Raw genomic sequence first — 72,089 nt, 5'->3', positions numbered from 1 at the left:
AATTCTCCATCTATAACTGGAGCGGCTGGTCCTCATCTATCTCTGCTCTGTGGTGGGTCCTTTTATCGACCCAATGCAGTTTGCATATCAACCTGGCATCGGCGTGGACGACACCATCATCTTCCTCCTTGATAGGTCACTGTCTCCCCTGGAAAAGCCTGGAAGCACTGTGAGGATGCAGTTGCTGGGTCCGGTATGGTTGGGACTGATCCTTTATGAGGGTCAGTGTCGAGGCAAAGCCAGCTTTGTACTGACCCTCGTTACTGAAGCAGTCCGATGTGAAGCAATTAGCACACACACACACAAGCTAACAGGAAGCGTAGCCGGCATGTTGTCGTAAAATATGAAACGCAACCACTGTCTCTTCTGCTGTTCTGTAGCTGGGACAGAATATAGGCAATGATGTTGATTTTTACAACCAACAACAGAGCTGTTTGTGTATCTAACTCTGAGCGACGACATTGCAAAACACTGCTATCTTACCGCTCTACACATTGAGCTTCACCTTGGGGATGAACGCCCCCCTCTCTGAAATCTCACCGCGCAGAGGAGGAGTCGGCCTATGAAAATAGATAGATTATAAAATATACATGAGGAGTTTGGATCCAGAAGGAGCACTGGGCAGGTTGAGGCATTGTCATCTAAAATGTCAGAGAGCTCCAAGGAGCTTTTGTTCCTCAACTGTGTGTGTGTGTTTGTTTGTTTGTTTGTTTGTTTGTTTGTCAGCTGGTTTGAATTTAATGTTTTCATAGAGGGTAGTCTTTTTTCAGCAGTTATATGATAACATATAGGATACTGGATGAGGCTAGATTGAATCAAAGGGAAATTTTGGAACTTGTTGGCGGTATACGTACAATGCCATTGTTCTGTGTTGAGCTAGTTAATAGGGTCCTCTAAAGGATGTATACACGCAAACAGCAACAATGATGATCTTGCCGTCAAAAACTGTCTGCGGTAGCAAATCAAACTCTGAGAAGGAAATGAGATAGATGAACATGTGGGCCAAGACTATAAATGTTTTCATACAACATGAATCTGCAAATTGTTTATTGGTAAATATCAAAATCAGAAAGAAGCTATTTGTTCACATTTTTCATAATTTTTCAAAATTCTGAGACCCCATTGAAAAGCTCTCTGAATATTGTCACCCTAACCTGGAAAAAATCAGGGAATGAAAGGATTCAGGAAGTGAGTGAACTTTTCAGAATTCAGATTGTGTCCAAAGAAAAGGGGCTTTCTCAGCATTAAATCATGGATGCACTAAATGCTCCTAATGGGGCAGTGCGTGGAACCATGATTGGCTTTTTCAGGAACTGGATCAGTTCTATAAAAAGCACGGTCAAGCAGAGACAAAGTGACCACACCATCAGGAGTGGAATACATAAAGCTGAGGGAAAAGTAACTTCATCAACAGAATGTACTAAATAAACAAGGCAAAGACTTGAATTACAAAAAGTTCTTTCAGAAGAAGCCTGTCTTGTAGTGTCAATTCTTCAGAGACGTGCTCCAGCCTCTGGTTTGATCTTTGAGGAGAAGGATTCATACTGCAGCAGGATAATGAGCCCAAACACCTCAAAGCTTTTGACACATGCACAAATGCAGGTGAGCAACCACCGCCTGCTGGTGCTGAATGGGGGCAGCACTGGATGTGTGCCACATCAAACTCAGGGTGCTGGTTTGTAGTCCATTTGAGGGATCAACCACACACGCATTTTTGCTTTTTGGTTGTGGCCGCCGGTCAAACTTCATCAGTGTTGAACTCCATGCGGGATCAAAATGCAAGTTTGCTTCACCAAGAGAATGTTTTATTTGCTTTTTCAATTGTGAAGAATGACTGGAAGGAAATGTTGCAAATGTGCGACTTTAGCCGACTGCTCCACTAACCACCATGTTTTACAATTTGCAGCTGAGAGTGAGAAAGTGAGTGTTTTAACTCCTAGTTTAATATTTGGTGTGATTTCTGGGAGCAATTCTAAGAGGCTAAGTAAAAATGGGCCCTGGATTCAGAGTCCCATGTACATTCAGTTCAGTAGCATTTCATTTTCCTTCACTATTTTCTTTAATTCTGTTGAGGACTTTTTTGAGCGGCACTCAGTACAAAATATAGAAATTTCAAGTCATAAAGTTTGCCTTTGTCAGCGGCAAAATATGCCTGTGGTGACTTAAGAGCTCATTTCAGCAACCTATTCTCCTACTTAGCCCAACCACATTGTTTGTCTCCATATCACATTTGACAGGCTTGTTTTTGACCCCCTCCTTCTTGTTAATAACAATATGACGTGTGTCAGTGGTGCAGCGGGTGCCACGCAGGAAGTCAGTCCACTGTTATTTCCTGAGCAGCAAGCAGGACTGATAAACGGCAGTGGTTTGCTGAGCGTTTGACAGTTTGCTTATTTCCCTTTTGCTCAGAGGGCCCCTCATCAGCTAATTTCAACATGGCAGCCTCAGAAGCACAAGTCTTTGGGGAAATGTCATTTTTAATTAAATCCCAAGTCCTTTAAGATAAGCAGTTATGCATTAATTTCACCTAGGGCGTGACGTTGTGAGGAGCCCAGGAGCATGACGTATGTCTGTCAAGATTAATCATTGCGCAAAAACTGCCCTGTTTTTTTCTCTGCTCCTTTCCCCTTGCATACAGAGGGAGTCCCTCACTGCCCAACTAACAAAAAAAGTCATGTAAATAGACCATTAACAGTCCCTGGGGGTCTGGCATCTTGGCCATCTGACTCTTATTATGAAGCAAGGAATCTTTTATTTTTTTGTTTGTTTTTTTTGTTTTTTTCAGTGGTTTGCATATCTCCCACGAATGCCGGTCCTACAGTGATCGATGGTATCCACAAATGTGTTTTAAACTGGTGCACAAAGTCAAAGTGAGTGAATAAACATTATGTATCACTCCACAGTGGCTTCAAAGCTGGATCCAATGTGAGTCCAGCATAAACAAGGACCTCAACACTGTGCAGTAGTGGGAGAGGGGTTTAAGCAAGGTTCAAGCATATTGCGCGCTGCGAGTTTTGTCTGAATGCACCAAAAGACAGCTTCTTAACTGAAAGTGAACATGAGTTACCAACTACAGGTACTAGTTATCCCTACCAATGCGTCAGCTAATTTCGGTTTTAATGTTAACATTGTGATAACCCTGTGTTGAGTGTGAATTGGTTTGGATAAGCTTCTTTTTTTTTTTTTATTTAAAGTTTTTTTTATTATTATTTTTCATAATTATAAACATAAAACAACCAACCATACATAAACAAGTAAAACAGACATAATGGAGGTAATGAAAACAAAAATAAGAAACAAACAAAAAGAACAAGACATAGGCAGGTAGGTAGGCAATTCAATAAATAACAACATACATTCGGATGTGAGCAACAGTCCATTATTCAGGTAGTGTGTATGGCCTTAATGTAATACATATCAATACTCCAGTCCAGATGCTCAGCTTTGTACTGCAGTGAACGGAGTCCAGAGAAAAAGCGAAATAAAACACCTACAACAAGACTCACCTTAAAAAATCTATAACAGTTCAGGTCTACGTTGTATAGAGACAATTCACACCGCTTCACTTTTTCTCTGGACCCCGTTCACTGCATGATTACGGTAGGGAACATATTGACTATAGATATGCACTTTATATGACCCCACTTCAAAAAACACGAACTATCCCTTTAAATCTTATATATGAAAGAAAATTACCATTTTCAAATAAATCATCTTATTCTGATATCTTAACCATTGAGCCCAATAGGTAGTCTGTCTATCTATCTTTATTTTTGGATTCTTCCATTTGGGTGCATATTTTTGAATATACTGAGAAATTTTAAATCTCTTATGTACCTATTGCCAAACCTTTTTTGAATGTTCTAAAATAGGGTTGATCATTTTATTTTTCTCATGTTTGACTATTTGTGCAAGAAGCTCAATGTGTTTAAAGGGGGAGATGATTTCCCGCTCAATCTGGACCCAGTACAGACCAGCACCGGTCTCATCTCAGTGTTTTGTAAGCTTGGACATCTCAAAGGCAAAGGCATCTCAAATGACAGACCAGACCCCCCCTCTTCTTTGACTCACATAATTTATCTATATGAATTTGAGGTTTTTTCCCATCCCAGGGAAATTGTTTTATCATTTTGTCATATCTTATTAATTGCTGTTTTGGAATGCATGTGGGTATCATGCCGTAAATGTTCTGTGGTGCTACAACCATTTTTATTGTATTTACTTTACCCCATAAAGTCAGATGTAGTTCACTCCAGTTGTCCAAACTAACTTAGATTTTATCTAATACTTTTTCTATGTTAGTTGTCATTTCACGTATGTCTAGATCTAATTGTATACCCAAATATTTCATCCCTTTTGGTAACCACTTCAAATTAAAGGCAGAGAGCTGACTGCATGAACATGACTGAGACTCTGGCATGGCTTCTGATTTGTGCCAATTGATACAATAACCAGAGACTTTAGAATATGCTTCAATAATTTCTAGTAAAACTGACACAGAACTGGTTGGATCCCAACTCAGTACCAGAATATTGTCAGCATAAAGAAATAATTTGTGTTCCCTGCCACCACCAATGACTCCCTTAATTCTTGACTCTGCTCTAATCAGTGCAGCTAATGGTTCTAAGTTTGCGAACAATAATACGCTGCACCCCTATCTAGTTGACCTGGTTATACCAGTGGCAAATGTCACTGGCCCAGGAGGCGCTGCAGTCCAGGAAAGTAAGTCCGCCGCTGACAGGAACCACTACAAATGCTATCCATGGAGAAGGGGCAAAGGCAGCTGACATGGAGGAGAGAGTGCCCCCGAAGGAGAGTAGCTAATGCAGCGCAGGCGCGCTGACCCTGGAAGACAGCTTTATCCGCCATACTTTGGAGGTGGGGGTGACGAGAACCAGGGAGGTCCAGACCAGGGCAACAGACCAGCGAGGCAGGACTACTACAGAGGCTTCCAACTAAGGGGTCTAATAAACTGTTTATTTCTGACAATTTATTGTAAGTTATAGCCATCATTCTGTGTCCCCCAAAATGTCACAAAGTTTGTATGTACCTTGTTTTTGCAGCTCAAGTCTTCCAGACTCTAAGTCATTGTAAATTGAACCAGCCATACCATTTGCGTTTGTATTTCAGAGGAGGCAATTATGGTTAAGGTTCTCCTACAGCTTGTTCCCTACAGAGGAGTATTAGGGTTAAGTTTTTTGTTTGTTTTTTTTCTTCAAAATTTCAAGAGTAAAGCTGAAACACAATTTGTGAACAAAGTCGAAATGTTGAGGATAAAGTCAGCTCCTCTGATTCATCAAATCCAGTTAGGGGACCTACTGACAGATATGCAAGCTGTCCAAGCCTATCGTCTCTGCGATGACTACATCAATGGAGTATGATGATAAACATACATTTTTTGAAGTGATGTGTGACAAAGTGGGTGAGACCACACCATTTGTCCCTTCACATTTCATTTCTATTCATGTCGTGTCATTGTCCATAGCCACTTATCCCTTTCCAAGGGGTGGCGGGGTGCTGCTTCTGGACCCAATCCCAGCCTTGTCTCAGGGCGAGGGCAGGGTACTCCCTGGACAAGTCGCCAGCTCATCGCAGGGCCCTCACTGATGAGCAATGTGGGATTCAGTATCTTGCTCAAGGACACTTCGACATGCAGCTCAGCCCTGCCTGGAGCCGGGATTTGACCATCCGATCAGTAGTCGACCTGCTCTACCCGCTGAGCTACAGATCATACATCATCAATATAGGAGGCAGGGAAGAATATGTCAAGTAGAGGAAGAGGAAGAGGAAGGAAATTTGAAGCAGCTCAGTGTCCACCAGTGTCCACCATGTCCCAGGACATCCAAGACCAGCAGGGAGCAACAGGTGGTCGACCTCAGCAACGAGAGAGCATGGTTGAGCTCTCGAGTCTTCTGCCATACCTAATGCAATGGCAGACAGATCTTGATGCCAAGGCAGAGCAGGAAAGCAGACAACAAGAGGACAGGTGGCAGATTCCAACATCAGCTTGCCAAGCTCCAACAGGAAGTACATCAGGATCATGTGGATCGTCAGTTGCCCAGGGACAAGGCTGTTGGTGGTCACAAGATCCAAGAGCAGCCAAGAGCAGGCCAGCTCAACAGGAGGGTGGGAGGAGTTACCATTTGCAAATGAGGAAGTGCCTGGTGTTCAGCACAAACAGCTTAAAGGCAGGAACACACCGGCCCAACTGTTGGACGTCTGAAGCATTTGGAGAGACTCAGACGAGGTCGGGAACAAATATGTTCGGTGTGTTCAGCTGCGTTTGAAGCTTTTGGAGCTGTTCGGACGTTGTCTGCTCAGACTCAGCATGCGAAGTCTGAGGAGGTGGGCCGTCGGACGTATGAGCCATTGGATTCTCTGATTGGCGATGTGCTAGCGAATCAGTGCGATGTGTGGGAGGGTTGGAATACTGTGTGCGCATTGAAGATGATGACTTTGACTACCAAAATCCGAGACCCTACCTGTTCAGAGTGGGATAAAATACTGCCGTCGATGGTGAGCAACGCTCCCGAAGAGGAGCGTGACCGCACTTGTGTCACTGCTACCGACGACTTCTCAGCAATGATCCATCCTGCAGTCCTCAGTTTTTTTTTTCGGCGCGATAAAGTGAACTGGAAAAGAAACAACACACCGAGTGGACCCAATGGACAACTGTCCACAGAGTAAGTACAAAAAAATGCATTATTATTTTTATGTGAAGCTCTACATACATTAGACCGATAGCTACTTATAGAGATGTTGTTTTCACAGGCAATACAGATTGGTGTCCTATCGTGTTGTGTTGGAGTGGGCCCTAAAGGGAGAGACACTGGGCAAAGGGAATCGAACGCCATTGCCATCATGTGTGATTGCATCAATCCGATAGAACTTTCCATCAGAGTCTGGTATTCACGTTGGATTTCAAGAGGTGCAGGAGGCAATGGATATAGCCTAATTATTAGCCTATTATGGCTTCGTAAAATCTTACTCTACAAATCTGTACAAATAATAAGCCGGAATATCTATACTGTTTTGTTGGTGTTTTGTTAGTGTTACTGTTATGTAGGCCCTATCTGTATCTGTAAGTAGATAAAACTGCTTTTACTGCAAAACTATAGCCTACCTGAGTCTCTACACATACCAATACAACCAAACATGAAGAGAACACAGACAATTATTTATTTTCTTACAAACATATAAAAAAGTGAGCATGTATATAACATTGAGATACAAAATAAACATTTGCCTTCATGGAAAGTCTTTGTAAATGTGTGTATCTTTTCTTGATACTGTACATCCTCTATTCTTTGAATATGTAAGTTTACTTTTGGTGTAATCCAGTATTGCCTCTACAACATGTGATACAACTGCTTATGCAGAACTGCTAGACCAATGACTACACACATGCTTATCAATAATGCTAACAAAGCATGTAAGTGAGTTTCACATGTAGGAAAAGAAAAAAAATTGTTGAAGACTAGGATGACACTTTGAAGCGTGAAGAGTGGCCTTTCATGACGTCCTCCTTGCTGGGTTTTGGCAGACCGATGCCAGGCGAGGAACTTGAATGTGTGATGATGGGTCTCTGTATTTTATGGAGGGGTCCAGCCTTCTTCGGATGACTCCTTCCATAAGTTCATTTCTGAACTTACGTAAACAGGCTTGGCAATCCATTGTTTTGATTGTTTTTGATAGACAATGTTGTGTCTCTTGCGGCCTGTAATTAGAACATTAGTGAATGATTTCTGGTGATTTCATCAGGTGGATAGCAATTATTATTGTCCTTTTATAACAGATCCAGCACTTCTTTTTCTGAGTAAAACATCTATTTGGACAGATACAATTACTTTAGCATTTACAATCGGTCTTGTTGGCCAAGTGTATTTACACACACACAAGGAATTTGGTCTCTGCATTTGACCCATTCATGAATTAGTGAAACACACAGTGAGGGTGAAGAACACCAACCCAGGGCAGTGGGCTGCCTACTTCAGCGGTGCCAAGGGAGCAGTAAGAGGTTAGGTGCCAGCTGTGGTCCACTGGAAGGGGATTGAATCAGCAACCTTTTGGCTCCAAGTGACAAGCCCTAACCAGTAGGCCACAGCTGCCCCTGCATTACTTGTATATCAGTACTGGTATTGCTATGGCTACAAAGTACAAGATATCTCCACAAGGTCATAGGCTAATTTTGGTCCTTACCAGTCTCTGTTGTTGCCTGTTGACGTGGTTGGTCATGGTTTTCATTGTGGTCCATGACGGCCAACATTGTCCGTGCCTGCATGGATGGATAGGCAAAGTGAAGACGCTTCGGGCAGTACTTCAGTAAAGAGTTGTGGAACACCTCTAGTTGTCCTGGTAAAGCCGAATCAAAGTAGACAGAAATTAGAAAACATTGCAAAATGTAATTGATGAGCACATGATCTTTTCAAGACTGCCATGGTTTCATGATTGAAAATCACTCCAATATGCGTTTCATACCTGTGTGCTTGAAGAGAGTCATTTGATTCAGATCATTCAGTAGACGTGTGTCCATAACTACTTCGTACAGGGCTTTGTAGGCAGGTGAATCATGTGGCAACCACTTTTTTATCCGTTGTTCATCTGCTGAGAGGTCATCGTGGTAGCATCTGTGTTCATTTCCATCGTCCTCCCATCGATGAACACCACGGATATGATGGAGGACGGACGTCCATCGTCTCCGTAACTCCTGATTTATTGTAGCACAAGTAGAAAACATTTTTGTATTCTGTTACATTCCTTGCACATTATTTTTCTAAAAAAAAATCCTGAATGCCATAATTTAATTGATGCCAGTTGTCTGTGGTGATTGTTAGCCAGCAGTTTCACTGTGCATTACACCGTACGCTGTATGTGTTCAATAATAATTTCAGAAATGCATCTTTCACTTTCCACTGTGCATGCTTGTACCTTTGCATCTCCTTTACATGAGCTGCAGCTCCACCACATGTGGTTGCTCACACTTTTTGTCCATGGTGCAAGGTCCTTGCAACTTCTCCTGTTTGCTGCCACAACCATTTTCTTTTTTATCCCTAAATTAATATGGAAAAGAATGAAAATTCTGATTAGAGCATCCACATGCAAAATGATGTTGGGCTCCTTTGCATAATGTAACCCTTGTAAACTAACCTTTTGTCACATGCCAAGGGTCAAACTGGTGTGTTACATCTGGATAGTCCTCTCTCATCATCTTCCTAATGGAGGGATGTCTATCAGTGGTTACCACTTTTACAGCAATCCCTTCATCCAACAGCTTATCCAGCCCTTTCTTGAAACCCATCGGCTCCATGGCGACTGAATTTTTGGCTTGGGTCACCTAGAGGGCACAAGTTTACAAATAAGTTTGGTCTGGCCTTCAGTGGAGGCGGTCACATTCCTTCCTCATCTTGCCTGCTTTGCTCTCTGTGTCTCGAGAGACTCTCTCCACCCTGCTCTCCAAACAGAAAAATCATGTCATAATGATCATGTCATCAGACCCCAGTATGGACAAAGAGAGCTTTGAAAAATGGAAGGCTTCTCGCCCTAAACCTGAACAACCCCAATCTTATCTGCTTTCGGCCTCCCTAAATAGCACTGGTCTTGGCCAAGGAAAAACAACTCCCCCGGAGAACTTGGGAGTGAGACACTCTCGCTTTCCTTCCCCCAACTCCCAAAGACACCGGCAAATTGTTGTCTCTTCCTGGGTCCTGATCAAGGTTGTCTCCATGGCTACTGGCTATGTTATCGCTATGTCATCCTGTGGACTGAGACACAAAGATTGGGTTGCCAGGTGAAGCAACTCTCAGGCCTACACACAAACTCTACCATAACACTGGACTACACACATATACTGACATGCATTCATTTGTAGTTTTATTTTATTTACCTGAATTAAATCCAAACCAACGATCTGTTTGGTGGCGTCATCCATAAAAGAATAGGTTGTGTACTTAGATGAATGACCTGGGCTGTCGCTCCTCCCATCCCCGCAGATGTGCACTTCTTCTCCATCCAGAGTCTGGCAGATGAGTTTGGCTTTGATTGCATTTTCCTATTTCTTGTAGGTTTCATCAATAGTTGGAATGAGATAACTTGACTGTATATTGTAATACGTTGTTTTCTGAGGTAGCTGAAGATTCAATAGCCCAGCCCAGTCAGCAATGTCTGTGTATGTCGCACCTGTAAAGAGTGTGGCTGCTGCTGTGAGGACATTATTCTCAGGCATTCCTCGTGTATTGGGACAGGATTGCCATTCCCCAGTGTGTCTATTATTGCACTCCCATTTTATTGTTAGTTGGCTGCCAATTGTTTTTTTGGTTTGGTTCAGATCGCACATTGAAGCTCCGCAACTTGGACATCTCTGAAATAGTTCCATCAGTTTGGACTCGTTTACAATCCACTTTCTCTCATGCCAGCCTCCTGGCTGTCCAGAAAGGCTTGTTGAACTTCCTGTGGTAGAGGAGGAGGGGGTTGAGTAGGGGACAAAACTTGTGTCTGCTGGATCAGCAGCTGGCTCTGAGGTCATGCTGATGTCGAAGGCAGATGTTGCGCTGATATCCATCTCCGCCTGTGCTGTGTCGTGTGGTTCCTGTTGTTGACAAATCAACATAGTTCATCAAATTTTCAGTATAAGATTAGAATTTGTATTTTTTAATCAATCTTGCTGGGCAAGCCCGCAGAGCAGTGAGGGGTTGGGTGCCTTGCTCAAGGCCACTTCAGCCGTGGTCCACTGGTTAGGGACCAGCAACCCTTTGGCTCTAAACTTGAACCAGTAGGTCACGGCTGCCACCCGTTAGTCACCTCACAAAAAACTGTAACTAACATACACAATCTTCAGCTCCTTAACTACATTTGTGCTTTACTGTAATTGTAATCTAGACATAATGGATCCTTGATACTGGACATCCAAGTTTGCCACTCACATCGAATGTTAGACCTCTTCTTGGGCTGCACACAGTGGTCAGCATGGACACAGATGCAGTGCCCTACACAAGGAATAGATGCATGTAATAATGACTTTCTGGTGACATGGCACAGTACCTGTAAAAACAGCATGAGAAAAAGTTCTTTAGCCTACCGGTTGTGTCCATGTGGGTGCAAGGCCAGACGGTGACTTGGTGCATGTTGCCTGTGCACAAGTTGTATATATATATATATATATATATATATATATATATATATATATATATATATATATATATATATATATATATATATAGTTGTAGTATACTGTTGCAATTTACTTTTATTTCATTGTATTTTTTATATTATATATTTATTTTTTTATTTTTTTATTTCTATTTGATTTGATTTATACTGTTTCCTTGTACTGCAACCCTGGCACAGCAATTTCCTTTGGGATTAATAAAGTCCTTATCTTATCTTATCTTATCTTATCTTATCTATTGTTTATGTGACGTTAGCCTACACAAAGATCAAACACTCATTTTGACATGGGACGTTATGGGAAGGTTATGTCAGCTCTTCTTATCAAACTTTGCAGTACACTCAAATCAAAAGAGCGATTGTATGCTAAGTGTAACCAAGCCCCACAATTATTTCATGCCACAGTAACGGTAAAAGGTATGATAAACTCATCGTATTGTCAGGTGAAAAGGTAATTAATAACGTTACAATAAAACTGAAAACGACAATGCGAGTCGGACTAACGTGAAGTTTCAGTGATAACGTTAGCAATGTATAAACCAAGGAAGGGTAAAAATTATAACGTTACTTACAGGCATGGATGATGAACTCTGTTCTGCCTCTGTACTGAATATGGATGGGACGGCCGTATCCTTCAGATGTAGCAGCATCTTTCTCGTAGCATACTGCATTTTCTCTTCGTAGTCCTCCGGTTTAAAATGCTCATCGCAAACACGATATTGATTTATTTTATCCACTGGTGTTGTTGCAGGAGTGCCGAGGACAGCAAGCCAAAGATTTCTTCGTTCCACTGGTTTTGGGATTCTGTGAAACATTATGTTCGTGTATGCCCTCTGCTTGTTATCGCAGCCCTTCACACAGCAAATAACCATTTTAACACTAACACTGGTAGTTGTGGTGCTGCGTGCTGTCGGTGTATTGACGGAAGTTGAGGGTTTTCGGGTGCTGGTCTCAGGTTTCATGTCTTTGCGCGTGGTAGCGGTGCTTTGCCTGTGCTGTGGCCGCAAATAGTTCCAGATATAAATTGGTCTAGTAAATCCCTTCGTGTTAATTTGCATTTATATGTGTACTCGATATGAATGTAGGTCACGAGAAATAATTACAAAAAATCTTGAGTTATTTGATTCGCTTTTGCAACGACATGCTAGCTGGACACTCCGGATTACAGCGACTATGCTAAACTAAAGCTAACCGCGGCGTTTCTAGATTAGGACAATGGCTGGGTCGGCTAAAAAACGCTTTGGCTCAATCATCCAACTCTAGGGACTGCGGGGAGTGACTCAATTTCACCTAGGGGTGGCGTACTCCTTTAAGGAGCGGAAAAGCAGGAGACAGAGGCGACAGGAGAAATTGAGGGGAACCAAGGTAGCTGAGCATGTAGTCAAGCCTGTGGACTCTGACTTTTTTTTTCATTCCAGGGGACATTGCTAAGCTACAGAGAGAAGACCCCACACTCAAAACCTTGTTTTCTAAATGTGTGCCTGAGTCAACCCAAGTAACAGAGAAAGGAAAGGATGTGTTTGTGGTTAAGGGAGACAAGCTGTATTGCCGTAGTCAGATCAGTGATCAGCTGGCCATTCCCCAGAGTTTGAGGCCCGCAATCCTTAATCTGAGTCATTCTATCCCTTGGGCCAGACATTTAGGGCAGGCAAAAACATTTGCAAGAATGATTCCCTGTTTCTATTGGCCCCAGCAGTATTCTGACACAGTTAAATACTGTCAGTCCTGTCCACAGTGCTAGCTAACAGCCCGAGGCAGGAAGGGAGAAATGGCCCCTCTGATTAACATGCCCATCAGTGATACACCTTTTTCCCGCATTGCCATGGACATCGTAGGCCCACTAGAAAGGAGCAGTGGAGGCAATAAGTATATACTAGTAGTCTGTGACTATGCAACAAGATATCCTGAGGCCTTCCCCCTGAAGAAGATCAAGGCCCGCCAGATTGTCAGCTGCCTCATTCAGCTGTTTTCCAGAGTTGGCATCCCAAAGAAGATCATTACAGACCAAGGTACAAACTTCACATCAAGTTCTAAAAGAGGTGTACAGTCTGCTGGGAATTCAAGGTGTGAGGACCAGCCCCTACCATCCACAGACTGACGGCCTCATTGAGCGCTTTAACTCAAGTCCATGCTGAGGTAGTTTGTTAACTCTGGGTCTGATGGGGACCAATGGCTTTCATTTTTGTTGTTTGCATACAGGGAAGTCCCGCAAGCATCAACCAGCCTCTCATCTTTCAGCTTTTGTATGGTCATCCAGTGAGGGGGCCAATGGACGTCATGAAGGAGGCTTGGGAGTGTCCGAGGCCACAACTGCAATGCAGTGAGCTATCATATGTGCTGAAGATGAGAGACAAATTAGAGATGTTCCAAGAGCTTGCAATTAATAATCTGGTTCAAGCACAGGAGAGACAAAAGAAGAGTTACGACAAGGTGTCAAGTAGGAGAGTGTTCCAGGAGGGCCAAAAATTTCTCCCTCTGCTGCAAACATCTGACAGTGGTCTCTTGGCCAAGTGGCAGGGGCCATACATTGTCAACAAGAAGACAGGTCCAGTCACGTATGAACTCTTGTTGCCGGACCGCTGGAAAAAGCATCAGGTGTTCCATGTAAACCTGTTGAAAGAGTGGGTAGACCAACCAGAGCACTCTTCCACCTTGTGGGCACGCACAGTAGCTGATGAGGAACAGCTGCAGGAGCAGTATTTTCCATCTGCATCAGAGACTGCTGTTTTTCTAATGTAAGTCATCTCACACCAGATAAACACCAGGAACTGCAAGCCCTCATGACAAAAGAACTCTTCAGCCTTAAACCAGGTTGTACTCACCTCATTGAACATCAGATCCATCTGCGGTCACCTGAACAGCAGCCTATCAGGGACACAACCTGCCGCATTCTAGCCAGGCTGGTTCCTGAATTGAAGCTGGAAGTGGAGGAGATGCTGGCTACAGGGATCATCGAGCCGTCTCACAGTGAGTGGTGCAGCCCTGTAGTGTTGATCTCAAAGAAGGATGACACTAAATTGACAAGTGTCAATTTTTCAAAGCTTAACCCTTTAGGCGCCGGGGTTTATTTTAAAAAATACTAGATTTTGACATCTAAATTTCAGAAGGCTCTGGCTTGAAAATGGTTTGAGATAGAGACAAAGTGTAAATGAGACAAATATTGAGAATGACCTAAAGTTTATCTTGGGAGTAAATTTCCCCATCTAATTAGCATATTATGACGTCATATGGTGGCGGCCATATTGGATTATGTCATTTCCATGAAATACCTGATATTTTGAAAGAGAGTTGAACTTATTTCATCATATTCATCCCCTCCATCCATTTGTTATGTTGTCCACACATCAAGTGAACAGGGAAAAAGTAAATTCTAAGCCAACAGTTGTAAACTAGAACTATTACTACACCACAAAACTCATGTAAACAGTATGCGTTTTCTTTTTTTTACCCACCACAACCCCCCCAGGACACTTTTTCTTTTTCTTGTCTTTTTTTCTTTCCCTTTTCTTGTTTTCTCTTCTCTTCATTATTATTATTATCATTATTATTATTATTATTATTATTATTATTATTATTATTATTATATAACAGTAGGCATCTTTTAGCTGCAGAGGCCTTATCTGTGCCCATCTACCAGATAAAAGTTTGCAGTATTTGTAGAATGTGGAGCCTGTCATGGCAAGGCACAGAGAGAATAAGAACTATAGCTCTGTCACCACAATATCCAATTTGCTTATCAGAGAGCTTTATCCATTCCTGATATACTTCCTCATCTCTAAAGTAAGCCCATCCACCATTACCATCATCATCATCATCATCATGTCCAGCCCTGTTCTGCCTTCCCCTGTTTCCCCTACGAAACCCATCAGCCCTTCTATGGACACTTCGCCCACGTCTCCCCCTGCCATCCCCTCTAGTGTTGTGAGAAGAGTTGGACTCGTGTGTGCTCGGTGCTTCGTGAACACTGCTGCCTCGCACAGCTGCACCACTGCCGCGGATGGATGCTACGTGACCGTCGCGGTAGAGAGAGTGAACACTAACGCTGGTCCCAGCGCTGTTCTCACCACCACCGCTACTTTTACCACATCCATTCACTCCCCTACTGATACGAGTTCGTGTATCATTTCCATTCCCACCTATGTTGGGCAAAGGGTCGTATGTTTGTGCTTGTGCATGTTCCTCGCTCTGCGCGGCAGCGCCATTGCTATACAAAGACGCACCGCGACTAGCAAGCTTACTAATTGCCCGACCGTCATCTCCCAAAGTTAGATTTTCCATTTCAGAATCAGAATCAGCGAATGGGAGCTCAATCACTTCCCTGCGTGTCAACTATTTGCTTGCTATTGTCGTTTATTTCGTCTCAATAACTTCTAAATCCACCATTGCCGCTTCAGCAGAATAGCTCCGTTGCGCGCTGTCTCCGGTCTCTCACCCAACAGTTTGCATGGGACTTCCTTGAACATTTTGCATTGAAGCATGACGTATTGACGTATGAGCTAAGGTCTAAGTAAGAGATGTCTGCTAGCTAGTGGTGAGGAGTATGAACGACATGTAACCCCCCGTTAGGAGAAAACAGCTGTTTTGTTGAGTACAGTGCTGTGTCGCAAATTTGCGACTTTGGCGCTTAAATGCTGTATCTGCCTTTGGTCCGTATCCTATGCCAAGGGTGGATGAACTGATTGAGCACTTGGGAAATGCCAGCTTCCTGATGACCCTTGACCTCTGCAAGGGGTACTGGCAAGTGCCCTTAACAGACTCATCAAAGGACTTCACAACATTCAGGGTCCCAAGTGGCCTGTTTAGATTCAGAATGATGCCCTTCGGTTTGCATGGAGCTCCAGCAACGTTTCAGAGGTTAGTGGATCAGATGTTGAGAGGAGCAGAGGAATATGCAGCGGCCTACATTGATTACATTGTTATCTTCATTCGAACCTGGGAGGAGCACATGCAACATCTTAACGAGGTGTTCCAACACATCAGGAGTGCGGGCCTGGTTATCAACGCCAATGTCACATTGCCAAGCCTGAGGTTCAGTATCTTGGCTATGTGATTGGAGGTGGTGGTATCCGTCCTCAGGTAGGAAAGGTGGAGACGATTGCAGCATCTCTGTTGCCAAACACCAAGAGCTATGGTCATTCTAGGGGTTGGTTGGATGGTATCGTTGTCTCATTCCTGACTTTTCATCAAGGGCTGAGGTATTGACTGATATGACTCATAAATCCAGCCCAGTTAAGGTTAAGTGGACTCAAGAAAGTGAAAATGCTTTCAATGACTTAAGAGACTGTTTGTGTCAAGAAAATGTTTTGCAATGTCTGGATTTCACTCTTCCCTTTGCTGTGCAAACAGATGCATCAGACTTTGGTCTTTGGTTGCCTGTGCAGTACATCAGTCGTAAGTTTTTTCCAAGAGAAATTAGGTATTCCACAGTTGAAAAGGAAGCTCTAGCTATTAAGTGGGCTTTAGACACTCTGAAATATTATCTTATTGGCAACGAGTTTGTTCTTGAGTCTGACCATCAAGCATTGCAGTGGATCCACAAGATGAAAGACACTAATGCTAGAATCACAAGATGGTACTTGTCTCTCCAACGTTATCGTTTTCAGGTCCAGTATCGACCAGGCTGTGAGAATGTCATTGCTGACTTCCTGTCCCGTGACTCGGAGGAGTAACATTTTTAAAGCGGGGGGGGGGGTTGAGACCACACCATTTGTCCATTTACATTTCATTTCCATTTGAGTTAGTATGCTTGTGTAGTTTGTTTAACCAGTATTCCATCTTTGTTCAATATTATGCAGACACATCCTATCCCGGGTTTGGTTTGATTTTGCAGTATATATTTAAGTACAGATCATTTACATCAACATGTCCGGATAAATCAAACACTTATGTGCAATTAAGTAACTTTTACAGATGCATTGTTTTGTTGCTTCTGTTTCATTCTCACCATGTGGTCCAGTGGCAAAAGGAGAAAAGGTTAATTACTTCCTGCTTTTATAACCTGGATGACATTATCAGTGAGGTCATCAGGCGGTATCATCTCTGGGGGGATGTAGATTGTGTGGGAGTGTGAAATGTGTATAGTTTGATATTATGTGGTGTATTTTGACCACAGATGGGTGTGAAGCTTATGTGAATTCCCATTGTGTGATGACATGAGGATTAATAATATGGATGCTTACTGGTTTTTTGAAGAAAAAGGAGGCTTCCCTGCCGCTTGGGTGAGTCCAGGTGGATTCCTGTCTTTGGCTCTCAGCATGCAGGGGAAGTCAGACGAGTAGTGATGGGAACAGCAATTCTTTTTACTGTACTGAATCTCTAGAATCCGTTCATTAAAATGATTCGTTCAAAAGATTCGTTCACCAAATCGTTCAGTGCTCTCCAACTCCCTGAAGTGATAAGCAGCCAAACAATCTGTCATTCAGTTAATAATTCAGCCCTGAGGTTCACGTTCACTTACTGAGGGATGGTGCATTCAGGGACTATAGTACAGTATCATTCGCAGGAGACGCAGTGCTGCTCTGAGTGGTATACATGTAGTAAAATTATTACATGGTGAAAGTGTCCTCTGTGCACAGTAAAATCATTTAACATGATGTTACACGGATGTTAGCAACACAGCGTTAATTTTAGCAGTATGGTATGGAACGTGAATCATGTCCTCTGCCCTGGCTGAGTGAGAGACACAGTGCCACTTGCAACACAGTACATGAACGAGAATCACGTCCTCAGCGTCAGTTCTCTGCCTGCAGTAGGTTCGCGAATCATGAACGAATCACAGGGCGAACGTGATTTACGTCCTGGCGTCCCTCGTTCGCGAACAACCTGCTGAGGACATGAATCATGTTCACGCTGTCACTGAATCAGCGTGAACGTGAATCACACTCGGGAACGTGAGTGGCGGCAGCTGCTGAGAATCACGTTCGCAAACATGAGTGACTTTTACTGTGCAGTAAAATCACTTAAGATGATGCTACAGATGTTAGCAACACAGCGCTAATTTTCGCTGTACGGTTACTGAATGTGAATCATCTCCTCTGCCCTGGGTTAGTGACACAGCACCATTTTCAGCACAGTATGTGTACGAGAATCACGTCCTCAGTGTCTGTTCTCTGTGTGCAGTAGGTTCGTGAAGCGAGAACGAATCACAGTGCGAACGAGAATCACGTCCTCACAGTTCTCTGTGTGACTCACGGCAGTTCCAGTCCCGGCTGGCATGCTCGCGGCTGAGTTCAACTGAACTGAGAAAGGAACGAATCAGTCCATGAAATGATCCCGTTCACTTTGTTCACTGAAAAGATTTGTTCGTTCGAATGACACATTCGCAACCATCACAACACTACAGACAAGTGTGTGGTGTCAGAGAGAGAGGACACCAGGTATGCAGGAGAGTGCACAGTGTGTCTCACTGTAACATTGAGTTGAGTTTTTTTTTTTCAGTAAAGCTGAGTTAACTGTTATTTCTTTGATACCTTTTGCAAACATCTCTTTTTGTTTGGTTCACTGTGCATTTTGGTGGCACTCTTTGAAAAAAAAATAAAATAATGATACTTGAACCCTGCTTTGCGAGTCTGCCTCCTGCACTCCATTCACTCAGGCCAGCCCCACAACATGATGCAACAGCATTAATTGATATAGTATCATATCAGTATAGTAAAGTTCTTACCAACCTAACATAATTCAAGATATATATATATATATATATATATATATATATATATATATATATATATATATATATATATATATATATATATATATAAAAATATACATTTCGACTTTTTTCTTTTTGTGCATAATAATAATAATTAAAAAAAAAAAAACCTCCTTCCTCTGATTTTTTTTTCTCACCCTGACCTTAATACTCCATATTCCATACGGTCCCTGAATGTAAACGGAGATCACCTCGTAAGACGTCCTGATATTGCAGCAAACAACGCCGTTTCTTACTTACGCAGCAGGCATCTGTCCTGGTAACACTTAGGCTCCTAAATATTTCCTCTGGAAGTCACAATAACCTATGTGATTTTGGCCAGTGGCAGGCAGTGCGCTCGATAGCTTCGGAAATTTCCGCCCATTTCCGACATTGCATCGTATTGCAACTTCACCCTGCCTCCATTTTGCTCTCGTGTGTATGTGTGCGTGCACAGTGTCGGTGCAGACTGGAGAGACAACTGGACCGAAAGCGACGGCACGGTGAAATTTCTACAGAAATGGACGGGTAATACTTGCTCAGCGATGCTAACTATGGCTCATTTGACTTCTATTGAGGTTTTAGAAAGCACGGGGTATGTTAATGCGTCATTTTATGGAGAAACCGAAGAGGGGTCGTATGATTGTGTTAGCGGGTTTCCATAGCCACGCGCTCTCTTCCATCAAGGAAGTACATAATGTTAGCATGGTAGCGTAACTTAGCTAACGCCCGCTGTTTATTACATTATCTGCATTGTTACTTAGCTTTGATAAAATGCTTCCTAGGGAAACGTTTTAATAATGCCCCGTAATGCACTTGCTCACCATAATAGTGTTTTGCAGCAGTGTGCTAACAAAGCAGCTGGTGAAGCTTACCGTTATGCTAACTGGCGTACAGTAACGTTATCCTTTGTGTTGTAGCCAACAAGCTAGATTTTAGTTAACGTTCCAGTAAATCTACTGAGTATCATGATAAGCATGAGATGGGTCCTGGTTTTTGATCAGTGTGGGCCAGAAAACAACAAACACTTTTAATAACGTGGAGAGTTGGACTGTGTTAAAAGGCAACTAACGTTACCATTGCTAGCACTGTTGCACTTACTTGGCTGTGTATGATATCGAATGGTACATTAAGTATTCTTGGGACTTTTGGGTGACCGCCCTTTAAACGAAGCATGACCTAAGTGTTACTCAAATATGTGAGGAATCATAAATGAGCCCCCTGGTAAACGGGCTGATGGAAGAGCATAACATCAGGAAGTCGTTGGAGGATGTTGATGTGGTAAACAGATGGGATACACAGACACAGTTGTACATTAAAGATGAACACCCCAAAATCAAAATAAGGACAGGTTCAATATCCACATTGTAGGAGATGCACATTTAAAGGCAAGGTAAAATGTTTCACAATAACGTTATACTATTTTAAATGAGGCCAAAGAGATGCCAGCCTAGAAATCCTATTGTCTAGCGAAGGGACAGACTGCAGCAAAAATCACATCACCATTTCTTAGAAGACGATTAAATGCAATAAATTCCATTCCAACTAAAACCACAACTGAAATTGCAATCAAAATATCTATCCAGTATGATTTATATCGTCTCTCATATCCTTCAGCCCTTATACAAGTGGTTGGTAGATTAAAAACCAGCTTGCCTTTCTGTATTCTTTCACTTGTAACAAAAATATCTAAAAGCCGTAAGTGTCTTGCAGATCGTTCAATACGTGATACGTCAGAACTCAAAAGAGGCTACTTGGATGACAGACTCATTAGGCATAGAGAGTATGTCACAAATTACTTAGTCCTCCAACAAAGGGTGACCAACATCTGATGCATGTCTATCATACTGAAGCTTTTCCCTTTTGTATTTTTTGGATTATTTTCCCCATTTTAAACCGCCTTATTTTAACCATATGATTTTCTCTTTCAGCATCAGTGATGTTGCAGTTGGTGTGAAGGTGAGTTTTTTGCTTAGTGTTCACTACAAAATATAAATCAAAATAAATCAAATACCCAAATACCATTTTTGAAAGTGGCAGGCCTGCAGGCCTGTCATCATGATAATCATTTTGATCAATAATCACTCAAGTTTTCAACGTAAGTTAGTGAAATTTATTGTTATTCATGTGTAATGGTAATAGATGTTTTGATGATCTGCGATGGGTGTCCAGGTGTAGGTTGTATGAGCTATTATGCTAGCCATGATGATGGACATTTTTGTCCTAGGTAGGAGTAGTTTGGTCTGTTTATGAAATAACATTGCAGCAGTGACTACTGCCAATCAGGACAGACAATTAACAATAGATGCAGGTGCATGTAGTATCATATCCATGTGAAAATTGTGACAGAAAACCACCCACATTTACTAAATTACCTTTGCCTTACATTTTTCCACAACAGTCTCTCACAGACCAGATTTTCTTGGCTTTCAAAGGGGTACTAAACACGTTCACTTCATTCAGTCATTTGAGCCAGGGCACAAGTGCACCTTGTCACCACCATGGCTCTGTACTGACACGTCGTACTCAAACAATAATACACTTCCGGGGTATCAACTTCTACAAGCACCTTTTCCTGCATTTTGTCCTATTAGAAGAACAAATAAGAAAACAAACTTTTTTTTACAATTATTTACAGGTATCAGGTGTGTCTAAATTCTTACATTTGGCATGATCTGTGATATTTCTTGACTTACCTTAAGCCTAAAGAAGTCAACACTGCATTAACTAATGACAGTCCTTGCAACACTGTTGTGTGTACTGTGTACAGAGATAACGCTGTTTTGCTTTTGGGTATGGATAGACTGATTTTTGTGTCTCACTTGAAAGTTCTGAAAACACTGCATTCCTCTTGTAATATCCTGGCCTCTCCAAATTAGCGACATGTATAGCAAAGCTCCTCTTGACAAAGTTAAATGATCCAATCCATAAAAGTACAATTTGAATTTCTTATCAGAGGCCCCAAATACTTATTAATTTTCCAGAGTTACTTTGTTTAGAACCCTCTGGTTTTAAATAAGACTGTTCTGCACTGACAACCAGGGGCTACACTGTCACGTTATAGTGTGACAGCAAGCTAATGCAAACAGACCTTTCTATTACCGTCTGTACCTGTGAATTGTACCAGTGAGACATTAGTGCGTAGAGTTTTTGGGGCTGATGCAGATTGGGAAGTAAAAAAATTCCGATATCGATATTGGCAGATATAGACATTTGTGTCTGTCAAACACTTGCATATGAAATGTAAGTAGGATTTCTTACAATTTACAATGGGAGTTTAACAATCCTAAGCTTCTTTTTCTGCATTAAAATCACAAAAAAAGTTTCCATTTCAGCATATATTGCACAACATAGCAGTGATTTTGATATATCTGGGATAGGCTGATATCGGCCAACCAACATATTAGCCAGGGTCTTGTATAAATGTAACACTCTTCCATATCAGGGTGTCTATTTATTTTGACTTTTTAATAGGGTTGCACCAATACCATTTTTTTCAAACACAGTACAAGTATTTTTCCTTTGTGGCATCACTTGCCGATACTGAGTACTGATACCGATATTTCTACCACAAAAATGACCTTTAGGTTACAGATGCATTGAATTGGAACACAGATTTATTTTCTTCTCTGCTTGCTACAACAAATGATAATAAATTAAATGAAAATAGATGTGAATAATCATCATTTCCTTTGTCAACAAAAAAAGCTCCACATTGGCACCACCTCCTCTATTAACAAAGTGAAACTTGACAAATATCAATGAAACTTGACAAATTAAACAATGAACATTATTACACAGTTAACAGTCAACTTAATATGGCAGTTAAACTATTGCACAGTCTCCACATTTGAATCAGTGGGATATAAATTGAAGTAGCTTAGATCTGTCACATCAAATAAAGAAAAATAATTCAAAAACATTTATTTATTGTCACTTAACATTTAATTATACGTATATATAATACTGTAGATATGTATTATCTTCTCTCTTCAAGGAAAAGAAGGGCTGCATTTAAATTAAAATAGTGAAAATGAGTAAAATAGCTTTTTAATGATTGTGCATCTTAAAATAAAGAGCTTCAAATAACACTTCTGTTTCTGTTTCCCCTCAAGTAAGGTTATACTCTTTCACTCCTGGACAGCGTCTCCATCAGTAAATGGCTTTTTGTATTGACCAAAAATACATCGACTCCGGGGGAACATTCATCAGCTCTTAGAGACAAGATGTGGAGTTATTTTTCTCTGTTGTCTCTGGGTCACTCGTCTCTCTGTCTCCTCTGCCTGTATCGCTCACTCGTCTTTCCGTCTGTCACTCGCTTTTCAACTCTTTTGTCGGTCTGTATTCAGAGTCGTAGTGTTTATCGCTTTGAATGCATATGGGGTGCCTGAACTCCCATGCAATTGGTCAGTGGATTTCCTAATCCACTTAACCGGCAGCGCCAGTCAAAACTGCAAATACTTCAATAATTTATTGACCATAGGTCCAGGTCCGTATAGGATGCTGTCTGGATCCGGACCCTGACCAAGGTCCGCCTGACACAAAAATTGGAAATGACAACAAGACATGTGAAGCCTCCCTCTTATTGCGGTCATCAGTTTCATGCAATCTAAGGTCTAATGCAAGAAAGTGGTATCGGTGCCTGGCATGGGTGAATTTTTGCATGTATGAGTATATGAGTGCAGTATCGGCCTGGTACCCGATGCCAATATCAGTGCATCCCTACTTTTTAGAGAAAAATAAATAAATAATAGAGGGTGTGTTAAAGTCCGAGGCACTAAAGCATCATGGTATGCATTTATGGGTTTACTTAATTATTGGAATATTAATGAAAGCCGTGAGGAGGATGGCAGTGAGTGGTCACATAGCTATTTCTCCTCTAACTTAAATAAAAAGCAGTGTTGCATTGACATTCTTGTTCTTGTGACATGTTCTAACAATCTGTTCTTGAAAAGCCAATGTTAACAGCCAAGAACTACTGTACGGCTTGCCTATAGTTTCCGAATTTTCATCAAAGGGGTCAGTATTAACATCTGCTGGGGCACTAAATTACAATCATCTTGATAACCAATTAGTTTTCTTGATTAATCTGTTAATCATTTTCAAAAGTGAAATGCCTCTAACCGAACCATGGAGCCCAGTGGTGGTGTCATATTTTGTCTGATCAGAACACAAATATTAAATTGGTTTACTATGATTCAAGAAAATCGGCAAATATTCGTATTTAAGACAGCAGATTTTTTAAAATTGTTGACCTGATGGTTATAATGGATGTACATTAGATTCCACTCAACAAAAATATGAAAAATCACACATGGAGAACTGTCTTATCCTGAGGAGAAAAACACATGCCAAAAAGACTAAACTGTATTTCATTTTAAAGTCCTTACTTCCATGTTGTACTTCGGTGGTAACGCCAGAACAATGAGATTTCTTTAAGGAATTTGTTTTTGCACTTTTACAGCATGAGAATGATTTAATCAAATGGGTAGAGCTTGTGTCCCTGCTGATCATCAGTCAAACCTGTTTCTTTGTGTAAGCGTATTGTTGTTCTGGCTTGCTAACCTGATTTGTTGAGTGCCAGCTGCATTTTTGTCTGCACAAAACAAAGTTAAAGTCGTCTCAAAGGGAAATGGAACAGTCATAAAATGTTGATTCCTCTTATATATTCCTCTTATATGGTGGGTCCTGCCATGGTGTTTAATTCATCAATATTTCAGTGTCATATAGAACAGAGATAGTTGCCAGCTGTTGCAAGAGAAATCTTTTATTCGACTCTTGCAGCTTATGCACCGTGTGCCCACATTTTGGCCCAAGCCCGACAACTTTATTGCCCTTTCAATTTATTTGTGCCATGTCGCTGTGGCGGGGCCTGCAACATCTAGTTTATCGTAACCATAAAGAATGTTGGTAACAAAAGAACAAATTGTTCAAATTCAGTCAGACAGAAACAAGGAAGGGTGCATGAAGCTATTATAAAGTTTTGTGTGTAGTGGGTCTCTAGCCAGGTTCCTTTTCATCCCATCAGTCAGGTTTAAGAGCACAGGGCGCCCATCAGCTCTGGCAAGCCTTCCGGGACCTAGTATAGCTCAGGATGAAATGACACTTGTTGACATCTTAAATTCAGCAAGATTAAACCCACACCAGAGAAGGAGGAGCCAGCCTAGTCTTCTGCTGTTTTATGTCTCTTCCCACCTACTCCTCTACCCTGCTTTTGTTACCTTAAGCTGTCTTTGGAGACCTCTGTTTTATTTTCTTTGAGGGCCTGTCTGGAAAATGGAAATAGTTTTCCCCATTATTTCACAACTATGGCTGACCATCTTGTCTGTCTTCTTTTTTTGTCAACAGAGAGGATCAGATGAGCTGAGTATGTACAACAGTCCCAACTCTGGCATGAGCAGTATCAGTGGTGAGTTCGTTCCGACCACCCCTGAAGGGGGGGGCTGGACAGAATTTGCATGTAGCCATTTGATTGGAAGTGACAGAAGGCATTGAAAGGAAGGATTAATAGGTGTTTGAAAAGTCTGAAACAGGCTGCGTGAGTTGAACCGTTCTCTCGTGGGAGCTATTTAGTGTCTGAATAACATCACGCTCCTCAGTAGGTGGGCACCCACACACCACAGTGTGTGACTGGAACAGACATAGTGGATACCACTGCATTTTAATGCCTCCTCACTCTTCAGTTGATATCAGAAGCATCTCAAAAACATTGCAGAATTGTGGAAGACTGAAAGAGCTTTTCATTTTGCCAGGAAAAGAAGATGGACAAAGTTAGGCTGCAAAAACATTGCCAGCCAAACGCCTTAACCCCATTCACCACGGTTTTGTCAGATCTTTTATCAAAGTTCCAGTCTACTAATGCTACATAGCACCCCCATCCAAGCCAGTGTTACCCAAGGGACCTTTCTGATATTGTGCGATAAAGAAGCTCAGGCTGTTTTTGTTAAGGTACCTTTACAATAACAACCTCTCGTGATCTTGAGTAACCAGACCCCTGCAGACATGGATGAACAATTCTCAAAATAAACATTTTTTTTTTTTATGGTGCAAGCGTCTTTTTTTCAATTGCCCTCAGTGACTGTCTGCAGCAGCAGAGAAAAAGGCACAGTCCATAGTGTCCTTCTCTGAGCGCTTCAAGTTGAAAATTTGTCAACTTTTCAGAAAGAACCTGATGACGTCAATGTGGCTCTGTTCCTTGTTCCTGGCCTAGGTGATAATATTCACCATGTTTTTTTCTCCTGTGGATCATGTCTTGTACCCACATTCTCCTTGCTTTTATGTCCCAATGTCAAATAAAAAGCAAACCGTAGGTAAACTGCAATGGAGGCAGTGTCGATCATACAGCAACGGTTGTCAAGATATTGTTGTCATAGAGACAAGATGCACATGCAGCATTTTTTTTCTGCAAGCACACAAGCACATCATCCCAGTGCACTGCCAATTTTTTTATTTTTAACAATACGAAATGGGTATGATACAAACTCAGAAATATTTGTTTTTCCCATGATTGTATACAAGCTGTTCCGGGAGAAAACAAACAGTTCCCCAGAACACTGTTTGAAGCCAGTATAAACAACAACAAAAAAACAGTATAAATTTGCATTTTCCTGTAAGGTCAGTTTGTTTATTCAGTCATGAACACAAAGCAAATTTATTTATTTAGTCTATGGTTAAAAAAAAGACTGTGGCCCTGCTTTAGACATAGCATTGTTACTGTGTTGTGTCATGCGACAGCCTTTGACCACTTTCATATCAGTATGCAAGGGACAAATTGGTTAGCGTTTGATATCGTGGACAGGGCATTGTGCCCTGGACTGTGTCAGATTGGTTAAAAATTGAAAATGAATTCAATAATTTAATGGCTTGGAGTGACATCCTGTACCAGCTATTTAAGATGTAATTGGCAACCTATTCCTTTATCCAGTAAGGGAAATTTGTATTTCTCAGCTTAATTGACTTGAGATTTGAGGGGGTAGTATTCTTTTTCCCAAATGAAACAGTAGTATCAATTGCGCATAAACATACGCTGCCATTGTCAGTCCTACCTGTATGAGCAGTCAGCATCTGCCATTAGGCATTTACATGGAAATTAGGTCCAAACAAGCAAAAATGACAAATGATTGCTGTAGAATTGTGTGCTTAAACAGATTAAGAAGAATTTATCCTCCAGTTTAAGGCTAGGTGAACTGGCCTTTAAGTAATATTCTGATATTTTTAGGCTATATTGCGGTACACCATATGTGTCGTGATGTTTTGAAATCCCCTCTAAATCACTGTATAAATGTTAAAGGTCCCAATAACATACAAAACACATTTTCTCTGGTCTCTACATATATAAGCTGGTCCTCCCTGAGCCTGGAATGAGGAAAACAAGCGATTCCTGCATGGTCTCTGCAGCCTACCCACTGGTAACACGGTGCTCCTACAGGCTGTTCAGAATCTACTTCTTTCGTTGCGTAACAGAAGGAGTCATTATCATAGGCCGACCTCCTCTGCGTGGTGATAGGAGATATCCGAGAGGGGGGCGTTCATCCCTGAGGTGAAGTTCGGTGTGTCCAGCACTGAGACAGCAGTGTTTCACAGTGTCGTCGCTCAAAGCTAGACACACAAGTAGCTCTGTTGTTGGTTGTAATAATCAACATAAGTGCCTATATTCTGTCCCAGCTACAGAACAACAGAAGAGACAGTGGTTGCGTTTCATATTTTAAGACAACAAGCTGGCTACGGTTCGTGTTAGCTTGTGTGTGTGCTAATCGCTTCACATCAGACTGCTTCAATAACAAGGGTCAGTACAAAGCTGGCTTTGCCTCGACACTGACCCTCGTAAAAGGATCAGTCCCAACCATAGCGGACCCAGCAACTGCACCCGAGCCACCGAAAAGTGTTGCCGCGGTTGAATAGTATTTATACTTGCCTACGAGTATGGTGAAGTCAGCTGGAAATCGGCTAACTAGTTAGCTCTGCTTCGGTCCGCTATGCAATGGTGTTTGAAGCGAGTTTAATGTTAATGATATTATGATGGAGCTTGGTTGTCACAGTAAAAAGTCTGGAAACATGCAGACTGGAGACAGAGTTGATGCTAACAGTGTCCAAGAGTTTGGAGACTGAGTTGGAGACAAACACGGCTTTTGCTAGCTGTTAGCCGTTAGCTTCATGGTAGTAAATGTAACAACACATACGAACAAGCTAACATTATACAGACACACTAACAATTCTGAAACATCCTGCTGCAGCCACAGAGTCTGTACTTCTTCAGGAGCCTCTCCTTCTGGGTCCGATTCTGCTCTGAATAGAGCTCTGTAGAGCGACTTTTAGACAGCTGAAATTTTGGGGCAATGCATATCAAATACAGAGCTGTTGGACCTCTGACAGCTGTGTGAAATTGAAGAAAAAGTATAATATGGGACCTTTAAATTCAACCCTTTGATACATTGATACCAGTATGATTATTCAAGTAGGATTAGTCAAGTAGGGATTTTTTTCATTTGCATGCAAAAATAGGCACACAAATACTCACCAATCACAAGGTGCAGCAGATCGCCAAAGCACTGCAGTCTTGTCCACTCATTCGGGCTCACAGCTTTGATTATACTTTACTGTTTTCTATGGGGATGCACACACAATGAGTTTCCGACAAGTTCCATGAGAGCATCTTGCAGGTCTAGTGCTATTAGCTTTCCTGTATGATCATCAGGAAAGAAGCTTGTTTAGAGGCACAAACTTTTCAACGTCCAGCTGTTGATGTAATGTAACGTTGCGCAGAGAAAAGGCTCACAGGTTCTGCTGGACCACAGATCTGTGGTTGTGGAGAATTGGCTCACATTTGATAGCTGGTAGGTTAGCTTTTCTCCCATTGAATTGTACAACTGTGGCAGCCCTTTTTTTGCAAACTAATTGGCAGCCAGGCAAATAGTACTTTGGTTGTTACTTTTAAGTGTCTTAATGAGATTTTAAATGCTGGCTTTTCAACAACACCGAGTCCATGTCTTCGGCAGTGTGTTTTGTTAGTGCAGCTGTGATGTATTTTCATTTTGGACTTTTTGCGTCTTATGGGTTTGACATGGCAAATGAAGAAGCCATTTGCTTCGGGACTGGTTCCTTTGACACTTTATTTGGTGTGGGTTTTAGATGCGGACATGCAAACAATTGTGTTTCATCCAACCTACAACGAGTTGATTAGAGAGTGCAGTAGAGTTACGCAGCTCAAGGATGAAAATGTATGATTATTGCTCCATGGAAATGCAATCAAAGTTCATATGTGTCTACACATAACTATATGAACTCTACCGCACTCGGTAATCGACTCGTTGGGCTTCTCAAGAGGAAGCTGCTGGAGTGGTGAGTTGTATTCACTTTACAACAGAATTTTAGCTAAGCTAGCAGATGTTTGATGCCTTGAACTATGAATATCCCTTTAAGTAACTAAGCATGTTTTTTTACGGTATGCAGCATCAGTGGGTCTGTCATGAAACTGCACAAGGATGGCCTTAACATTTGGCTATACCCTGTTTTTCTCAATTGAAATGCAAGGAGTTGTTGTTGTTTTTATTATTATTATTATTATTATTATTATTATTATTATTATTACACAAATAAGTCACATTTTTGAGGTCCTTAAAATGCTCTAAAACCCATAAAAACTTTGCATATGTCACAAGGTGGGAAAATTTGCATGAAAATGACACACTAACCTCTGCTGAGAGCTGTGGGTCTGTGTCTGTTTCATGATCTCTGGGTGTGGCTGAACTATGCTCACCCACTGTAACACAATCAGAAAATATTTTTTTTATGACACTGCCACATATTGGACACAAGAAATCATAGTCATCTCCTTCGAGCAGTGTAAAAAAAAACATCTAACTTTGCTTGTAGCTTTAATCTTAATTTGGATCTCCACGATTTTACAGAAAGATCTTCACCTTTATGATTTGTAGCTTTGTAACAACTAGCCACAACAAGATTTCAGATTTTAAACCTTATTTTGGGCCATGGTGAGGCTTAATCTTTACACAATTTCTCTCAACTGCCCTTCAATTCTAAATACTCCCTCACTGTTCCAGCGTGCTACAATAGATGGAAAATGGCAGAAATTACAATTCCATGTTTGAACTTGGTAGCAGTCAAACTTGCTTCTTAGAGAAGGTCTTTGGTTGAGAAAGCAATCTGTAAAATTGTTAGCGCACACATATGAGAGTTACCAGTTGTTGTGGGGACATTGCCATGACAAGCGAAGTCAATCCACTGGACTGTCACTTTCTGTGATGTTGGGAGTAGAAGAAAGTAATTGTGTTTGCTCTTGTAGACAACAATGGAGAGACTATGGTGTAGGGCTGCACAATATTGGAAAAAAACTGAGATTGCGTTTTTTTTTTTAACCCTGCAATATATATTGCAATATGAAAAATTACAGGAATTTACATCAGATGACCTGAATAGCACTTTATGTTATGCTGCACTGCTGCTATCATGTGGACAATTAACCTGCACTGATCTTACCTCTTTTTGTCATACTGAGCTTTGTGGTACCTGCGTAAATGGTCAAACAAATTAGTTGTGTTACCTCTTGTTGTGACAATTGATGCAAGACACTGTCGACACAGAACACGTGTTTGGTCAATATCATCCTTCTTGTAGCCGAAATAATTCCAGACAACTGACGTTGCTTTTCTGTTCGGCACCAAGTCTTTGTTTTCGGGGATTTTCTCTTCTTCAGTGCTCATTTTTCAATCTTGTTACTAAGGACTCACTCCATGTGCAGGGGCGTGGTCTGCTTTGGCACACTGAATTAGAACTAATGTGATTGGTGGATTGCTGTGCATGCAGCGTCTGCATGCAGTGTGTGAAATTAGATGAGTTCATTTGCCTCCTACATTGCAAGCCCTGCGATGTGACTATTGCGCACACGTACATTGCAATGCTCAAACGATATATCGTGCAGCTCTACTATGGTGCTTTGTTCACCTACATTTGTGATTCATAAGTCAACATTAGCTAGGAAAACAGCACTTACTTGAGGTAACTTTAGTTCTAGGAGAATGTTTTTTGCCCCTCTAGCTACATATTACAGCCTTAGTGAAGCACATTTTTTGACACACTAAAAACTGTATGCAGTATACTGCCTGCTCCAATTCAATTCACTGGCAGCTCTGTTTCCAGCATTCAGTACATCAAATGCACGCTCCCTCAAATCTTAAACTTGTGACATTGTGCTGTGTGATTTAACAAATGATTTTAGAGTGTCAATTTAATGCGACCAGTCCAAGACACACCTGTGCACTAATAATGCTGTTTAATCAACATCTGACAGGTGTGTAGTCTAAGATCTTTTACCCCAACTGTTGAAAAGTGGGAGTGAAAGCAAAGTGTTGCATTTATATTTTTGTGTATGATCATGACTGTTGGAAATGTTGAGGTTTTGGGAAGCCATTGGTTAAAGGATACACCTGGTGACATTATACATTTGCTTTTGTGTGTGTGTGTGGCCATACCAGAGGCGTGAAGCTTCACTGACCTCGCGATTCAAATGCAAACGAATCTTGATGCCTCACAGTGTGTGGTGTCCTCAATGATGTATATTATTGCTCGTTGCTACTTATTCATCATTTAAATTCTCCTTTTTATTCAGAAAGTCCTTCAAATAATCTGAGTACAAAATACACAAAATAAATCAATATTTTCAATATCAATCTTTAATCAAAATAAATCCATTTTTTCTGTTATCCAAAAACTAGACAAAAAACATCCATGAGTAACAATGATGAACTGGGTGACATGTTACCATGAAGACTGCACACTTGCTGTGTCTCAGTTCAGGGTCTGCATCCCTTGAAGGACCCAGCCTTTGAGGTTTTCGAAGGCGAGTCCTTCAGAGAGACCTTGTTAACCACATCAGCGGTTGTTAAATGGGACGGTCTAGCCTTCAGAGCATTTCCTGGTTGCGTGCCCAGATGTTTTACCCTTAAGTCCCGATTTCTACCGCCCACGCCCGCGAAGGTGATGATCTATGCTACGTGATGTCACCATTTTCTCTCTTTCGGCCACAAAGGCTACATTTGTGGGGTGTATTTGGAGGAGCCTTCGGATTGGGACAGCCTTCGCGTGCCGTAATGACGTAATTGGCGTTCAAATACGGCTTCTGAAGGATGCAGACCCTGAATTGAGGCACAGCAACAGTAGTATATTTTGACTTGCACACCATCCTTCTGCCCCAAATTCCCAATTGAGGTCTAAGTGTGGATTACTTTGTATTTGTTGGGATCTGAAAATGGGTTCTTACAAATGCATTGTTTCCTCTGGTTTGAATAAGGCTTGCTAAAACTACAGTGCATGTTTATTTAAGGACATTGACTTTTTTTCACAATGGAAATGTATAATCACGACTCGGATTTGAAGAATTCTCACTTGGTAGAAACCAGTAGGCCTGGGGTTGAGTGCTGCAGACTGGGTAAAGAAATAGGCAGGTTTGACAGACAGACTCGTGTTTGTTGGCTTTGGACTCTCGTGCAGAATGTAGAATACTGTAAGTCTAATCTTATCCTTAAGAACAAGAGTTTCAGAGATGGGCTGACAATGATGAATCTACAGAACATCTAACATCTCCAGCCTTATTCTTTGATTCAAAGGGCTGTCATTGCTGTCATTAGTGAAGTTAATCAGTGTTTATGCTACGATTTTAGATGGGGCTTCCAATGGCAGTGACAGTAAAAAGCTGAGGGTTGAGGAGGCCCCACCATCCCGTGTGCTTCACATCAGGAAACTCCCCAATGAGGCATCAGAGACAGAAGTCATCGCCCTTGGCTTGCCTTTTGGCAAAGTCACCAATATTCTCACACTGAAGGGAAAGAACCAGGTGAGTGGAGGATGAACACGATGTATTGGTAAGAACCACTGAACAATTGTTAGGCTTCAGTTTAGACCACAGATTAATTGATTTGGGACACAAGAGGTGTGTTGAATGGCGGTAACAGTTTGGGTTTTTTCAGTATGGCCAAAGTGAAAAACACTATTGTGGAGAATATAGGAAGTCAAACGTGTTTGTCACCAAATCAGTGAAGCTCCTATAGTGACTATTCTTCAGTAATACCGCTGGAAGACGTAAGAAGGAGTATTTAAAGCTGCTCTTTTGACCAATACACGCATGTTGTCAGTTAATGAACCACCTTCAAGCAGAGGCATGTTGTAATATAGCCTAAATGCAAATTCCTGCCAGACCAGTAAATGTTGTATATTTTCTGGGGGACTGTGGTGAAATCTTGTTTGATTTTCTATCTTAACCTGCCAAGGACCAAGTGGTCACCCAAGTACTTGGAATAATTCAGTCTTGCTATCTTAAAATGCATCTGAAAAATGTTCCTACAAAAGCCTATTGTCTGACTGCTGAGGGCTGTAGGAGGTACTTGGCATTTGTCCTCTAGATTCCTGTGGAGTACAGCTGCTTTGTTCTCCTCACTGCACCAGTGTCGTTGTGTCCACTAGTCTTTATCGATCGGTGGTTGCCAACACTCAGTTGACTTCATCTTAACTGCTCTGTGGTGAAATTATCTGTAACTTGCAAGATATCTAAATACATTCTCTCCTACTTAATTGAATGAATATGGGTAGGAGGTTTGTCTTAATATATTGGAAAGTAAGTACAGATGATTAGATATTCTCTTTTTGAATAATAACAGTGGAAATATATCAGTGCTTTGTTTTTTCCTTTTTCTCTACTTCAAGGCGTTCCTGGAGATGGGAACAGAAGAGGCGGCCATCACTATGGTGAACTACTACACCACTGTGACTCCTCATGTCCGCAATGTCCCCGTCTTTATTCAGTACTCCAATCACAAAGAACTCAAAACTGATGCTGGCAATCAGGTTAGTAGTGTCTGACTAATGAACCACCATGTTTTTGAATGCTAAGACTATCCATGTTTTAATTTTATTAAACACTCCAACAGTTCATTTTATTAATTAGTATGCTCTCAGTTGCATGAAAAAAACATGGCTACTACTCATGTAGTGTAGTCATGTGCCTGTAGTCATGTGTCTGTTCTCAAGTGCTCAAGCTCTAAACCTTGAAAAGATCATGATGTTGAGGAACTGTATGTGAATACGTTTATTGTTTTCTTGACATCAGTTAGTTAGCTGTCTGCAGCATGGGTCACCATCTTGTCAGTTGGCCTCCATTGTTAAAGATCATGACTAACATCTTGTGTTTGGCCGTAGCGGACCCAGGCCGTGCTTCAGGCAGTGTCGGCAGTCCAGTCTGGTGGGTCACCAAGCTCAGATGTACAGGAGGCCCTCGCTGCAGCTTCCAGTCCTGTGCTGAGGATCATCATTGACAACATGTTCTACCCTGTAACGCTGGATGTCCTGCAACAGGCACGCAGCATTTGTTGTGACTCCATACCAAAGCAAATGGTTCAGTTATGATGCAACTTATGTACCGTTTGTATTTGACTATTGAAGTTTGTATTTTCTTTGTTTTGTTGTCAGATTTTCTCCAAGTTTGGCACAGTCATGAAGATAATCACATTCACTAAGAACAATCAGTTCCAGGCTCTTCTGCAGTTCAGCGATCCTGTCAATGCACAGCAGGCCAAACTGGTAAGAGGTTTCTTACCTGGAACACTCACTAATCATGTTAAGCATCTTTACTACTTATCAACTACCGTGTAGTAAAGTGTTTTTAATCTTGTCATACTGAATGTAATTGTTGAACATGGATGAACATGATTATTTTTCTTTCACTGACAGGCCCTGGATGGCCAGAACATCTACAATTCATGTTGCACGCTGCGCATCGACTTCTCGAAGCTGGTCAACCTAAATGTCAAGTACAACAACGATAAGAGTCGTGACTACACACGGCCTGAGCTACCTGCTGGTGACGGGCAACCCAGCCTTGACCCCACTGTGGCCGCTGCCTTCAGCAAAGACTCCAACTCCCTCCTCGGTAAGATCCCAGGTAGATCACGTTTTTATTTCTCTTCCTTTCACCATTTTTTTCGTCGGTTGTACCCAATTGCATCGCTGCTCATTGTTGTAATGCCTTGGTGTAGTGGAAGTGCTGCTCTCCATTCCATGATTGTCTTGTCTACTTCCTGTCAGGAGCCTTGAACCCTCTGAGCGCGGCAGCAGCGGCTGCTGCTGCTGCAGGGAGGGTTGCCCTGGCTGGACAGGCAGGGTCCAGTGGGGTCCTGCTGGTCAGCAACCTCAATGAGGAGGTCAGTAACACATGTACACACACACACACACACACACACACACACACACACACCAGTCAAATGGACCATCTAAGGCTTATATCCACCACTCCTATCCACCACCTTCATCCCTCTGTTGTTTTTGTTTTTTTATTTGCTGTTGATGGCCAGTTGTCTTCCTTTTTCGTTGTCTTGTGTCTGTCACAGACAGTACATAGGGATGTCCATGATGGGATTTTTTTGTTCATATTTGACCTGAGAACTCAACGTTAATCACTTAAACTAAACCACTTCATTTGTCTTATTAAACTGTAACAATTCTGTGGTCTTTCACGATTGAGTTTCAGAAACTCTCTAATAAGCAGAGAGAAACAGTGCTTCTGTGACATTTTGTGATGAATAGGGGGTGGTTTTGTGCACCCATAGATTTGAGATTGTCATTCTACAAAATGTCTGTCTGTAGTGATAATATCTTAGCCAGCAATGTCATTCTTTTTAGATATTTACAGCTCTGTAATTTAATTTATGGTTTCTGTTCAAATTGGCACTGATAAAAAAACATTTTGTCTAACCTTTTTCTTTGCTGTATTTTCTAGTGTCCTTTACATGCCCAGGGTCTTGCAGTTGTTTTCATTTTTTCCCCCATTTTGGTCAAGACTTATTATGTCCCTGTAAAGGGAGGGGATTTGCTGTTTATGTCATAGCACCAATACTTCCCTCTTTCCTCCTCCAATGTTCTGCCCTTACCTCTCTTGTCAAACTGTATCTAACTCGGCTAACTGTCTCTCTTCTGTTTTTCTCTCTAAGTTCTCCTCACCTCTCCTCAGCTCATATGAAAGCTCATATGAAATCATTCTGTGGTCTCCTAACCTGTGTCTTAGTTCTGGGAACAAATCTGTGCCTCTCTGAAACAACCTTCCTCTCTCTCTTCCTCTGCGTTTTTTTTTTTTTTTTTTTTTTTTTTTATTTATTTATTTATTTTTACTGATTTAAATAGCATCTAATTTGTTTCACTTAATGTTCTCTGTCTCTTTCCTCATCAGTTTGTTCTCTCTGACTGTGAATGAATGTGTCATAGCAGAGCCTTCGACAGTATCTGAACCATTCAAACATGAACCCCTAATGTTAAGATACTGTGCTTAAGCTTTCTTTCAGCCTCTCAGACTTGTGTGAACACCACGTTTTACTCAAGTGGCCTTCACATCAACTCTTGCATGTAAAATTGTAAACTGCTAAACAAATCTAACTGCATGGTCTCCTAACTGTCTTCCCCCTCAGCTCCTCACACTTTTGTAGTACCATTCTCCCTTGCTGAAAGATTGTAGATCTTCAGATTTGCGACGTGCTGCATGTTGTTTTTATCCCATGGTTATGACTTTATATTGCTGATTTTATTATGATTTTGACATGAATGTACCTTTACCCCATGCTTGTCCAGGGTGAAAGACATTTTGGCGCAAGTTAATTGCTGTATTTTGACGAAAGAAAACATTGATCCAAGCCATTATCTCTGACCAAACTACCTGCATTATTCCAGTGTACTGACCTATATTTTATTTTTTGTCCCTCCCCCTCCTCACTTTTTATTTTTTTTATTTTTCTCCCAATTTGCATTTGCCTCCCTATTCATCTCCCCCTCTCACCCCTTTCTCTGCTCCCATCCCTCTTTTTCTCCTTCATTCATCCTACCTCGGCATCCACTTCATGTGCTGACGGGGGGACTTTTAACCCCTCTTTCCTCCTCCTCCCACATTAACCAACCCACCCCTCCCCTCCAAACCCCCTTCCATGACTCCTCTTCTGCCGCCTGCTCCCCTCCATGACCCACCACCTCCATCACTCTCCGGGGGGAAAAACAAAAACCACCATTCCTCCTACCTACCTCCGTTCTGGATCGATCTGTCCATCTCTACCTCCGCTCCACTCCGACTCTTCTACCTCTCTACCTGTCTCACGCTGCTTGTTGCTCTTCTCTCCCTCTAAAGATGGTTACGCCCCAAAGTCTGTTTACCCTCTTCGGTATGTTATCGTTAGCTCTCTCTCTCTCTCTCCTCTCTCTCTCTCTCTCTCTGTCTCTCTCTCTCTCTCTCTCTCTCTCTCTCTCTCTCTCTCTCTCTCTCTCTCTCCTTTCAACCTCTTTCTTCTACCTTCTTTCTGTTTGTTCTATTTCCATTCTATCTTTGAGACATTTGTCATTATTATTATTGTTATTATGATTATTATTATTATTATTATTATTGTTATTATTATTGTTGTTTATTACAAGCTTATGTATATTTGTTTGCACAGAGTAGTTTGTTTGGTAAATTGTAATACATTTTGGCCCCCTTATTTATTGGTTTGGGTTAATGTTTGTTACTTTACTCCAAAATTCACTACACAGTTATCTGTAAATGCACGGTGGAGTCATTTTTGCATGCAATTTTTATTTATAGCCATCTGACACAGCTTGATAACGTATCTGTTTAGAGGGTGTCTCTTCTCTCTTTACCTGTTCCCTCTACACACCTCTCACTCTAAGTCTACTGTAAACTTCTTGTGTGTACTCTGCTATTCTCTCTTCTTTGTTTCTTGTCCTTAAATATCCTTGTCTCCAGTGTTGAAATTTTGTTTTTCTAACTGTCTGCTCTCTCTCCACCTCACCTTTTCTCATCCTGCCTGCCTGTGGCTCTAATGCAGGAGTGTATGGTGATGTCCAGAGGGTGAAAATTCTTTACAATAAGAAGGACAGCGCTCTCATTCAGATGTCAGATGCCAACCAGGCCCAGCTAGGTGAGCAGATGCCATTAGTACCTAGACCCTAGTTCAGGGTCTAATCATCTTAAGGTGATAGTGGCAGTGGTGGGCAAATGTGTTGCAGCAATGAGGAGTGTTTGACTGTTAGTGTTAGAGAAATTATATGAAATACATTGCCACATAATTATATATGTAAGAGGTTGTATTTACATATTATACGAAACAGAAGGCAATCATCAAAGTATACCCCTTTGTTGTACCAGGGCTTCACTATTCCAATCCTGGATTATGATGGACACACTTACCATTCTTGTGTACTTGATGTGAATGTGAGCAACTGGGATTTACCCCTGGGTCAATTAACCCTCCAGTAGTCAGGATACAGAGTTCGACATAACCTGTGGCCCGCTGGCCCGGGGCCAGTAAAAGTAGGTGGAGGGCATGTCAATGGGGGACGGGCCAGTGACTGACCAACCGCTGATTACACTGATTACAGTGATTGGCCAGTCACTGGCCATACGACAATCATGATTCGCTAGGATGCATGCGGGAAATGCTTAGAGTGACGGCAGGAAAATGATTCCGAGAGGAGGAAAAGGGGATTTCTCCCGAGGTAGAGGGACCAGTATACCTGGTCAGGGGCGTCGCACCCATAGGGGAACACTTCTCCCGGTGAGAGGGTTCAACACTCACACTTTTTTTGCTGTTTATCCGCAGTTTTGCACAAACGCCTCACTACAGTCGCTCAGTTTCTCTGGCCGCTCTGTGTCTGACTTGCTGCAGCTGCCTCCTCTCTCCTCCCCCTCCTGTTGCTGCTTCAGACATGACACCGGCTTTGGGACTGACCGGCTGATGATTGGCTGTTCTGCCTTAAGTCCCGCCTCTCTTGCTATGTTAGATGTATTGTTCAGCTTGTGCTGATGATGCGGGAACTACCATAAAATGCCAAATAATAGCCAGGCATTTATTTGTTTCAATCTCTTAACAGACCAGGCGTTTATTTGGGACAGGCGTTTAATTCCCTCCACACAAAAAACGTGGGACGCAAATGTCACAAACTTCGCCAGCTTCTCTGATTTTTCTGGCAGCCCTCTGGGCACAACACGTGAAAAAGGCGAAGAAGAAAAACATGCAGTGTCAGTGGTCACATCTTCTTCCTTGATGTTTTTTAAAAATAAATTAGACTCGGCGTTTATTTGAAACCGGCGGTTATTTACCAAAATATACATCTCCACCAAGCGTTTAAAGGGGACCACATGATGTGTTTATAATGTTTTTATGTGTTTACAGCTGCTAATGTATGTAATGATGTTACAGTGATGATACATGACAGTTAAATATTGAATATGTCTATAATAACCACATCCTGACATGTAACTGTGATTTTTGATGGGTACTAATAATAACAATCATGACAAAAAATTAACTGCAGACTGCAGATCACAATAAGAAGCTGCAACTGGCATTGAGCAGCTCTCTTTTCTGTCAGCAGTGAAGTGATAAACTCCATGACAGAACATTATAAAATATGATAATGTATAAAATAACATTTAATGGTTAAAAAAAGTACAGTTGCAGTAGGCTTCTATTATAAATATGCAGCATACATATAGTTTATTATTATTACATTAGAAATAATGGTACTGTTTGTACAGTGCTTTCAGAACATCAATCACATGAAAAATGATATCAGAATTATAGGAGTGAGAGAAATGATATATCTCAAAATATTAAATATGTTGTAATTTCAATTTTGAAATTTTAATACTTGTTATTACATAAACCCCTATTGCTTTTTGCCATCATTGCCAGATCATACTGATTTTGCAGGGACAGACTCGCTAAACAATTAACTGGGAACAATTTCAATAAATAAGTCTTTTCTTTTTTTTTTTTTTTTTTAAATAGTTATTTTCGTTTTTTCGTGGCTGGGCCACTAAAATTACACATGGGGCCAGTAAAATTCGAAACTACTGGCCAAGCGGGCCAGTAAGAAAAAAATGTTATGTTGGACACTGGGATATTTTTCACCCCTGACACTTGGGTGAACAATTAATAATTAATAATACTAATTTTCTCTCCTTTTCAGTTGCAGTACTATGACGTGTGTTTAAGTAAAGGCTATTGGCTTGTTATTATCTTTCCAGCCATCTCTGTCAAGCAATTTCTGAATGTCTAAGTTTGAAAGGGAGAATCAAAGTAAAGATATTTATCACAATTTCACAATATTTTTGACCAAGTACCACTCTCAATAAATAAAGCACCACAATCAATAAAGCAACAATACACTGTCGGGATGACTATTGGTACTTTCACAAAACATTAATACCATGAGATTTGACGAATGATCATCAGTAATGAGGATATAATGACTAAGCTGGTAAAGGCAAGTATTAGAAAAATTTGAAAACTGTGATAAGTCCAGAAAATTGCATCACTATACTGAAATGCAACAATTTCTTCATAAACTCCAACTGTACCAGAACGCAGCTGCTTGTATCATCTCTAGAACTCCGTCTACTGAACACATCACTCCTACCCTGCAGTAACTTCATTGGCTCCCTATCAAATCCCGCATTGAACTCTCTGAACTTGGTCACATCTACCCACCTACCGGCACTCTCCGATCCTCTTCTGTCATCTAGCTCTTTGCCCCATCTGCCAACTTAACTACCATGGGGTCAAGATGGGGTCAAGAGCTTTCAGCCAATCTGCCCACTGTCTTTGGAACTCTCTTCAACTGGACATTCACGATTCCAACGCTGTCTCCACCTTTAATAGACTTATTCCGAGTGACATACTCTGCCTGACACTAACTATGTAGTCACATTCTTGGCTATTTACTGTACTATTGCACTACGTTGTCACATTCGTATTTATTAATCTTTGCAAAATTCCACTCACTTCCACATCAATGTTACCTGATTCATATTGTTTGATGTACTGTTGTTGTGATATGTGTAAGGTGTCCTTGAGTGCTATGAAAGATGCCTTTAAATAAAATGCATTAGTATATGTAATATTATTATTTAAAACTAGGAAAAGACAACACCTGTGCCATATGGTGACATAATGACATCCAAAATCTCAGATGGTATATAGTCTCATATCACTAGATTATTTGATTCAAAGAATCACCACACTTAAATAGTGATTGAAATGGGGCCTTTTCTAAAGTTTTATAAAAATCAGCAGTGATCCTTTCTCGGATTTTACAGGGGACAATGAGGAGCAGGAAAGTGGAAGTTACAGGGCCCTTTATGTTTTGAGGGAATCCTTGTCACAATGGTATGCTCTGGATTAAACCCTCCAGTAGTTTGGCATTCTGTAAAAGATTCATGATTCAAATCTAATTTAAACCACTGATATTTAAAAATCCTATGATGAACATGCTCCTGCTGCTCCCTTTTGTTGTGTGTTGGACTGAGTATGAAGCTTATGTAAACATCTCACTATTGCCTAGTCAGATGACGTAACACAAGCACTGTTTTGTTAATTTATGAATATGGATATAGTTTCAGCTGGATAGTTATTGACATGTTTTTCTTACAATTCGATTCAGTTAGTAAAGCCAGGCTGCAGCATTCTCAACTCTGACCTTCTTGTCTTTCCCATGGCCAAAGCAATGAGCCACTTGAATGGACAAAAGATGTACGGGAAGATCATCCGTGTGACGCTGTCGAAGCACCAGACAGTTGCACTGCCTCGGGACGGCCTGGATGACCAAGGTCTGACCAAGGACTATGCAAACTCCCCACTTCATCGCTTCAAGAAACCTGGCTCCAAGAACTTCCAGAACATCTTCCCACCATCTGCCACTCTCCACCTCTCCAACATCCCGTAAGTGCCAGGGCAGCTAGTCACTTTGTGTTAAAATGCTCGAATATCCTTAGGAACTACCAGGTCATTTCATGCAGGTTGATGGCAAATTAGTAGGGTAGTCACGACCTTGATTGAAAGTCAGCTATCGATCTAAATGACGTCACAATCTCAACCTTTGGAATTAAAGGTGGAAATCGATGATTCAGCCACGCCCATGGTGTCCTGTCCACCAGGACGGAAAAGCGCACACACACAGTAGCACACCAAGTTTACATTGCCTCCCCTAACAAGAAACTGCAGCCAACAAAAAGACACCATGGCAACTGCTAATCAACTGAAGTATACATCACTTGATTTCCCTCAAGTGATGTATTCTCCAAGATGCCCCCAGATCCCAGTGTGATGGAAGCTGTATGGAACCATTACATTTACCATATTCATTTACTTTTTCCAGTTGTATTTTTCCCCAGCTATTTCACTACTGCTACCATGCAATGAGTGGTTTTCATTTTTTGGTAAACAGAGCCTTAAACAGTGGTCTTTCTCACAAGAGACCATGTACTTGTTGCTGGATAATCTCCAGCCCTTAATGTCACCTCTTCTCATTATAGAAATAAGAATGAGTCCCTGTAACACTGTTGATGGTGACATCTGAGTGTTCTGTAACCTGTAATTTGTGATCTTTATTTTTAATAGCCAAGATGTGACGGAGGATGATCTGCGGCTGCTCTTCTCCAACGCTGGAGGAACTGTGAAAGCTTTCAAGTTTTTCCAGTACGTACACCTGTTCCACAGCAACGAGTCACATGTAACCACTGAACAAGATGAAATGATATCTTATAACAGTAGAAGATCAATTATAAAATCTGGTTTGGAATGTTTTGTGACTCTTGAGTATATTGTTGTTGACACTATCAAAATTGTTGTATTTTTCAGGGATCGGAAAATGGCTCTGATTCAGATGTCAACAGTGGAAGAGGCCATCCAGGCCTTGATTGACCTTCACAACTACAACATGGGAGGCAACCAGCACCTGAGAGTCTCCTTCTCCAAATCCACCATTTAAGAATCTGACCCACAAACTCCTGACAGCACCGGGGTTTATAGACTGTGTCTGGACACTGGGGGGACCACATTGAATCAGTTTTGTTTTGGGGATTTTGTTGATCCTGTCATTCCTTGAGAGACTGAAACCTTTGACTTGCATCTTTTTTTAAAAAGAACAATTGAGTATGTTGCAGATACTGGATCCTCACAGCTATTCTTAACTGTACCTCTGTATTTTTATGTCAAACAAAATACTGACATGATTGATTGTCCCCCTGTATGATAGTTTGATGTAGATCAGTGTTTAATTCTTCATTTAGTTGAAAAGATACAGAAATGTGCCTTACTTGACAAAATCACCTGTTTCTACAGCTGGACGTGTTCGTTAATTACCCTCCTATGCTTTGGGGCACATTGGTATTGGATATTTTTGGGAGAAAGCTGTTTTTTCATCCTCTACACATTATTTAGTTTTTGAAGTTCTGCCATCAACCAGGCGTAGCTTCTTTGTTTTGTTTCAAGTTTTAGATTCATAACATTTTCCCTTTTTAGGTTGGTAACAGTACAGAATACTCCTGAGGCAACAGGTATAAGTTTCTACAGAAGCCTGTGACAGGCACTGTAACTTGAATTCCATTATTCCTCAAGTACGCTCAGTGCAAGATTGTCCCCCCCACACACTTTTGATTTCACATAACGTCACATATCATGATGTGGCTGGTGGCTAAGTATTTCTTCATCTGTGTTTTTGAAGCCTTCCATGCTTTTTCCATAGCAGTGAGGTGTAATTGTCAGTGACAATGGTTTTCTAAGCATGTACAGTTATGATAGGATCTCACATCAGAAAGTGTTGCATGCTGTGGAAGCAGTTAGAAGTTGAGTCCACTGTGATTTCATTGTCATGTGACAGTTTACTCGAGAGGGCTACTCCGTTGGACCAAAGTTTCTGTGCCTTTAGTGTTCCTTTAATTAATTTTAACAACAAAAGAAGCATTTGAAGACACTGAAATGTTGAATTTCAAGGAAAAATGCTCTGAATTTCAAGTGTTTAGTTTATTCCCGTTTATTTTTTTAATATCCAACAGGACCTCTTGACTTGGGGTTATTTGCTCAGAAATAATAGTTATGTATATTTTTTCTTCAAAGTCCGATTTTATACAGCTCATTATGTAAGAATTTGGTATAGTTCTGAAGAGGCACAATTAAAGGTTGAATTATTTTCTAACAAGGGGAGGTGCGACTTGGTTTCCTGCTTTTTGAGTTTTCCCTCTCATGGTCTCGTGTATTCTGCATTACGTCTGTAGCATGCCTAATAAAACTGTTCTGTAGCTCTGCATTCACCTCCTCTGTCTCTCTCCTCTGTTGTCTGCTCTGCTCACTTCTGAAACCATCTTCAGTCCCAGGGTGGGAAGGAAGCCAAAATTCATTTTGGAGCCACTTGAAAACAAGCTCTAATAAGCCAGATTGAGCTCTCTGATGGTACTAATTCACAAGACAAGAAGTACATTTTGTTGATGTGTTTCCCACCCTGCCAACTGACACAATCTATTCCTTTGATGTCTTGCTCTTCTATCCTCTGGTAGCTGCCTATTTTCTAATCAGTCTCTAAGGGCTTCTGCTCTCCTAACAATCTATCTGATCTATCTACTTGCTCTCGCACCTTTATCACTTACATAAATGGCCTTGGTTGTCATTTTTCCAAGCTTTCTGCATTTTATGCCAGCTTCTGCCGCTTTGAAGAATCTTTGAGTAAAAATTGCTAAAGGCACAAGCATACAAAATAGAATGCATTAAGCCAATTAAAACTTCATTGTACTTTGTTAAAATGCTGAGGAGAAATGTTAAGAATCACAGTCATTTTGGACATAGCTTTAATTTCTGAGAATAATCATTTCTAATTTTGACCTCTTTTCAGTCCTGCATTTAAAAAACAAGATGGAACTTAGTCCTTCTTGTTGACAGCTGCCCTGGCGGAAGAACATAACATTTATTGAGCTGATGCTTTGATGACAAAAGTTACTCTTTGAGTCAGAGAGGTTCAACTTAACTCTCTCATTGCCATTATTTCTGATCATCTGAGACTATTCATGCAAGTCAAGGAAGAAAAAAAATGAATGTAGTTTCAGCATCCAAGAGCAGACGTAAGGCAAGAGTCAGCCAAAAGATTTGCATACTGCATGAAAAGCTCCCAAAAAGTTTAATTTTGTAGCATTTCAGTCTCACAGAGATCTTGATCCGATTGAAATGTGCAATTAAATTTCCTGGAGTTAATAGAAAAGTGCCTTGCCTCAGTACTCTTATCAGCCTGGTTTCCAGTAGCAGAAAGCAGCTGTATTTAGTGACGAAGCTCTGACTGCTACCTAAATTCAATTTAATGTTGCTCTGTGCTTCCTGGACGTGTAAATACGCAGTTGTGTCCTTTCACATTAGCCATGTCAACTTGTTTGCGGGAGTGACCCAGCAATCCTTAAATGGTGCACAATTCAACAAAACTGTATCAAAATCACTGGATGGTAAGTGCAAAGTCCCAACTGAACAGATGCTGAAACTGCAGGGATATTGTGGCTTACAAATCTTCCTCTGCAGGTGTAAGAAAACATTCCCGCACATATCATTATAACTCAGCCATTTTAAAGGAGAACTCCACTGATTTTACACAAAAGTGTGTTTTCAGGTGTTTCAGGTATGTGTATATTTGAGACAGAGCCTGAAGCTGAATCTGACAGTGTTGGAGTGCAATGCTACATCAGTGCAGTTCTCTTTTAAAGCAGCCTTAGGAGACCAATCAGGTACTACATTGGAATTGTGTCCTGGAGTGAGGGGACAGCCGCATTCACTCAAATGCAATGCTATATTATAGAAATGTATATTATTTTGGGTGCCTGCTCAAAATTTCTTTGCGCAAGGAACTCGTGACTGCACCAGTTCCTCAGTTCTGTTTCCTGGCCTGTATTTACCCTAATTTTATTTTTTCATAAGAGCAATATCAAAAGTATAACCATTATGAACAAATCAGTATAAATGAGATATTTGCACTATTTCAGCTAGTTGGCCTCCACTATGATCAAATTTTACTCATCCCACACTTTTTGCCACAATATTTTTCAAGGTTTGAAGGTGTGATGCATGGACTGAGCAGCCATCTAACAACAGATCCACCTCTCCTTCAGTACGGTTGGTTTATGCTGGCAAATTACTCTGCCAAATACAGAGGGTCTTCCTACCTGACCTGACAGCACCTGAAGTGAAATACAAACTTTGAGCTAATAGTGAGGACTGCGTGAGAACACTGATTTTCTAAGTGTATGAAAGTATAAAAATAAATATAGAAACTGGAAGATGTTTGTAGCCAAGTTAGCACCAGGGGTGGACTGGTTCAAAAAATCGTCCCTGGCATTTTTGGCTTAGACCAGCTCCTCATAATTGGCGAAGCACAACTGAGACAAAAAAAAAAAAAAAAAAAGAAGCCTTTAGACTTATTATAAATTTACAGTTAATCATTACTTTAGAAATCTATCAGATAACCATTGTGGAAAGCAAATAAGCAAATTTACTCAACACATAGTTCTACGTCATTAGGTATGCTCTGTTTCAAGCATAATCTATCAACATCCTAAATCTCAGAAGTTTAGCGTCTATTGTTAACTCCACCACTTTTGTCTGCTCTGTGTCGTTCAATTGATTCTTTTATCCTTTTTTAAAAATCATCTCTAATATGTATTTTCTGAATTTCCCTGATATAGCAGCTCAATTCTAATTCTTCAGGTTAAAAGATGCTCCCTGCTTTAAAAAGCTATGACATGCATTTGTATCAGGCTAAAAACAGGACTGCTTTATGAACTCATGCAAGCAGCTTGTCTTTAAAGCATTTGACACTGGCTTACTCTTATTCAGTGTGGGCAAACCTTTTCGTAATAACACTTTTCTACTTCAGTAATGCTTAAATTGCAAAGCTTTTACTTTCATTTAGCAGTTTTAAAATCTGTTTTTTAAAACATGTTTAACCACAGCATAGAGGGTAGCTACAAATTCAAGCTACTATGCAGCCTTTCAACACACCTTACACCATGGTCTGGGGGAATACTCGATTCTGATTGGCTGCAGGGTGTCTATTAACCCCTGATATATGGACACCTACTAAGTGGTTCCAGTCAAATTGTCTGTTCACTGCTCTAAATCAATGTGCTAGCTGGCCTATCCGCATGAAAAAAAATCAGATTTTTTTATTTCCAACACTGAGGGCAGTTTGTTAGTCCTTCAGTGCCTTATCCTCTAAACACCACAGGGTGGCGACTGTACACAAACTGCAGAAAGTACACTTCCCCTCTAAAGCGAATAATCTCACATCCCGTTCGCTGTTCAACTCTCTACTTCAGGTTCACAGTAAAGTTACACACGGCCGATTATTTGGTCGTGAAAATCTTGATATTGATTTGGGGACAATAACATGACTAGTTAGCTAGCTGGTCTTGTTGTTAAACATGCTGTCAAATTATATTTACTGTTTGTCAACCGTACGCAATGTTATTGACTTTGAATCTTGCTTGCATGGCATCCTATTTACTGGAGGAGTGAACAACGTTTCTGTTGCATAAGAACCTTACGGGAGGGTAATGATTGTTCCAGGTGTTAGTCAAACCCTCAGGCATTACCACGGAAACTTAGTTATGGCCTGTGAAAAACTTAATATTTTTATTGTAAAACGCATGAAAATATAACTTAATGGTCTAAATTTCTTTTCTTTGGTAAGTGACCATGGTATAAGCAGGATTATGCCCGACGAGGTGTCCATAATCAGGAATTAATGGACTCCGTGTCGTCCATTAATTCCTGATTATGGACACCTCGTCGGGCATAATCCCTTTCTTAACCTAAATATCTGAAATGCTATAATGGAGCCTAAAATGGACACTTGCTGCTCATCCAACACTTCTCAGCCTTGACCATTTGCTATTTTTATCAGAATAAGGTGCTGTGGCTGCCAGATTTTGGGAAGTATGTAATACCAATTAATACTAATCAATCGCCACTGCTCATCATTCTTATGTAATTAAAGTTCTCGACGGGCCTGAATATTACCGTAACAACCCGACCCAGCCCGCGGGTTTTTAAGCCCGAACCTGACGCAGCCCGACACACCAGCATGAATTGTCTGCCACACCTTCACCTTCAACCTGCTGTTGCTGGTTCGTTGCTGTCTCAGAGGCCGTGGAGGCTACAGCAGCCCCTCCAGCGAACATGTCTGTAATCTTTGCACATTTTGTAGCATCTACAGTGAGATTCTTCACTCTCTTAGCACACAACTTCTCTGCGCCCCCTTTCTTTCTCTTTGGTTGCTCCATGTTGCCACTCTTCACGCTTAAAGGAGAACTTCCTTCGATTTAATCATGCAGCTTCATTGCTCAAGCTACCCTTGACTTGCCAGTACCGAAGATGCGAACACATTTGGTCCAACCATTACAGGGCTCCGTGAATGGAGAGTTAGCATGCAACAGCATGGTGTCAGAACTTTACACTGTGTTTTAAGCGCCTTAACATGCTCCAAATCTTACCCCAAAAGTTATGCAACCTCAGCAGACACCTTACAACACAGCACTGTAGCGTGTATGACTCAAAATGAATAAAAAAGTAGTTAAAACAGTGTGTTCGTGCAAGGAGCTACATACGGGTTTGTCGACATAACATAACTTAACATTTAATATTTTGAAACCTTTTTTTTTTGTCATGATACTTGTGGTGAGTCTGTGGTTTCCTGTTTTATTTTGAAGTTTTACTCTCATGTGTCATGTTGTGCTTTTCATTTCCTCCCATTGTTTCATTTAGCACATTTTTTCGGAGTCCACCTGGTTCTGGTCTGTAATATCTAAGCCCCTGTGTGCAGTATATAGACTACATTTAGCCTGTGTGCTCCCTCTTGTCTTTGTCAGCCGGTTCCTGTGTCTTCCAGCGTCTGCCTGTGTTACCTCTTGGTATGTTTCTGTTTTTTGTTCCTCTTGTTTTTTTTTTCCTGAGTTGTACTTGTGCTCCTTTTGGTTGTATCCTTGTTTTAGCTTTAGCTGTCTTCTACTTCATATTTTCTCAGCATTTTTTTCCCCTTTGTTTTGGATTCTTGATTTTTGGATACTCAGGTTTTTGTTAATAATGTTCAGCTTTTGTTCTCTATCCTGCCTCCCCTTGGTGTTTTGCATTTCGGTCCTCACTTTATTTTTGCCTTGAATCGTAACAGTTTTTGCTACCGAGGAAGTCATTATGCCTAAAGGGGGGTACACACATAACGATAATCGGGCTGATTTTGCTTCGATTTGACCCCTTCCTGACCACGGAAGATTACCCTCTGTCTTATAAGATTATCTTACATGATTATCCTGTGGTCTGTGGTGTGTTAACAGTCAGTTTATCCCGATAATTTGCTTGGAAACGAGTCATGGCCGACAATCGTAAATGTTAAACTTCAATATTTACGACAAAATATCTTCGTGTGTGGGGAAAGCCGACGACTCCTGAGTCACTACTCCGTGAAATATGACGTGAAACGCAACGTAGCCAAGCAGCTGACAGAGGAGCACGGAAGCGGACGTAAATACAAACAGAGGTGAGATCTAACTTTTCCAATGGAGGTGTTTGAATAAGCCATTTTCATGTTTTTAATGGGTTTAGCGTCGGCGCTAACGTTAATTGTTATGCACTACCGTTAACCGTCATACTGGTGGTTAATGCAAGTATTGTGTGTTGTCAGAAAAGCTCACATTCCCTCTTCTGTGTCTTCCATGTCGTTCATGTTTTAAAACATTTAATTACTCTTTGATTTATATACAGTCTATGCTCTTTTCTGTATATTAAGAGCCTGGTGACGCTGGGGTTGTTGCCATTGGTTACTGTAGATCACGTTTGATCACACGATATTTCTGGCTTGGAGGACTAGATTCTAGATCTGCCGTGAGACAGATAATCTTTACGTGTGTGGTGTCCTGTGCTGAGACTATGGGAGCACACCACACACAGTACGATCAAAGCTGATTTTTTAATCTTCATGTGTGGGGGGGCTCTACAGATAAAAAATCTCTTCAGATTTATAAAATCCTTATGTGTGTACCCCCCTTTAGTTAAATATGAACTGCTCAGATGGGTGAAAATAATGTCAATCATTAATTACACATTAGCCAATGAAAGTGTTTCTGTGAAATGAGTGTAATCATTGAACCATGTGATGTCAATAGCTATGTTCATTCACTGAAATGAATCAATAAATAATTAATACAAATGTAATCACAGAGTAATGACAAATGACTTTTCACCTTATTAGCTACACTATAATCAAAACAATTTAATTTATATGCCTTGTACATTTATTTTCTGTGGCACAGGGGATTTTTCTTATGTTGTACCATATAAAAATTCCAAATGTCAAAAAAAGAAGCTGTAGTCAACATTCAGCAGCTTTGTTTTCATAGTATATTGAGCCAGTTACCCCTCCGAGTGCAGCAATGACCAGAAAGTGAATCAGTCTGCATGAGACCATCAGTGAGATGATTGGCTACTTGTGTATATTTATTGTGGTTATCTATATTGTAGTTTATTGTAGTGATAAATCTGTTGGAGTGTTGCGGACAGATTGAAGTCTGTCAAGAGCCAATTGTCAATCATGCTCATGTATACGCTGCTGGCAGCCTCCTTTCCTTGCACAGCACGTACTGGGCAGTGCCCCTCCCCCGTGCAGTGCCAACTCTCACCTGGTCAAATCAAACTCAAACTGTAAACGATGGCAGAGAAGCAACTGAGCAACAAAATGCTCCACCATTGCCCACATCAAAGAGAAGAAATAAGAAGACTGATGAAGAACAGCAGTGTGAAAAGAAAGAATTGGACCGAGCCAGAGAGAAAACAAGGATAAATATCGGAGCATCATTTCAGAGGTGGAGGGAGCTGCTGGATTTGTAAGGACTCAAGAGCGACGCAGAGTTTGCTGCTTTTCTGCTGGACAAGTAAGGACCGCCCTGCTGGAAAAAAAACTGCATAGACCAGCATGATTTCCATGCTGGTTAGTGCTGGTTTGGTGCTGGTTTACCTGGTGGACCAGCATGATGAAGCTGGTCCACCAGCAGAGTCCCATTAATGATGCTGGGTCGAGCCTCAGGGATATTGATGAGGTGTCTGCAGAGCCCACAGGATATTAACAGCCTGTTCACTGTGCTGCCATCCAGAAGGCGATAGAGAAGCATTCGCTGTTGTAGAACAGATGAGTCGCATCATCCTACAGGCTTGTTCTTATGACCTTGTTTTATTGTTTTGTTCTATAATTTCTGAATGTTCAGCACTTTGGCCTGTTGGATTGCTTTTTTTTTGTTTTTGTGGGAATATTGTTATTGTGTCATTAATAATTTGTCATTTTTAAATGACTTTTACTGTTACCTTTCCTACCCTGACATTTTGTTTTTTTTATTTTCATAGCATACATGAAATAAAGACACATATTTTTTCATTTTCATATGCTGTGACGTTATCAGCTTCCCATGCTGGTGACCAGCATCCCAGCACCAAAAGACAACGTATGCTGGTCTATGCTGGTTTTTCTAGCAGGGCCCTGCTTGATATATGTGTCATTCTATGTTTTTAACCACAAGGCTATGGTGGCGGTGGTTACAGTAATACTCAGTAGCGCTTATGATGTTGCAGTCGAGCTACATAGCTTGTTGGTAAATCTAGCTTGTTAGCTTGTATGCTAACTTATTCAACTGACCAGGCAGTTATAACGATAGTTTGTCTTCAGGATTTTTGCCACGCTGCCTTTCTGAAGCATGATTAATGTTGTTCCTCTAAACCAAAAACCAAACCACTTCAGACCGTCCTGATCACAAATGTTACAACTGCCCGGTCACTTGAAAGACATTTTTGGTAACCAGTAGCCATAAACACGAAGCTAAACACCGGCGCATACAAGCTAACAAGCTAGATTTAGCAAAAAGCTACATAGATCGACTGTAACATCATTCGGCCATATGTGCTATTGCAAGTATTACTGTAACTGCTGCTATCCGAGCCTTGTGGTTAAAACATAGGATGAAACATATCAAGCAGGGGTCCTTACTTGTCCAGCAGAAAAGCAACAAACTCTGCATCACTCTTGAGTCCTTACAAATCCAGCAGCTCCCTCCACCTCTGAAATGATGCTCTGATATTTATCCTTGTTTTCTCTCTGGCTCGGTCCAATTCTTGGTTTTCACACTGCTTCTCTTTGTCTGTCTTCTTATTTCTTCTCTTTGGCATGGGCAATGGTGGGGCATTTTTTTGTCTCTGTTGTTGTCTGTTCTCCACCATTATTTACAGTTTGAGTTTGAACATATCTGACCAGGTATGAGAAGGCACCTGTGCAGTGGAGGGGCACTGCCCACTACACGCTGTATGAGGGAGGGGGCTGCCAGCAGCGTATGGATGAGTGTTACTGACACTTCTCAGACACTCCCCTTGGCTCTGATTGGTTGTATTTAGCTGGAAGTGGTTGATTCTTGCAAATCAAATTACAGCCACTGGGTGGAGCCACAGACAGTGATCTGTATCCTATTCTACTGGCAGATCATAATTATAATTTAAGCAATCATAAAAAAAAATACAGACCACAGCTTTAAGTTCTGTTGTGTATGTAACATAAGTTCTCTGTGTTAGTTAGTTAAAGTAACTCACTGTTGACACTTGCAGCCTCTGGGTAAAATTCCTGTCTTGTTTTCCCTGTCTACCCAAACCTCCTACCTGGATGACTTTGTCACTGTTTATACTACCTCACCTGACTTCCTGCTTTGCCATTGTAACAATTACTACAGCCACTAGAGGTCCCTGTCTAACCACAAATGTAGATTTCGTACATTTTGACTTCTGGTGCCATCCAGCAATTTTTTTTCACAATTTCAATGATATTTTTGTACTTGTTCATGATTTCTGACTGAAGATTCAGCTCAGAATTGATTTCAGGTTTAATACAGTTCTATCTTATCTGGCATGTCAGAGGGAGTTTCAGAAGTATTTTCTGCTATCACTGTTCAGCCTCCAGGTCCAATATTTATGGAATGTGATAAAATATGCATTCCATACAATGTCATAGTGCATGATTCTCTGCATTCAATATCTGGCAGTAGAAAAGTATGATAATAACGTAATGTAGAAAAAACTATTTGGACCCTGTAGGGCTCAACCCCTGGTGAATACAGTCAACCACTGAGGTTCAATTTGTGTCCAGCTAAACAACTAAAAATGATAAAGTTGCTGCCGATGTGTTGGTGTAAGCAGGTGTTGCTCCATCAGGGACCGGGCCCATCGGCATGACTTTGTGATGATGGACGTCCTGTCAGGTGTTGTCTGATGAAGATGACGCTCCACGGTCAGGCCCTGGGACTAGGCAGATGACCTGATCCATCATCACACAGACACACTGCTGCTTACAACCAATGGACAGAGCTTTTATTTTGTAAGCATTCAATGGAAGTGCCTGCATCCTGGATCCTGCTCTCTAAACAAAGATGACATGATGTATCAAGGCAGAAGGACAGAGCCAATCAATAGCTAGTCTGGCCAATGCATCAGCAGGGCAGGACACCGTGATCCTGCTCTCCATCACTCTGCTCATAGACGATGGAACTACACTTTCTCCCTCATGGCTTCTCACTCCCTTCCTCACTATTAAACAATTTGTATATTTATTTTTAAATGTAGCTTTTACATTTAAAAGATGATAAGCTTGTTCAGTACAATAGTTTATAATTAAACCAGGGTCTCTCAAACTTTTAGACTCACAGGAAACAGTGTCTACGTGATGTCACTTGTTATGTTTCACATGAGTTCTTAGCAGTTCCTTTAGAGACATTTCTCCTCTAAAGTATTTGAGGCTCATGAATTCAAATGGTCCATAATTGTAAAAGAAAAACAAACAGAACAGTCTGAAGCTGTAGCTAATCAGTGTGCCGTTAACACGCTTCTTTCACATAGATGCGACAGCATTAATGTTAGAGTTTATCAGTCACGTCAAGAAAAAGCACTTAACGTACATTGTGCGTGTACATTAAGTGCTTTTTGTTGATTACACTGACACTTAAACATGAAATGTAATTTGTAATTTTATGTATATGTTGTATTGTACACTTACTTAAAGGAACAGTTCACTTCAGTCAGTCATTGTCTCCTCCCCCCACCAAGGATGGAAACTGGAGCTTCACAGCAAAACAGCACTTTGGTTTGAAAATATGTTATTTGCACCCTTGATGCACGGTAGAGCTCATCCACCCTCTTTAAACTGGGTGTGCGCTCACAATTTTAGCTTAGCAGCTAGAGTGAAGACTTCTAATTAAAGCAACATGGTGAAAGAATTGGCATTTTGTGCGCCTCCCCCAACCCTAACCCTGAATGCAACACTACAGTCATCAATACAAATCCCAGGTCTGTAACCATTTGTCAGATGTAATGTAGGTGCTAACTGCAAACAAATCTCTTTACATCATAACAATGTGATGTGTTGAACACGTATATTTTGAAGGGAAGATGTATATAATGCTGTGATTATGATTACATTGTGCAGAAACAAGCAATACTGCGCAGGGTGAGACAGAGACACAATTCACACTGCCCCCTCAGTGCGGGAATCGTGCTGATTCTCCACATCGCCATCTGTGTAAAAGTTACAGATGCAGACAGGGGGGGACAGTTTCACTCTGACTCTGATCCACCTTTGTAGATAGACAAGACAGCATCTGTGTGAATGAAAACGCTCACAAGATTTACTTTAGATTTTTGGCTGGACTCTTCCTTTAGGAGCTGAATCTACTTCATCTTCCACTGCTGACAGCCACTGAAGGACAACATATTCAGATCCTTTACTTACGGCTTGTAGGCGAGTGAGCTGAGCCCATGTTGGGAAAAACAAATCTCCAGGTTAATTGAGACCAGGCCAGCTGACAGTCTTGCCTGGGCCCAGGACGAGATAATCTTAGATGGGGCCCCCCCCCGCACCCAGATCTCTCCTTTTCCCTTGCTCTTCCTCTCCTCTGCTCTTCCTCTCCTGTTCCTCTCCTCTTCGCTTCCTCTGCTATTCCTCTCCTCTCCTCTCCTCCCCTCTCCTGACTTCTCTCTCTGCAAAAGACAAGTGACAGGCATTGACAATAATGGTTAACATTAACAAACTATACATAAGCTGTTGCCAAATACACTCTTCATATGTATTGGAATTCTGACACTAGCAGGAAATAAATTAATATTTACCATTGTATTATAAGCTACTGCTGGTGTGACATATTTGGGGGGGGGGGGGGGGGGGGTGGAGGATCTTGACCAATATTTCAAGAAAAATTAGTAAGAAAACAAATAAAGAGTTTTTATGTAACTCAAATACTACATTTTTTCCCACACACTGGCTTATTTTATTTTTATTTTTTAAATTATTCCATAATTGAATGAGGGCCTAATTTAATGTGGCATCCAACACAGCACTGAGCACACATCAAGGACTGTCAGTCACCACACCATCACAGTCTCAAAAACAACACCAAAAAAAGAAGACATATCGGAGTTTACTGCAGCAAACAACATCTGCAACAACTAACATAGTAGCTCTGCTGCTGCTAAGTGAAATCATACCTTAAAAACAATGATAAACAGGCTGACTGCCGGCAACTCAAAAGGCAGGCAAGTGTGAGATTATAGGATGCATTCCTGCAAGTGAATCTGCATCCTGCAAAGCAGTGGGATACAACACAGGTTTGCATGTTGGATCCATTTCTATAAAGACCAATAAGGAAAGTGAATAGCACATAGTTGAAGCAAACAGGAGTGAAAGTGATGAGATCAGATAATAAACACTGTGTCATCTCATCTGTGTTCCTCAGAGTGTACCATGTGTCTGTGCTCCCTCAAGGCTTTCTTCAAAGTAGATGCACAATGTTAACACGTCTGAATGCAGTCAGTACATTTAGCCTCATGGGCTTCATGCTACAGTATGTTGAGGGAATGATGGTTTCCTTCCACTGTCTCTTTATTTCTGCTTTCCTAAAAGGAAAACGTCTGCTGCTTCCCTCTGAGAAGGAATCAAACCCACCAATAGTTTCCTGTCAGCGTCTGACATCCTGAAATATTCAAAGCAATGTTGAAAATGCAGCTGTGTGTGTTAACATGAAGAATGTCATCTCCAGGATTTGCAATTCTCTCTCTCTGTTGCCAAAACACAAAACAGGCAAGAAGCACCTCTGGGCAAAACTAGTGTTGGAGGCACTGCAAACTGATGTTTTTCTTTTTCTGATATTCAATATGTTTAACAGTAAAAACCTAAACTCTCCATTTCACATCTCATGCTAGTATAATTCTTTAACTTTTATCAAATAAAATGGTTCAATCACCTTAAAATCAGTGTCCAAAACAAAATTATATAAGAGACAAAAAATGGCATGTTCAATGTTTTGGAATTACGTATTATACCAAGTGTGTTATGGAAAGGAGTGTAATTATATGGACATCATATGAAGGTGCTTTGCTAATGGTAAAGTAATGCCCACACACCACAGATAGTTAGTATAAAAAAATATATTGTCTATGTCTAGGAACAAGACTGGGTCAGAACCAGGGTTCGAGGTGTGGTAGCCAATGGGAACTGAGTTTGTGTCTATAATGTAAATTCTTGGATATTATATGCTCATCTGCATGTTGAAGTAGTGGTCCCAGTAATCTTTGTTATTAAAGGGTAATGAGTAAAAGTTTACACAAAATGGTGGTTTGAACAATACTTTTTTTACATTTTGATTTGAAAGAAACATGAATAGCCCTCGAATCATATACGGCCACCAGCCACGCCCATTAATGACAGCTCTCCTCCTAATGATCGGAGCACGTGGTAGGGTGCTAGGTTGAGGGCCTGTTTCAATTTGTTGAGCTTGAGTAATCTTTAAAGGTCCCATATTATGAAAGACACGTTTTCTCTGGTGTCTACATATATAAGCTGGTCCTCCCTGAGCCTGCCAACTCCCAGAATGAGGAAAACAAGCAATTCCTGCATGGTCTCTGCAGCCCACCCAAGGGTAACATGGCGCTCCTACAGGCTGTTGAGATTCAGCTCCTTTAGTTACGTAACAAAAGGAGTCATTTTCATAGGCCGGCCTCCTCTGCGTGGTGATAGGAGATATCTGAGAGGGGGGTGTTCATACCCAAGGTGAAGTTTTTTGCAATGTTGTCGCTCAAAGCTAGACACGCAAATCACTCTGGTGTTAGTTGTAAAAATCAACATCAGTGCCTATATTTGTCCCAGCTACAGAACAACAGAAGAGACAGTCACGTTTCATTTTTAATGATAACGTGCCAGCTGCAGTTCATGTTAGCTTGTGTGTGTGTGTGCTAATTGCTTCACATCGGACTGCTTCAGTAATGAGGGTGAGTACAAAGCTGGCTTTGCCTCGACACTGACCCTCATAAAAGGATCAGTCCCAACCATACCGGACCCAGCAACTGCACCCGAGCCACCGAAAAGTGTTGCCGCAGTTTAATAGTATTTATACTTGCCTACGAGAATGGTGAAGTCAGCTGGAAACTGGCTAAGTAGTTAGCTCCACTTTGGTCTGCTATGCAATGGCGTTTGAAGCGAGTTTGATGTTAATTATATTACGATGGAGCTTGGTTGTCACAGTAAAAAGTCTGGAAATGTTGCAGACTGGAGACAGAGATGATGCGAACAGTGTCCAAGAGTTTGGAGACTGAGTTGGAGACAAACACAGCTTTCGCTAGCTGTTAGCCATTAGCTACATGGTAGTAACTGTAACACCACACAGAACAAACTGAGATTATTCAGACACACTAACCATTCTGAAATGTCCTGCTGCAGCCACAGAGTCTGTACTTCTTCAGCAGCCTCTCCTTCTGGGTCCCATTCTGGATCAAACTGGTTTGGTTGAATGACAGCACCTCTGCAAGCCATAGCAATACATCCACCCAGGGGCGGTCCTTGGCCATTTGGTGCCCTAGGCGAGCTTTACTGATAACGCCCCAATTTTTTTTTTTTTTTTTTTAAAAAGAACATCCTTGAGCCAACTTAGATAAATAAAACATTTAAGTTATTTCTAAAAGTCTTTACATTGATCAGGCACACAACTGAGACACACCAAGTGTGGAATCAGTGGTGCAATCAAGATGAATAGTTGCACTCACCTGATAAGGCAAGCGCCTATGTCGCCTGTAGGAAGAACCACCACTGCATCCACCATAACATTAGCACATGCTACTGCTAGCGTAAGAGGCATCATCTTCCTGAGAGGGACCTGCAGCAGGCAGGACTCTCCAAGTGGGCGTTGACAGACGGAGCTCATTAGCATTCAAAGGTGCAGGCACAGAAACAGACTGCCCTCAGTAGAGCTCGCTTGAGTGACTTTTAGACAGCTGAAATTCAGGACCACGGATGGGTTTGGGGCAATGCATATCAAATACAGTGTTGTTGGACCTCTGAATGAAATTGATGAAAAACGGTATTATGTGGGACCTTTAAGAACCTTTAAGATATTTTGCATACTTATCACTTACTTTTCCTTCCATCAGAGAATCATAGAATCAGTGTCCACAGCTTCTATTATAATAATAAAAACATACCTTTGCAGAAAGCAAGCCTATTTGTCCACTCCCATGTACTTGATTATCCACTCTATTACTATTTTGCAGCATTCATTTTAACCCTCAACCTTCACAAGCCTTCCAGGGCTTGCATTGTTCCAACCGCAAGTCAGCTGGCACAGCCAGTGGAAGACCTTTATGCTATGGACAATGACTCACTAGACTTGCGGTTATGAGTGAATGTGTTTAGATCATGGCAAACGCAAGTGAGTCCAGATGTGTTCATGAAAACAACAATCAGGTGACGTATCCATCACACAGCACTCTTGATGTTCAGTCTTACACAGGGCTCATAATGACAGTATTGATTTGGCTTTTGTTCTCTGCTCTCTTACTGTTGTTCTGTCTGTGTTTGAGCACCAACAGGACCTTGTCTTTATAATGCATGACCTTCTTTGCAGGCCTCGCTCCATTCCGGTAGGAATGATGGAGACTTACAGCAACACTGCCACTGCATCCAGTTTGTGAGCTCTGCACATAATGACTGATGAACAAAACCAAATGTTCAATATGTGTTTGAAGTGTACCCAGGAAGAAATGCGTTGTTTATCTTCCATTAACTCATTAACACAATTCATAACAAGGTGGCTCTGCGAGTGGAGATCACATCTATCTATCTATCTATCTATCTATCTATCTATCTATCTATATATATATATATATATATATATTCCTTCAAAATTCCATTCCTTCACAGTTCAACACCACTTAGAAGCAAAAAGCTTGTGTTTGCTAATGCAATGCTAAAAACAAACTGCATCATTGTTGCATGACTTCAATATCACCACCGTTAAGCTTCTTACTACACTATACAACACACACTACTATAAACTGATCAGTGTACAATCAATCAATCAATCAATCAATCAATCAATCAATCAATCAATCAATCAATCAAAGCTTTTTTGTTGTCATTTTGTTGTACCAATAATGCAGTACAACAAAAATGAGATTACATTTCTCCAGGATCAGTAACAGAAGACACAATAAATAACACACAATATATAAATATAGTAATTAAAAAAAAAAGAAAAAAAAAACTGACTAGGGGCTCCTGAAGTGCATTAGTGCACATGCTCCAGATCATTAGTTCATCAGTCTAAAAGCTTGTGGAAGGAAGCCGTTGATAAGTCCGTTAGTTCAACCTTCATGACTTCGGAACCGTATTCCTGATGGCAGCACAAAGAATGTGTGGAGAGGCGTCCCTGATGATGTTCAGTGCCCTGCTCCTACAGTGGCTTTGGAAGAGTTCTTGGACAGATGGGAGGGAAACTCCAATGTCCCTCTCAGCTCCTCTCACTGTTCTCTGCAGGGCTTTTTTTCTGACATACTGCAGTGTACTATGTCAAGATACAATATGTCAGAATGCTCTTCACCACACCACTGTAGAAAGTCCTGAGGATGCTGATGGAGTGTCCTGAAGTGCTGATTCTGCCCCCTCAGGCCAGGTCCAGATTTGTTTTTGTTTTACAAGTTGTAAAGTTAAAGTTAGAATAAGTAACTAATCTGGTATCTAATAACTAACTTAAATGAGCCTTTAAAGACGAATCAGTGAGTCAGTGGGTCTCAGTGTTCACTGTGATGATGTTTAATGTCCCCAACAACCTCTGTGGTCTCATTTTGATACTTGTTAGCAGCCTTAACTGCCTTTTTGACACTGACTGTTTGAAACAGACACATTTCTTAATCAGAATCAGTAATCCTTTAATGTCCCACAAACGGGTAAATTTGTTTGCCCCAGCAGCAGAATATTACAACCCCCCCCCAAATTGCAAAAATATACAATATAATTAAAAAGGTAAGAAATAAAATAGACTTATATATGCATATAAATAATATGACCAATTTGAAAAAAAGAACATCTTTGAAGCTTGTGTTATCCATAGACTTTATTTCAGGGATCTCACTCCTGGTGCATCTCTGCTAAACTCCTGAGGTGCTTTTTTTTTTTTTTTCGGTTTACCAGTTTTAGGCAGACCAACCAAAATGTTCATTTTGGATCCTGAACGATTCATCTGGCTCCTCTCTCCAGAATGAGTGAATCTGAGGCCATGCCATTAACAGAACCAGCTTTTATGATATGAATGCTGCTCCTATCACTGACATTATTGCTGCTACCACACACCTCAAATGCCACCAAGCAGAGTGGATTTTCTGCTCTCAGCCCTGTTTAGTGGTGAACTATTCACTGTCTAAAACATAATTGTTACGCTTCCACAATTACAAAACATCCATTCATTGTCTGTAACTGCTTTATCCCTTTTATGGGGTCACGGGGGTTGTTGCTAGATCCAATCCCATCTGTCTCAGGGCGAGGGCAGGGTACACCCTGGACAAGTCGCCAGCTCATCGCAGGGCCCTCACTGATGGCAGAGGCCACCATGCAAGGTGTCAACCGCACATCAGGAGCAATTTGGGGTTCAGTATCTTGCTCAAAGACACTTCGACATGCAGCTCAGCTCAGCCCAGAGCTGGGATTTGAACCAGCGACCTTCCAATCACTAGCTGACTGCAGAATAAACACATGATTTTATCACATCAACAGCACGATGAGCATAAAATGAAAGAGAATTTGCATTTATTAGTGATGGCTGTGTTTCTATCTGCATGACAAATAGAATATCTGCCGGCACAGAGGCCAGCTCAGTGATTAAGTCAGCCCACCACGCTCACAGCAAAGGAACAAGCCAGGCCTAATGCAGATTTGCTCTCTTTTATGTTCCCATCGATCTACATTATCAAATCAACAGAATAAGATGTCCACTAGACATAACATCAGCACACTTCCATCTTTACATGCCACATTACTAATTGGATTTGTCACAGATGGGAAAATATAATGGTCTTTTATCCCACAGTCTGGCACCATTAAGCTGCCAGTGCTCTTTTTGTGCGACACACCCAACCTTCTGAGGTAAAGATTTTATTACATGATAATTTAAGACACGGTTCGTTCATCTCAAGTGTCGCCGCTGGACATACAAATCAAAAAGAGGTCCGCTGATATTTTCATTCCTCATCTTCCAAAGCCCACACATTATCCTTTTTTATAATCTGTATTTTATTTGCATTTTTCGCCCCCGAGGTGAGGAGAGGAATCCAGCAATAGCCATGAAATCCCACAGCCGCCTGCTTTTATGTGTCTTGCTTCACTGAGGATCTGGGAGATTTATCACTTCTTTATGTCACTGTGCCTTTTATGACTTACATTGATCATCAAGGTGTACAACCATTATCGTGCCGAGTGCATTATCGTCAAGACATTTTTCACCTCCCCCCAATGCCACGGGACATGGATAGAGAAACATCTGATTCACATCTCCTTCTCTGTCTGCTTCCAGTGGATTCACATGGAGACAAAATCTGATGAAGGACAGCAGTTAGAAGTCATGTGGAGAGAAAAAAAAAACATATACTTGTGTATTTTTTATAAAGAGGTACACTGATTCAGCATTGAACTCCTATAACCCAGTCAGACTTACTATGGACATTTTAAAACATGGATCTAATTCCATGCAGCAGAACCACAGATCTCATCCCTTTTTTCCCCAAAAATTAGTTGTTTTTTTTTTTTTGCAAAAAACAGGCACACTACATCACACACAATGCAACAGTTCAGACATACATTGCTATGCTATTGCTATGTTATGCTAGAGCTTACCTGCTGTGCCAGATTGTTGGTTGCATAGCAGGGAATATAGGGAACACCAATCAAAACTGTTTAGAAAATGGAAAGCACTTTCAAAAAACTACTTGGCAGTTGACTGCAAAGAACATCTGTCTCTCATTGTCAAGCACCGGCTGAGGTCAGTCATCAGATCAACAGTAGGAGAACGCTACAAAATTAAAACCAAGTCAACACTCGTACCACTCAATTCCCCTGGGCATGACAGTTACCTGGTGTGTGCGTCACTGATTTGTTCTGTCTTCCCTGCATATTCACCTCCGACTGGGAGCATTTCTGAAGCGGAGCGTCATGCCTGCCTGATATTGTTGATACTGTATTTCTTTTTCATAATTTCTCCTTGGTCTTTGTCCTTTTACTGTAGTTCAAGTGTTCTATTATTTGTCTGTTTTAAGTGTGTTTGTGTAATGCTGTGTGTTGTGTAATATTGCTGACTGTGCTGTAGATCCTGAATTTTGAAAACTGACCGGATGCACTATGCTGTTCCACCGTCTGACTTCCTCTCTGGCGTGGCTGCGACCTGCTTCCACCAAAAATAGACTCGGCACGTATTATCCACGGAGCAGAGCGGAGAGCCACTTCCGGGTGTCGTAAATTGACTTCACTTTTTTTGGTTGGTTCAAAAGATTACAAAGATCAAAAAAGTCACCAGGAGTCTTCAAGGTTAAGTGCCGGCTAACAAAGCACGAGATCAGACACAGACAGAATCTGTGAAAAAAAATGAACTGATCCGAGGCTCTAAACATCGAGCATCCTCTTTTAAACCCAAAAAACTGTGAGTGTCTTCCCATGGCTTCATGGCCTCAACCAATCCCTACTCTTCTTCATTTCTGCTGACACCGCTATTTTTCTCTGGAGACCCCCCCGTTCTTCCCTCTGCACCTGCACAAAGCTTGGCGAATGTGACTCCAGTATCTTCGACAACATGCACAGCTGCACGTACACCAGTAGCCAGTCTTCATCTCGCTGTGTTTTTTTTAAAACAGGTGCTTTTTCACGATATACACAATTAGTACTTAGAGACTCTGGCCTTCAGGCTTTTTGAGAACCCAGTCCCCTTCTAGATATATCCCATTATATCTGATCACTCTTGGCACTGCATTTTTAAAAATATTAAAAGTGTTGCATATTTGGTTCACACTTCACATCATCACACTACAGTAGCTTTAATAGACAGTAGATGCTAGGGCTGTCAGTTTTTATTCGAAATTTTAATATTTGTTCGAAAGTGGGGGGAAAAGTTCTCATTCGAATGTATTGACCTGTTCGAAATCAAAATGTACAGTCTGTAAATGCGGAAGACCGTTTGAAGTAGTTCGCCTTGTGATCCTGCAGAGGGTGCTCTAAATCTTCACTATCAACTTGACCTATTGCCCACCCTTTTGACCCTTGACCTATCAATTCAGCTAGTGATATTACGTTGGATGCTACAACAATGGAGGACACTGGTGGGCAAAGCCGTCCTCAGGGGAAAGTAATGACACCAAGACATATGCAAATTAATGTATGGAGGTATTTTGGGTTCTACACCGTAGATGTAAAAATGACAAACAAGGATGAAGCCGTCTGTCGACTTTGTAAAAAGCAGCTTTCTTACTCGGCAGCGACAACAAATCTGCGGACTTACCCGCTAGCTTACCACCCACACGAAGCAGTGGAGACCGAGGCACCACAGACAAGCGGAGCTGCAGGAGCAACGTACAACCTCAACTGACAGCCTTCAGCTCAGCACCTTCAGAAGGCCCCTTGCCAGCAGCTAGTAAAGATGCTATCACTGACAAGATAACAACATTTGTTTGCAAGGATATGCGGCCAATTGGTATCGTTTCGGGGGAGGGGTTTCGGGATCTCATGATGGAACTGCAGCCACGACATATAATTCCAAGTTGGACCACAATCTCAACACAGAGTACAACTGTATGATACCACACAGGAAAACATAAAGACTATTCTGAAGGATAAGACCCTCGCGCTTACACACAGCTGTCAATGTTTCAGACAGCATCGGTAGCATGCTGGATGAATTTGACATCCTCCATGAAGCGGTTGTAGCTGTCGCCACAGACAATGCCCTGAACTATGTAAACACCATACGTAATTTAGGGCTTATTCATGTACCCTGTTTGGCCCACATGCTAAACCTGGCAGTGCGCAAGGGGCTTGAGGTGAAAGCCGTTGATGCGGTGCTTTCTAGACTAAAGCAAACTGCAGCTCATTTTGGAAGGTCTCCATCAGACAACTCCCTGCTGGAAGAAGAGCAGGAGCTCCTTGGATTCAAAAAGGCCAGGCTAATAAATGACTGTGTCTCCAGATAGAATACAACCCATGACATGATATGTTGTGCATCTGACCAACAAGCAGCCGTGGCAGCTGTCATGTTTGAAAAGAAGATGTCCCATTTGGAACTTAGCACGTCTGAATGGTCTGGGGTTGAGCAACTAAAAGACACACTGACACCTTTCAAAATGGCAATTCAGGCCCTCTCCACCAATGCCTGTCCCACAGCATCAGCTGTCCTACCTCTGCAGCATGTCATGATATCTCAGCTGAGCAGGCATCGCATGAATCAGCCATCAAAGAAGAGAAAGGTATTTGACTTTTCATTTTTATTAAATATTAAGTCAAAGCCTAGTAGCCTAAGTCTATATTACAACAATACGTATTTTCCAAGATGACTGAGTTACTGATATCTCAAATTAGCAAGATTAGAAAGATCAATATTAGCGTGCGATATAGGGCTAAATTTATTCAATTATTTTCACAGGCAGGATGGTGGCAAATTCGAAAATGTGCTACAGTGAACAAAGCAGAGAATGGATGCTTCTCAATAAACCAGCTTTCCTGGACCCCCGGGAAATTCATTCGAATGAATTGCGTGTCATTTCAAATTCGTTCGAACTTGATTTTTTTCAAAAGTGACAGCCCTAGTAGATGCACATTTCAATCAGCTTGTGCCGAGTAGTATGTTTCAACAACTCTTTCACACTCGCCCTTCATTTCTTACTCTGTCATTATAACAGTTATTATCAGTTAGTCACTGTTTATTAACTATGGTTATTCTATACTGACCATTATCTACTTACTTTAGTTATGTTATACTACATGGGATGATGCTAAAATTGTGGCACAGCTGATGGATAACATCAGCATTGTCTAGAATGGCCATAATGTGCTCTGGTGACTGTATTGCGGCTGTAATGTTGCCATGACAGGTGGGCGTGTTTACTGAAGTCAGTCTGTGAAGGCAACTACTCCATCGAGGAAAGCCCTCAGTGTTGTCTTTTGCTTTTCTTTCAAGAAAATATACTCTCCAGTAGGGCTGACCTCCAATAGTCAACCATTTGACAATTCGATTCAGAGAGGTCTGATTCCACTATGAACCTCGTAGTCGAATGGTAGGAAAATGTTGTTATGTAACCAAGACCATAACATTCTGACTATATGGGGGTGCCCACGGTTGCTGAGCATAAATTGTTACATAGAATGTCTTTTTTTCATCATATAAAAGCCTATTTTGATACGCGTTTGATGCACATTTAAACGGCAGTCTTAGCTTCTTACTACGTATTAATGGATCACCCGCTGCAGTTGCACAATCCAAATGAGCGGAGGTGAGCAGCACACTACAGGACCGTTAGCATCTACGGATTATTTAGTCGATGATTTATTGGCACACAATGGCTACTAAGGCCCCGTCCACACGGGCGAAAACGATCTTTTTTTTCTCTGTCCTCCTCGTCATCGTTTTAAGAGTATTTGCATCCACACGGATCCACTGATGACGACTGGAAACGCCGTAGTTCAGAGGCTCAATATCCTCTGCAGCACCAACAAGCATGTTGTTCGCCATTGTTGTTGTTGTTGTTGTGAGACGTCGCGGGGTTCAGAGGTCAGAGGCAAGAGGTCGAGGGGTGGGGCGATGGCGTCATCGTTTTGGAAAGTATGCGGATTCGCCATCCACATGAAAACGCGAGTGCTGCGTTTTCGGATTTCTCCACCCTGAGACCCGGTTTCAAAAAAGTGCATTTTCAGGCGCTGCGTTTTCAGGATCCGCGTGGACAGTCGGCCAAAACGATGCGATACATGTGCGTTTTCGCAAAAGAGTGTTTTAGCTCTTTTGTTTGAAACAGAAAATAGTCACAAATAAGATCTAGCTGCTATCTTAGAAAAAAAAGAAAAAAAAAAGGTTCAACGATCAGTCGACTATTGGACATCACTTTGAGGACATTTATCAGACTTCCTACAGCTTTCCCTACAAACTAAAGAACCAAGTACACTCTTAAGACTCAAAACTTCGGACAACTTGTTGCACACATGCAGAAGAACTCCCCAGTGCTAGGTTGAGTTCACTGTTCAGGATTTATGTAAGGGGAGGGGAGGATGACCAAATAATAAATAAAACATCACTACACCACACTACACAGCAACTAAACTTCAAAGTGAAGTGCAGCTGATCCCAATGGAGTGACTGATTTCTTGATTTCCTCATCATCAACAGCAATTTTCTAATTACAGTACATTAGTGACACATTTGATTCATGCTGTCTGAGAATTAAGAATTAAGTGGAAACACAACATTTAGAATGATCTCACGGGTGTTTTGTCCTCCTGATCTTTCTTAAGCTGATCACCGACACCTGGTTTGGTCTGGTGCTCACAGATGATGTTTCACTGATGTGGTGTTCCCCACAGCTGGGAGGGGGCTCTGTCTTTAGGCACAGATCTGAAGGTGTGAATGATTTGTGATAACTCCTGACTCCTTGCAGAGAGTCCCACTCAGATGGGGGTGGTGGTTTCCATTCTGGTCTGTAGTTGAGAGCCCCAAATACCTGCTGCACCTCCCTCGCCATATCCTCCTCCTCCTCACTGATAAGATGCACTCTGTGTAGGAGGCTCCTCACCACTGATCTTTGAGTGGTTGAGGTTAAAATTGAGAAGTTGGTTATATAATAAAAAGGCGGGGTTTTGAATATATATAACAGTTACTTTACATTTACTTGAACAAGATTATTCATTTTTTTTACTGTGATCAGAGCTGATGATATATATATCATTTGAAGCTCAACAGGTTTAATTTTAAAGATCAGATGGATTCAAAGTCTGATGACAGAATGGCAGTGATATGTGTGTAATGTCAGCTTAATGTATTTGTAGTTGAGGGTCCTAACAGGAAATTGAGTCTGACATCACACCGACTTACTGCAAGTAATTGGTCAGCTGTGTGGAGATGAGAAATGACACATGGTTTTAACTTCCCTGTCTTGCCATGTATATATCATTTTGGTCGGGATACTGTGCCAACACTCAGCCTTATATCCAATTTTGCCGAGTGGCCATTTGGGGCATTAAAACTTAAAATTTGCAGCCAAAAGAGTACCATCATCAAATAAATAATCATTACATCTGTTGACAGGCCACCTCAAACTGTAAACAAGGTCGTTACGACTCATAAGAACTTTCATGGAACCCATTACAGTGATTAATAGTCTGTGAATTCATCACATTGTAATTCTATAAAACCTAATCCTAAAGTTTAGAATAACACTCTAGCCATTGACCTCCTCCAGCGTTAAAGAGGCTATTCAGAACAGATTAGGATAGATCCCTATTTCTGAAAACATTGTGCTCCTGACATTGTAGACCAAATTACATATCTGTTTAATCTCTCAATTTCCTGGAGTCATACCCATAGTCTAGAAAAGTGCACATGTATTTCCTCTTCATAAGAATGGTGATAAATCAAATCTTAATAACTGCTGACTAGGGATGTATACTGAGGACCGGTACTTATTGGGTCAGGATCTGTTTTTTTTTTTTTTTTTTAACTTTTTTATAAATTATTTTTGATCTTCTTTTGGCATGGATGGTTTTTGAACGTCTACCCAACAGTAATGACTACAAACCTTACAACAAACTCTGTGACTTGACTTCCCAGAAACAAAACTGGGTGCCGCTGCTTCGGCGCTGCAGTATTTAGCATTAGCCAGGCTGCTAACTTTACTTTGTAATAGCAATCAAACACACCACACTCCTTTAATTTCACATTCTGCACACACTCCAAGTGTTTGGTGATGTTACTTACCCTGAATTTCGTCTGGATACTGTCCGCTGTGTTACAGCTCCGATCTGGTTTTGCTCCACCGTCCGCCGTCCGGTCACCCCCACCTGTTGCATTAGTCCACCATGGCACAGTACCCTAGACAGCTGGCGTTGCGAGGCCGAGGAGTTTCTGCGATAATCACATAATCACTGTCGGCTGCAGTTATAGGTCTGTGCTATAAAAAACAACAACAGGAAGTGTTCCTGACTAAAGGACATTAGAAGAACTTGTGTTTGTCTCTTTTTTGAGATTTGTGTGCTGGTGTCAACACAGAGTGTTTCATTTTGAAAAGTAACCGGATGCTTGACTTCCTGCCTGCTAAATTCTGCTGACTTGCTGCGTTGTGCTCCTGCTCTGTTGAAGCGTTATTATTACCTTGTGATAATAAAACGAAGGTTGAATCTTTTAACATCTTGTAAAGTCTTTATTTTTTTTACACAAAATTACATGTTGTAGTATCAATAACAGTATCGATACAATCCTAACAATATCCATCCCTACTACTGACCGAATCTCCGGTCGATAATCAGCTCTAATCATTCCTTTCACATAATGATGTGTTGAGTCCTCAAAAGCCCGAGTTCCGAACCAAACATAGCAGTACTACTGCAATTACATCAGTTACAAATTGCATCATATGTGCCATGGACAAGGGTAAGTACTGTGCAGCCCTATTTGTTGACCTGACGAAGGCATTTGACACTGTTGACCATGCTCTGCTCCTACAAAGACTGAGAGATATTGGCTTCAATTCCAGTTCCCTAAAATGGTTTCATAATTCTCTATCTCAGTGTGTAACCCCCCAAAAATATCAATCTGCTTTTTTACCATGAACAAAGGGGGTTCCACAAGGCTCAATACTGGGTCCTGTCATGTTCATCATTTATATTAATAACATTACATCCTACATAACAGAATGCGATGCCCATCTCTACGCAGATAACACAGTTCTGTGCTGCACTTCCAACACCCCATACTCATACAGTGATTAAGATCCTCCAGCAAGCCTTTGACACGTTACAACAGTCACTTCTATACCTGAAAATAGTCCATGCAGATAGGACGAAGAGCAAGATCCTTCACAGACGATGGTTTACATATCATCATGTGATCAGGACACAACATTGACAGAGTTACAGAGTACAAATATCTAGGCATCTGATTGGATCAAAAACTCACATTTAACTTTCAATTCAGTTTTCATCTGTAAAGTCTTGAAAGGCAACACACCTTACTTTACGATCAAAATAATACATTAGAAATGTTTTAATAACTGTGGAACCATATACTAGCGCTGCTTACTTTTTTTCTTTTGCTTTGGAAGCCTGCAGCTGTGTTGGTCAAACGAAGACTCTGGTGCGATTGTGGCGCTTACTGAACGTTTAGAGTCCAGCCTTGAATCCCGATGTGTTGTTCGTGTAATAAATCTGATATGGAATGTCTTTTATCAACTTTTTGATGATAAAAACAACATCAACAACAACAACAACAACAAAAAAAAAACATTAGCTGTCATATTTGATTTCCGATGATGAGTTCTTTGACCAATCAGAGGTTTGTTGTTGACTTGTCCACCAGTGGGAGGCTGATCTCAATTTTCATGCATGTTTGCATATGCCAGCATGTACTCAGTACTCGAATACTCAATCGGATCTCAACTTCCCAGGTCCCCCTCTCTCACTCATGTTATGGACCAGGACTCTATCAACCGGTTAGAGAGCAACTCCCTTAATATGACAGTCACAGTAAGTTTTACCTCTTGTGCTAGAGTGTTGACTGTTTTCAGTCCCAATATGGTAATCCTCTTTCATCATCAAAGCTCACTTTTTAGCACAGCCCTGTGGTGTTTCAGTCTGGTCTTTGGTTTACAGGCCAAGCATTGGCCGTCTACTCCCTGTCTTGCAGATGGGAAACCAAACATTAGGTAGTGGGTAAGAAGCTTTTGTTGCCTCATGTTTGGTGCAGTTGTAAGCACTACGTACTATCATGGTCACTGTTTAAAAGCTGTGGGGAGAAGAAGTTGTCCTGTCTACTCTTTCTCTTTCCTCCTTGCGCTGCCAGTTGTCTCACCGGGATGATGTCTTCACAGATGAGCTGACAGGTTAGTCATGTTACTGTTGGCATAAACAACACGTGTGGCACAGTGCTTGCACACTGTCGCACTTTTGTCAACAACTTTTATACCGCCGTCATCGTAGGTTACTCTAAATGCAAAGTGGTCCCAAACAGCAGACCTATATAGTCCTGTTGGCACATCTTCTAGCTCCGACTCTTTTCCACTCGCCATGCCCACAAACGTCTCCACAGCTGACCATAAGATACTCTATTACTATCTGCTGCACCGCTTTGCGTCTTCTTCCTGTTTACTGGCAGTTGGCATCAGCTCAGTGCCGCCACCTGCTGCTCTGGAGTGTACACGCTGCGTCTTGTTCGTAAATGAGAAAAAGAAGTTGCGCGTGCCTATGAACCGAACGGTACACACACGCTCTGAACCGTGACAAGTGTACCGAATGGGACGGATTTTTTTGATGAACCGTTCCACCCCTAGTAAATACCCAAATGAGTGATGAATGCATCATTGTGTCATAGTAATTTAAAAAATAAAACAAAACGAAATAACACCAAAATGTACATCTTAACAAGTTTAATTATACATTTATTAATGTTCATATAGTCGCAAATAGTAAACCATAATTATTGCATATATTTACACAAGATATTAATAGAGAAAACTCGGAAAAAGAAAATTAACAATTAAAAGTAACTTATTTGATCACAAAGTATTTTATCTTAACACTTAATATTACATAATAAAAAAAAATATATAACAATCGAAAAAGCTGGAAACAAGCTGATCTAAAACAAACAAAGAGCCGTTGTGATCACTGGGCACAGTCTCCGCAGACTACCTTCACTCTCCTCGCACAGTTATCACACGGGCTTGTGGCATTTGCTGCAAGTGTCCGACGTTTGGTTCTTTTGCAGCTCTTTCGGACCCTGCCTCCGTGTCCGTGTCTGCTGTTGCTGCGGTGGTTGCTTCCGCTGCTGCCCACCTTGTACTGCCCCGGCCCCCCTCCCCCTCCATGTATTCTGAATCATTTTGCATATAACCAGATTGAGTGAAATCACAGCAGTCAGGCGTGCTTTGATTTTTCATAATGGGAGCAGAAATGGGCCATTCACTTACACAAAATCACTCATTGAGTCTCATTGACCCTGTAAAATAACATTCTGATTACAATACAACAGAAGGGGACATTTTTCAAGTGCCATGTACCTTTGGTAATTTTGAATACTGAAAATAATGAGTGGCAGTGATAAGGCTCACATGGAAATGTACAAAAAGCTGCGGTATTTATTGATTAACACATTGAAAACAAAGAGCTGTTGAGTCGACCTGAGGCTATGTGCTGTGTCAATCGAAGGACTGCTTTACAAAGACTGAATATTAGGGCATTATTATACTCCCAAACAAACATGTACATGGACAGCTACAGACACCACAGGTGCATAGTGATTCTGGTTATAGGCCAAGGAATCTGCTTGAAGGGACACACTGTACACATGCAAAGAAGCATTCTGTAGATCGTTGTAGCCGATCAGAGCCTACACGTTCAACATCTGAAGACCAAATTTAAGTCACATGCCGACATAAAAGGCAGCTTTTGTTAATTACAGTTCAGACAATATAACAATAAAGCAACATACAATTGTATAATACAGATTTTATAAACTAATTACATTAAGTACCAATACTTTTAGGGACAGCACCTGCGACCAATGGTCACAAGACATGCAGATTACCTCCGCACTCCGCGCACAACTGCTACACATGGGCTTGTGGCATTTTCTGCAAGTGTCGGTTGTTTTTTTTTTTGCAGCTCTTTCGGACCTTGCACTGCCTCTGTTTTTGTGTCCGCTGCTGCTGTGGTGGTTGCTTCCGCTACTGCCCACCTTCTGCCAACTGCCGCCATTCCAGTGGCTAAAGAGCTGATTCGGGGAGGCCTAGAACAACAATAATAGCCTAATTATAGCCTA

The 72,089-nt window shown here is 41.3% G+C and overlaps 2 protein-coding genes across 4 annotated transcripts; one reads left to right on the top strand and one right to left on the bottom strand.

Annotated features, from left to right (window-relative positions):
* Positions 1 to 7,287: 7,287 nt before the first annotated feature.
* LOC119008824 lies at positions 7,288 to 10,027 on the bottom strand. Its single transcript, XM_037079502.1, has 6 exons — positions 9,884 to 10,027; positions 9,148 to 9,334; positions 8,929 to 9,050; positions 8,479 to 8,707; positions 8,200 to 8,352; positions 7,288 to 7,717 (listed from the first exon to the last, which is right to left on the bottom strand). The coding sequence occupies exons 1-6, from the start codon at positions 9,926 to 9,928 to the stop codon at positions 7,593 to 7,595; spliced, it is 861 nt and encodes a 286-aa protein (XP_036935397.1). The 5' UTR covers positions 9,929 to 10,027; the 3' UTR covers positions 7,288 to 7,592.
* Positions 10,028 to 19,087: 9,060 nt separating this feature from the next.
* Positions 19,088 to 43,985, top strand: LOC119008531 (polypyrimidine tract-binding protein 2-like). 3 transcript variants are annotated; one of them, XM_037078941.1, is made up of 14 exons: positions 19,088 to 19,381; positions 20,785 to 20,812; positions 25,202 to 25,220; positions 32,530 to 32,702; positions 33,569 to 33,709; positions 34,061 to 34,216; positions 34,331 to 34,441; positions 34,592 to 34,802; positions 34,946 to 35,061; positions 37,026 to 37,059; positions 37,720 to 37,812; positions 41,400 to 41,616; positions 42,295 to 42,372; positions 42,535 to 43,985. In XM_037078941.1, the coding sequence occupies exons 1-14, from the start codon at positions 19,374 to 19,376 to the stop codon at positions 42,662 to 42,664; spliced, it is 1,515 nt and encodes a 504-aa protein (XP_036934836.1). In that variant the 5' UTR covers positions 19,088 to 19,373; the 3' UTR covers positions 42,665 to 43,985. The 3 variants fall into 3 exon arrangements, with proteins under 3 accessions (XP_036934836.1, XP_036934835.1, XP_036934834.1); XM_037078940.1 differs by having other exon boundaries at positions 25,202 to 25,262; positions 34,592 to 34,790; XM_037078939.1 differs by having other exon boundaries at positions 19,089 to 19,381; positions 25,202 to 25,262.
* Positions 43,986 to 72,089: the final 28,104 nt, after the last annotated feature.

The sequence above is a fragment of the Acanthopagrus latus genome, chromosome 19 (genome assembly GCF_904848185.1).
Source record: "Acanthopagrus latus isolate v.2019 chromosome 19, fAcaLat1.1, whole genome shotgun sequence".
NCBI classification, from domain to species: domain Eukaryota; kingdom Metazoa; phylum Chordata; class Actinopteri; order Spariformes; family Sparidae; genus Acanthopagrus; species Acanthopagrus latus.
The sequence above is the reverse complement of the archived record's forward strand: the minus strand, read 5'-3'. Positions and strand labels throughout refer to the sequence as shown.

Bases quoted from the DNA above. Each gene is read 5' to 3' on its own strand.
- LOC119008531 (XM_037078939.1), top strand. The intron at 20,813-25,201 runs GTGAGTTTTTTG...TTTTGTCAACAG, and splicing joins ATGTTGCAGTTGGTGTGAAG to AGAGGATCAGATGAGCTGAG. The intron at 41,617-42,294 runs GTAAGTGCCAGG...TATTTTTAATAG, and splicing joins CTCCACCTCTCCAACATCCC to CCAAGATGTGACGGAGGATG.
- LOC119008824 (XM_037079502.1), bottom strand. From the start codon at position 9,928: ATGGATGACGCCACCAAACAGATCGTTGGTTTGGATTTAATTCAG. The intron at 9,051-9,147 runs GTTAGTTTACAA...ATATTAATTTAG, and splicing joins CCCTTGGCATGTGACAAAAG to GGATAAAAAAGAAAATGGTT. The intron at 8,353-8,478 runs GTATGAAACGCA...CGGCTTTACCAG, and splicing joins GACTCTCTTCAAGCACACAG to GACAACTAGAGGTGTTCCAC.